The 72,089-nt window shown below is 37.9% G+C and overlaps 1 protein-coding gene and 1 long non-coding RNA gene across 11 annotated transcripts; one reads left to right on the top strand and one right to left on the bottom strand.

Moving 5' to 3' along the window:
- Nucleotides 1–11,359: 11,359 nt before the first annotated feature.
- On the bottom strand, nucleotides 11,360–29,840 carry LOC101680812. 2 transcript variants are annotated; one of them, XR_200178.3, is made up of 4 exons: nucleotides 28,473–29,840; nucleotides 20,008–20,179; nucleotides 17,153–17,326; nucleotides 11,360–13,549 (listed from the first exon to the last, which is right to left on the bottom strand). It is a non-coding gene; the product is annotated as an uncharacterized LOC101680812 (long non-coding RNA). The 2 variants fall into 2 exon arrangements; XR_001181084.2 differs by having other exon boundaries at nucleotides 29,238–29,396.
- A 255-nt stretch (nucleotides 29,841–30,095) lies between these two features.
- On the top strand, nucleotides 30,096–46,906 carry PEX2 (peroxisomal biogenesis factor 2). 9 transcript variants are annotated; one of them, XR_006601512.1, is made up of 5 exons: nucleotides 30,096–30,233; nucleotides 31,537–31,661; nucleotides 32,655–32,685; nucleotides 37,699–37,755; nucleotides 38,104–45,081. XR_006601512.1 is itself a non-coding variant. In XM_004762321.3 (5 exons), the coding sequence occupies exon 5, from the start codon at nucleotides 45,070–45,072 to the stop codon at nucleotides 45,985–45,987; it is 918 nt and encodes a 305-aa protein (XP_004762378.1). In that variant the 5' UTR covers nucleotides 30,096–30,233; nucleotides 31,537–31,661; nucleotides 32,655–32,685; nucleotides 37,699–37,755; nucleotides 45,053–45,069; the 3' UTR covers nucleotides 45,988–46,906. The 9 variants fall into 9 exon arrangements, 5 of the variants coding, with proteins under 5 accessions (XP_004762378.1, XP_004762376.1, XP_004762377.1 ...); XM_004762321.3 differs by having other exon boundaries at nucleotides 45,053–46,906; XR_006601513.1 differs by lacking the exons at nucleotides 37,699–37,755; nucleotides 38,104–45,081 and adding an exon at nucleotides 33,176–33,496.
- The last annotated feature ends 25,183 nt before the right edge of the window (nucleotides 46,907–72,089 follow it).

Genomic DNA, 72,089 nt, shown 5'->3' on the forward strand with positions numbered 1-72,089 from the left:
CCATGCCTGTCTAGCTAATATCATCAGCCCTGCCCCCTTGCAATCTCTAGCTCATTAGCCTGTTTAATGTCATTCATAGTACTTATAACTGTCTGAAATTATCTTATCTACTTGTTTATATGTTTATTTTCTGTCCACTGCCTGCCATCCACCTCCAACCAAGTTCTTTGAAAGTAGGAGTGTGTCCATTTTCAGCAATGCACTATCCCCAGTGCCTTGAACAGTGTCTGGTGCTATAGGTACTCAATTTACATTTAAGGAAAAATAAAGGACTACCAAATTTTACATAATATTTTATATAAAGAAGTAGTTTTGCATATATCATTGCAATTGATTCTCAGAAAAATACTATGAAGTGGCTACAGATAACATACATGTTTAATAAACATCATCCTATGCTTTTTCCAGCTCATAGTTCATACAGTATAAAATCAGTGTTCACAGACTGTAATTGCTGAAAATACCCATGCTCTCAAGATGTCTTCAGTACCATACACTCACCAGATTGAGTTCCATGTGCCTTATTCATTCTAAGTTCCAGATGTACAACTAAGCACCAAGTTCACATAAACTTTCAGTGAAGTTTTGTTTCCTATATAGGATAAAGCAGAGACAACTACTAGAAAATACACCCACTTAGCTCCTCCAATTAGCCCAGTTGTTTGCAAATGCTAAGGCATGTTTCCACACATGAGGCTAAAAACAATGAGATCTACCAGGGGAAGACCTATGTATGTCTCAAAAAGCATTGATACACCTTAGTTAACTTCATTGTTAATTTTTCTTTAAGACAGTGATGCACATTGTATATTTAGAATCTGCTTTTCATTTCTAATTATAGCATTGTTGCTGGATTGCTCTATTCACGTTCTTTCGGTTTACACTGCTAGATTTCATCTCTTAGTTTCACAAACAGTTAAGTGAGATCATGTGTCTGAGATCTGGCCAGTGGATGATGCACGTTTACCGGCAAAGACATTAGGAAACGACACTAATGAACTGAGCTTGGAGGACTTCACTAGATGTGGAGCCTGGATCCCTGAATGATCACAAAGAGGCACATCCAACAAGATTCACCCACTAGACTGTTACTATAAATAAGGATAATATTGGTCCTTCTTTCCCAATGAATATAATCGTTATTTCACTCTTTTGTCTAATTTAATTGTCTATAGCAGTTCCAGAAAAAATATTAAATAATAATGGGGAAAGTAGGCACACATGCCTTATTCCTAACTTTAGTCAGGATGCTTGAAGTTTTCATTGCTAAGAAGGGTGCTAGCAACTGGTTTAAAAAATATCTACAACTTTACTTACAGAAGTATCACCCTCTTCCTATTTTATAGCATAGTTTGTTTTCTTTGACCTCTACTCAGTTATACTACAAGATTTCATATCTTTAAACAGTTTTGCATTCCTGAAATAAACCTCACTTGGTCATGGCATATTATTCTTTTGGTGTAGTGTAGATTTTATTTTCTGGATTTTATTCAGTATTTTACATTGATATTTATAAGTGAGATGATTTATCATTTTCTCTTTTGTGGAGTCTTTGTCAGATTTTGGAGTTAATGTCATATTAGTTTGGTTTTATTTTTTAAGAATCGGAATGCTTTATTTTCTATGCCTGAAACAAGTTAGATTGCATAAGAATTACCTGTTCTTTGAAGGTTTGAAAACATTTATCCATGAAATTCTTTGTTATTTTTGCAGGCAAGGCCCTAATTTAACAACATAATGAATTCCTTCCGTGATCAGTGTTTTAATTTAGTATAACTCTGTCTTTTTAGTTATTTTGGTCATTTTCAACTCTTGAGAAATTTAGAAATGTGTTCCTGAATTGTTAAGTTGGTTACAAATTATATAATATTGGTCTGAAAAGTAGAAATTTAATATTTTTTCAAAAAGGTTTGTAAAGGAGGTATTTCCAAAAGATGTTTCAAAGATGCTAATAGAATAATATAAAAGAAGATTCATGGTCAGTATAACTGGGAAATTCTTTAAAACAAATTTTAAAGACTTCTTTTTTGTAGGACTTCTCAGAGTCCCTAATATTCTTATGAGCATTTTCTCTTTAAAGGAAGGACAGGGCCTAATGTATATAACATTGCCCATCCTTGACTGTGTAACCTTCCCCCCACTTTCCTTCCAAAAAGCATCTCATGAGACTTGTGTTTTCTGGTACCCACTTTGGGAAAGAAGTCTACAGATCCAAATAATTTTCTTATTGCAGAAATATTTTCAGGATTGATGAGACTAGAATGTTGTGGAATACAATCCCTTCTAGAAAACTCATAATAATGCAATAAAAATATATAAACCTCAATGGCTCAGAAAGCCTCTAGGCTTTATTTGACTGAAACATTTTTCATGGTCATACATTTGCTTGCATATCACTCTGAGAAATTCTGAAGACCTTAAATATTATGTAAAAAATGAAATGGCAACTATTTGAATACTTAAAAACATTCAAATAAACTTAGCTTAAGTAACAGGGGACTTTGCACAATTTTTACTTATATTAATTAAACTATTACTTATTTAAGCAGGGGGTATTTTTTTTTAAAGATTTTATTTATTTATTTGACAGGCAGAGATCACAAGTAGACAGAGAGGCAGACAGAGAGAAAGGGGGAAGCAGGCTCCCTCCTAAGCAGAGAGCCTGATGTGGGGCTCGATCTCAGAATGCTGAGATCATGACTTGAGCCGAAGGCAGAGGCTTTAACCCACTGAGCCACCAGGCACCCCAAGCAGGGGGTATTTTATATATCATTGATATTGGCCATAAAATCAAGGTGGTATCCAAAGTATTTTGCTGTCTCCAACTTACAGATGAAGAAATGTTTTATTCTATTTAAGAAAAGCCTTTTTGCAACTCTTCAGAGACTTGATTGTTAGGAACAAGTCTATAGTGTCATCTGGAAAAGTTTCAAGAAGCTGAAGAAAGCTAATGTGTGACTGAGTACACTTTGTCAATTATAGATGTTATATTCAAACATAACATGCTCAGATGCTGATAACTTCCTCCTTTTCTCAGACCTATAGAGGACAACAGGATACAGGCTCCCATAGGAGAGCTTTGCTCAAGAAGCCCAGAAACAGAGTGGATGGTTAAAGCCATCTTACATCTGGAAATTCTAGCATTATTCTTAGAAAAGTATCACACCCTCAGGCTTAATTACCAATAAACAAATAATCTTGAACTCTATTCCTTATAATTGCTTGAGGAAATTCAGAGAGAGAGAAAACAAGAATATAGGTGCTAAAGGTAAATTGCTTCACATATAATGGCTCCTTTTATCACTTTATTAAAAGAAATATCTAAATCAAAATACTAAGCTTCTCCTGGAAATCTACAGAGGTGATATGGTGTAATAGAGCTGGCTTGTATAGCTCTCAAGAGCCAACTGTGCACTTCTCTTCCTAACTCTGTGCTCAGTAACCCCACATTGTGATGGGAGCATTTACATCATGCGAATTGGCAAATATTAAAATCAGAACTTTGTTTTTATTCTTTAATTGAGAGTTGGTTATTAAACATTTACCAGCATACTACTGTTAATTATCCAAAACATATTAATAATTTCAATATCAGTAACTATGAATTATGCTGATTATGATAAATGTGAATTATACAATAAACCATGAATTCACTCATTCTAAGAGTTCACAAAATTTACATGTGCACACTTACATTTTCTCAGTTTAACATACTACAAATTCCACCACAATTGATATATAGCTTAATTATAGTAGATAACATTATAGACCTGTTTCATTATTATTTGGAAGACTTTGAAAAACATCCTAATATTTAACATAATTAGCAAGTAGTCTTTGGTGTGAAAACTAAATTTAGCAAAACTTGGCACTTATGTGAGTGGTTTGGCAACTTTTTTTACTTACTCTTTTTTTATATGGTAATGAAGTACATCTCAATCTTTTCCCCCTAATTTTCTCGATGATCTAGTTCACTGATCTTGGTCTTCAGAGTTTAGCACATTCTATATATGTATTTGATCTAAATGTTTGGCCAGATACTTACCGGAACCATAATGTTTTTGTCAAGAAAACTAAAGTTTACAGAATTAAATATTACAGATATTCAAGATATTCCATCTCTGTGTACTGATTTTAAGTATAAATTTCAAAAGAGGAAAATTTGTTCTCTTGGTGCTGTGATAATCTTTCCTTTGTTTGGAAACTTTTATGTGAAGTGGTAATCTTAGTTACTTTGTAGCATGTTAGAAAACTTTGATAATCTGATATACCTATAAGTATTAAAAAGTGTAGAGGAAGATATTGTTATTTTCCAAAATAGTACCTGTTGAAATAATGTATCCACCTCTTTCTAAACACACACACACACACAACTTATTTTTAAAACCCATATCATCTGAAGTTAATAATGTAATAATGTAATTAATTATAATATTATTATATATTATGTTATATATTATTATATACTATATAATACATTAATGTAATAATGTAAAGTTAATAAGTAACTCTATTAGAGGAACATAAATACTTCAAAAATACTAATAACAAGTGTTAGAATAGCTAATAACTTTTGTTCTCATATTTGACCCTCTCCTTTCCAGTAGCCAGAGAAAAAGGCAGGAAGAAGGGATGAAAGTTATGTATGCCTTGCTTCTGGAAAAATTAAAATTCAAGGCGGTATTTAAAATTAAAGCTAAAGACAATATTTCTTCTTGCTTAATTCATTTAATTAATTCATCCAATAAAGATTGATTAACTACTTACTGCATGTTAGGCACTACACTGAAGCTGAGCATACAGAAATTAAGCAGCCATGGAAGGTGGATATAAAAATGACAAAAGTGGGGGGCGCCTGGGTGGCTCAATGGGTTAAAGCCTCTGCCTTCGTCTTCAGGTCATGATCCCAGGGTCCTGGGATTGAGCCCCACATCAGGCTATCTGCTCAGCACCCCACCTCTCCACCCCGCCCCCTGCTTGCCTCTCTGCCTACTTGTGATCTCTGTCAAATAAATAAATAAAATCTTTAAAAAAAAAAAATGACATAAGTGGAGGGGCTCCTGGGTTGCTCAGTCTGTTATGCTCTGCATTTGACTCAGGTCGCGACCTTAGGGTCCAGGGATTGAGCCCTACATGGGGCTTTCTGCTCAGCGGGAGTCTGCTTCTCCCTCTCCTCCCTTCCTGTGCTCTCTCGTGATCTCTCTCTCTCTTTCAAATAAATAAATAAAACCTTTTTAAAAAATCACAAGTGGAAATAAGTATAACATGTGCCTTTCTGTAATGGACATAGAACACTGTGGGGCACCAAATGAGTGAGTAATATATTTAATCTAGGGGGGGTGATCATAAAAGTTTTCACAGAGACTTTTCCCAGAAAGATTTTAAAATTAAATGTATCTTTGTATGACAGGTATTTCAAGTAGAGAGTGTCACAAGCAAAGGAACAAAAACGTGTAACAGCAGGGCACATTCAGGGAACTTCCAGTACTTTTAGTTCTGTTGGAGTGTAGAGTTTGGGGAGATGGAGAGAGATTGAAGGTCACGGCACACAGAGAGTAACGGATAATAGGAGAAGAGAATTGGGGATATTGACAGTGTCTACTCTGAGAGAAAATAAGCCTAAACCATAGGCGGTAAGGAAGGGAGGCTAATAGGGTGAAAGAAGAGATTTCTAGACACTGAGTTCTCAATGAGTGAGTTAGGAAACAGAGACAGCAGTGAGAATGTGATTGTATGACTAGACTTTCAGAGGTAGACAATTCAAAATTCTTTCAGACTCAGAGAATTGCCATGGAGGGGGATGACCATGAGAAAATAGGAGTGAAGGTAACTGGAAATGAGGAGCTCAAGTAACTGAGAATCTGAGATCTGGGTAAAACCCCCAAATGAATGGTAGGAACTGGGTAAAAAGGAAATGGGAAGCCATAACCTACCTACTTATACTTCTTTTGACTTTTAAAATATTGCAAATTATTTCTTAGTTAAATTACCTAACTTTTCCCCTAACATTTTTTTTTTAAATAAAATTGGTGCTGGAGGATGATGTACCTTATTTATCTTCAGACTTGTCACTTTTGAGAAATTGTCCCGTCCCTTTGTGTGTGTGTGCATGTATGTGTGCATGTGGGGGGTGCGTGTGTGTGTGTGTGTGTCTATGGTAGAGAGCAGTGGTATGCTCAAGCCAGAGATATACAAAATATGGATAGAAGATAAAAGACTGGCAATTGCAATCAAACACAGTGTTTGTTTTTTGCCAGGAATGGGTTTAGATTCAATTATTATCACTGTTTCTCCAATAAGGAAACTAAGACTTAGCAAGCTTAAGTAAATTAGTAAGAAGCAGGGCTGTGAATAAAATCTATACTGTCTGACAATGCCTCCATTCTTAATATTATACTGGGCTAATTACTTTATTATTTAAATAGGAATAACATCTACCTCATAGAGATAAAATTAAAGATTAAAAGTAAAGATTAAAAGTGGCTGAGTTGTTAACTCCCTCTGCCTGGAGGTCAGGTGTTTGCTTATGAATATGTGTATGTGTTTTGGTGGGGGGGGTGTGTGGTCATTTAGTTGTCAGCTCATTCAGAAAAAAACTTCGTAAGTGTTCAAAGAACATGTCATATATTGAACTATGATGACTGAATCTGATAACGTATAAGCATAAAAATAATTATATTCAGAAAGATAGGCTTTCAAAATATTTTATTTAAAAAAAGTACTTTTTACATATGTAGCAATGTTCTAAGCAAATTACCCGTCACTTCATTACTCATTACTATTCATTGCTATATAATCAACATTAGCACTAGGGCACCTGGGTGGCTCAATAATTAAGCATTGCCTTTGGCTCAGGTCATGATCCCAGGGTCCTGGGATAGAGCCTGCGTCAGGCTCCTGCTCAGCAAGAAGCCTGCTTCTCCCTCCCCCTTGCCCCTCCTTGTGTTCCTCTCTTGCTGTCTCTTTCTCTCTCTCTCTCTGTCAAATAAATAAGTAAATAATATTTTTAAAAAATAAACACTAGCATTATCAAAGAATCAATCAATATGAACAATAATGGACCCTGAACTTCTTTCATAAGACTTTTCTCCACTGTTTACCTGGAGTACTGCAGCTGGTGGAACGAAGAGAGAATGTAAAAGTTAGGTGTGCTAATTAACTGTGGATACGTCTGCATCACAGAGGGAGAGTTACCAAAAAGGGAGCATATACTATGCTGATAAAAATTACTCAACATTTGGGACGCCTGGGTGGCTCAGTTGGTTAAGCTGCTGCCTTCGGCTCAGGTCATGATCCCAGGGTCCTGGGATGGAGTCCCGCATCGGGCTCCTCGTCCAGCAGGGACTCTCCTTCTCTCTCTGCCTCTGCCTGCCACTCTACCTGCTTGTGCTCTCTCTGACAAATAAATAAATAAAATCTTTAAAAAAAAAAAGGTATTCAACATTTGCAATAAGATTTAAAATAGCAACCAATGTCCTAATCAGTATCGGATTTCTTGCAACGCTCCAAAATTATAAAACCAGCTTTCAACTATATCTGTTTTCTTTTAATTATATGAGCCTTTTAAAAATTCCCTTTCAGTTTTCTTCTTTCTTCCCCTCTTCCTTCTTTCCTTTCTTCCTTCCTTCCTTCCTTTCTTTCTTTCTTTCTTTTTTTTTTTTTCTGTTTTAGGATGTGTTTATTTGAGAGAGGGAGAGAGAGAGAGCTTGAGAGAGGAGAGATCAGAGGGAGAAGTAGACTCCCTGCTGAGCAGGGAGCCCTATATATGGGACTTGATCCTGGAACTCTAGGATCATGACCTAAGCCAAAGGCGGTTGCTTAAACAACTGAGCCACCCAGGTGCCCCCTTTAGGTTTTTTCCTAATATCGTGGGCTACAAAGCCCCCATTGTTTGTGTCTATACAGACAATTTTCAAGCATTGCCCTTATTCTATAGGAGATGGGTTGCCCTGGCCAAAGAGAGTGGACATGTGAGCCATGCCTGGCCAATCATGATTCCCTAAACGTTTTGGCTCAGTGACCTACATGGTATACAAAGAAATGGTTTTGTTTTCAGGTTTTTTGTTAAGTTGATAAGCCAGGAACACCTGCTTCTGTGGTCTTAGGAACCTCTTTACCATTAGCATGAATGAGGGCTGTTCCCATAGGAGGAAAAATGTCCACCAAAGAGAGAAGATGATTCTGGAGATAAAGGAAGAGAGACAATTCAACAACTAAACTAAAACCACTGGTACCCACAGATCAACCATTAATTGCAATCTGCCCACTTATTATTGCCACAAACAATAAATTTCCAAACCTGAATTGTTTTCTGTATCTTACTGTTCAAAAGGCCATAGCTAGTTCTTCAGAGTTAGATCCAAAGCTGGTTTCTAATTCCAACTAGTTGGTCAATCTAGGACAAAGCACGTTTTCCCCCTGGGTGTGAACCTCCTTACCTAATGATTGATATGAACTTAATCCCTTGGTCTTTGTTCTAATATTCCATGATTCTATGACCTGAAGACACAAAGTGACTCTCACACTCTATCCTAGTTTTGATCAAATAGCATTCCTTCTGGAACCATTTCCCTGATTCCTACACTGTATTATTCCTTCATAGTAGAATTGACAGAAAAGAGAATACAGAAAGAAAGCATAACCAGTGGTATTTTGCACAGCTTAATTTTTGATTTGGCACTGCTTTCATGAGAATATGAATTGTAGGTAAGTTACTTAAATGAAAGTTATTCATTCTCTATAGAAACAATCTAAGTATGGTTCTTTATCTTCATTACTAGTTTATGTTAGAACTTATTATCTAAACTTGAAACGATAATAAAATATATACTAATTAGATTTGATTCAGAAAAGTTTATTAAACACTTATTCCAATGAAAAAATAATTTACATATCACCCAAACTGGGTCTCTTTGGGTCTCATGCTTAGCGCTTTGCTTTGCACATTAAACGCTCAATAAATGTTTGTAAATTAAATTAAATTAAAGGAGTTGCTTTTACTGCAGCTCATATGCCCTCCCATGATTAATGAATCATCACTAAGTGAGAAATTAATGAGTATGCTTGGCACCTCAGGAAAAAAAAAAAGTGTTCTGTTTTGGAGAGGGACAAAATTTCACAGCAGGGGAAGAGAGGCAACTCCAGGAATTAACAAGAAAGAAGTTTGCAATTACAGCTACTGACATGTGGATAAACTCAAAATAGCTGCTAAAATCACTACCTGTGAGCTGACATACAAACTAGCTTCAAATTAATCAAGACTTTGCGAATCTCTTCTCCATACAATTAGAAAAGAAGAGAGGATAGAAGAATCTATTCAGGCCAGTTCCAAAGCAGAGACAGCTCCAAAGGTAAGATTTCTTACGGCTGCCATGTTTCCAGTCCCTCTGCCCATACTTCTCTACCTGTTTCCCATAATCAAAAAATCCGAGCACACGGAAAAAAAATCTAAGAGTAAAACCAGGCAACCTGACTAAAAAAAGAAAGCAACTGGGGGTGGACCCCAAAGTAGGAAAAGGGAGTAATTCTGAATCCACATGTGGTATGTTGGAGAATATAGTGAATAGAGAAATCTAAGCAGTCAGGCAGGCTATTAATGGCAAGAAGATGCCAGAATAGAGCCCCTTCTCCTGCAGGGAAAGTATAATCGTCAGTGGGGTGCAGCTATAAGCAGTAAGAAGTCTGGATGAGTAAACAAACAGGAAAGGTTGCAAAGGCATCTAGGAGTCTGGTGGTAGGTAAAAATTGGGTAAGATTCAGGGAGAAGAGCAAGTCATGCAGAAATTAAGTAGGAGATGCACAAAGGTCACATTTTGGTCAAAGGCTTGATGACCCCACCTATTGCAACTGGGGCATAAGCAAGGGGTAAGACCTTCCTTAGGCCTGACGCTGAGTCAACAAATCACTGTCCCAAAGCCCATTAATATTTCTCAACTATGAACAGAATTGGTCCTGGGCCTGGACCAGCAGAAAAATGATTGAGATAGTGTGTGCCAAGTGTCTAACAGAAAAGAAACACTTCACTAACACCATTTCCTTTTTTATTTTCTTCCCTTATTTCATTGGGGGGTCAGAAACAGAAAAATCACACAACTAAAACACTCACTATACTTTTGCAGTGTATACCCAATCCCCTCAACATCTGACCACCTGGATTCTTAGCCTAGCATTTCCATTATTTGTTTTACAGCCACTGATAGCATTAGGCTCATATGAAATATTATGTGCTATGAATAGACAATAAATACAGAATTATTGGCCTTGGGAAATAATAAGTAGAGTTAATGGAAGGAAGCAACAAGCAAGGGGACCTGGATTTCAGAATCCCAGCAAAGTAGCTCCAGGCCCTCTCAGAACATTTAAGAATCTCCACATGTAGGAAGGAGGACACTATTACTTCTCACCAACTCCATGGATGCTGCTGAGTGTGGTTATTGGAAATAAAAGGCTGGTATTCATTCAGAATAACTTGCTGGGGCGCCTGGGTGGCTCAGTGGGTTAAGCCGCTGCCTTCGGCTCAGGTCATGATCTCAGGGTCCTGGGATCGAGTCCCGCATCGGGCTCTCTGCTCAGCAGGGAGCCTGCTTCCCTCTCTCTCTCTCTCTCTCTCTCTCTCTCTGCCTGCCTCTCCATCTACTTGTGATTTCTCTCTGTCAAATAAATAAATAAAATTTGAAAAAAAATATATAAATAAATAAAAATATATAAATAAAGAATAACTTGCTAATTTATACAAGTAAAGAGAGTAAAAGAATTGGTTAAAATATTATACCAGTGTCTTTTTTATGACTGTTCTATTCCAAAATTTTTGCATTGATACCCCCCTACCCTACCCTCCTTTTGGATCTGATAAAATATAGCACTCAATAATTTCCTCTAGAATTCTTCTATTACTTGGCATCAGTGCCCGACAAACATGAGTGGTTGTATTTTTTGGTCAAGAGATGTATGGGGGTGGAATATAGTTTTCAGATTTGACATTGACTAATGCTGACATTGTAATATAATGGCAATTAAGTATAATTCTGAAAAAAAGAGAGAATAATGATCTACTGAAACAAATTCCTCCTACCCTTGTCAATTAATTCTAGTCTAACAAGTTTCTCCCTTGCTACAAAGTTATATCCACCTACAGTAATCTTCACATAGTCATAGACTTTTTAGTATTTCAAAGTTTAAAAATCCATGTGAACTAGTTTTCTTCAATTATATTGAGATTTACTTATCTTTTCTAGTAATATGCAGTCATCACAACATTATTAAAAGTTAACTTTTTTCTTTCCTGACTAGGACATGATACTGTTATGAGAATTTTATTAGATTAAAATTATAATGACATATGTTAATTTTATGGCTCTCAACTGAAAATGATGCAAAAATTTAAATCCACAATTTTTAAAAAATACAGACTTGATATGTGATGAAAGAAACTTGTTAAATTTTACATCAAAATAACTGCTAAAAAGAAACTATGAACACATTTAATATAGGACATTGTAACAATTAGTGTTCATTCCTGCCAACAGGTTATTTTCTCCATTTATGATTTTAGGTTTTACAGTGTAATCATCAGGCCAGTAATAGCTAATCAGGGCATAAAATAAAGTTAAAATGTTTTACCAGCCTTATAAACATTTGTGCTGCTAGATTTTTCACTAGTTGAAAGCAACAAGACAGCCTGTTAGGTAGCTGAATATAGAGTACATTGGAATTGCGCCATATGCTGTTTCAAAGAAACATCGACTTAGCTAAGAACATGCTTTTGATTTATTAGTTGACTTCTGTGCAGACATATGTGATTTCTTGATTCTTTTATTCGTGTCACACTTTTGATGCAATCAACCCTCATGTTCTCTTCTCCTTTTCTTCAATTCCTGGGAGAAAATACAATCAATCACTGAGGAAATGTGGTAGGGTAACAGCCCTTTTTCTAATACAATTTTCTTTTTTTATCCTGCTGTTTTAAAAAATATATTTTTGAGAGAGAAAATAAATGAGGTGATTTAGTGGTGATCTTCCTCTCCACACATTTTCAAATTTGGCCTGCCTTGATTTGTCAATTTTGATATTGGAAATTGATAGAAAATGATAAAATTCCTCTTACTCTTATACTAATTTGTTCCTAAGGGGAAAAAAACAGTTACAGTTTGTCATATCATCCCATAACTAGAATTCTAAAATAAAAATGGGATTTGAAAGACTAGACAGGTAATCGGTATTTGCTTCAGATGCCAAGTGCCAAGCCCGATAAAGAAAGTGCATTTTATTATGACTTAGCACTCATCAAAAACATACTACATGATGAGCATTATGCCCTTTGGCATAATGACCTTTACCTGGATTATCACAGATATTGTTCCAATAATTCGTAATTCAAATATTGGCCTTAGCCCCATTTTGCAGTACAGGAACTGAGTCTCAGGACTTACATCACTGGCCAAGGTCACACAGCTAGTAAGTTACAGAGCCAGGATTCAAACCAAGGCCACTTGGCTTCATGGTCTGCAATCCTAAATTGTCCCCTCCGTTATCAAATTTAAAACATGGAAAACCACCTATACTCTCTTAGCTTCTGTTTCCTATTCTGTTCTCTAAAGCATGAATAATATCATCTACCCCTTCAGATATTTGGGAAAAATAAGTTGATTTAAAAATGTGTGAAGAATTGCGAGCAGTAAGGCATAGACTTTTATGGATCTAAAGAAATTTTAAAGGCTTTCTCTTTTTAGAGATTAAATTTTCATAAGTGACCTGCCCAGATTTTCTTACAACTAAGAACCTTCACTGAATCACACAATTATTTCAGAATCAAGGCTAGAACCCAGCTGCTGCCCAGCCAACTATATTCTTTATCCAGCTAGCTTGAAATGAAACCTGATCATTTCTGTACCTTGAATACTCACTGAGCAGCCATTTGATATAACAGGAAAACAAGCACTTCAAATTGAAAGGATAAGACAAACTGTTACTATCACTAAAACTACTTAGGGAGCCTTCATGCCAAGTGGTAAGGTGAAATCCAGGGACAATTTGAGGGATTCTACAAACAGACCAGACCAATGGATGAGATGGGGATAAAGTACTAAAATACATATAATTATTCCCATTCTCCCACTTTCTGAGAAGTAAAGATACTCTGGATAAAGATACTGGTTTGGTTTATCCCAATTGAGGGGGTTGGCAGAAATGCAGAAATGAAGAAACACAGAGGAAGTGAGAGATTTCTTTACATAATGAAACATAAGACATAGATTCTGTTCCTCTTGAATCCATCGTAATTAGAGTTCAACCTTATCACTCCACCAAAAGTGCTTTAGCCCAGGTCACCAATGACCCGTGTGGTTCAAGCAAGTAGTCAATTCTCAGGCTACATCCGGCTTGACTTTTCAACAACATTGAGCGCACTTGCTAGTTTCCACCTAGAATCCCTTTTCTTGCTTTTTCTCCTCCTTCCTTGGTTTCTCCTCCTCATTCTCCTCAACTGGATCCTCCTCTTCTCCCTGATTCTTAAACGTTGGAGCGTCCCAGGGCTGGTCCTTGCTCCTCTTTTCTATGTGTTGTCACAGAAATGAAAACAACAACAAAAACATGAGTGAATTTCTAGCAAAGAGAAGCAAGACAAATAGGCAAAAGTGAGGAGCTAACCTAGATAATAAAACAGCTTATAGAAGTTTTGAAAATGCATGAGCGGAAGAATAAAGACATGGAACCCAGCAATTGTCTGAATGTCTAATGAACAGGATTTTCCGCAATATGGTATTTCTAACATTCCAAAATGATCTAGTAACAATATTGCAAGTAGGAGGTGAAGGCTAAAAGGAGTGTGAGAACTAGAAAATGTAAAACAAGAAGGATGAGGGTCCACATGGGATTGTGTGAGTAAATGCCCTACGGCAGAATAAAGAAAAATCTTTCAGGTGGTCAAAATGCCTTGAAGAAAGACATCAAAAGAAGTGGCTCTCCCCTAAATGAATGTACACTTAAGTTACCAGCAGTTGAACCTAGGGAAAGAGAAATGTCAAAAAAAAAATCATGGGTGTGACTATTGGTAAATCAAGTTAAGCAGAATTAAAGATGCAAGCTATGTTTTTTTTGTTTTGTTTTGTTTTGTTTTTTTAAGATTTTATTTATTTATTTATTTGACAGAGAGAAATCACAAGTAGACGGAGAGGCAGGCAGAGAGAGAGGAAGGGAAGCAGGCTCTCTGCTCAGCAGAGAGCCCGATGCGGGACTTGATCCCAGGACCCTGAGATCATGACCTGAGCTGAAGGCAGCGGCTTAACCCACTGAGCCACCCAGGCGCTCCGCAAGCTATACTTTTATGAAAGTTGTGTTGTCACCAGCCTGGACTCAAAGAGGATTGTGACCATTTGTTACTATGTCCATTGATCTCCTACCATTCAGAAGCCGAAAGCGGAGGCTGAGAAAAATCACTCAGTCCTCAGAGAAGGCATAGCCTCCAATGCCTTCTGCAAGTGCAGTCAAGGAGGATTATGCAGATGGAAGGGGACAGAACTAATAAGGGTCATGAAAAATAGTAGAAAACTGGAAATTAATCATATAACATATCTGTTCTCCCATGGTAGAGGGCTATGTTGGTCTAGTTCCTCTGGATGCAAAGGGAGGATTAAACAGGGAACAATCTTACTAGGGAAAAATCCTATATGAAAAGAGAGAGCAAGATGCAGCTGAGAGAGCCATCAGACCATGATACAAGTATGTCCATGACTGAAGGGGAAAAAGAGAAAACACTGGGAAATGTTCTAGACGCTAAGCAGTGTAAGCAAAGTCTAACAAAGCCATGAGGGAGTTGGCATTTCCCAGTCAACCCACTCATAATTCAAGCTTGGTCTTTTTCTTCCTTTTTCCATATATGAATATTGTCATTTGTCCCATATGAATGTGAACTGTTTCTGGCCCCCTTTTATAAATGGAATGAAAAATAATGCATTTTACAAGTCAATGGTCTTAATTGAACTATTTTAGCAACAACACCATATCTGGCAACAACAGCTTCAATTGGGATTACTACTTGGTTAGGCCTACAGTAGTTGATAGCCATTTTCCTGGATCCATCTGGTCTCTGCAGGGGCCAGACTGGGCAAATAACTTGAGATATAATAGAGACCACCACCCCTGCATCATCTAGGTCTTTAATAGTGACACTAATCTCCACCATTCCCACTGGGATAAAACACTGTTTTGATTTTCTATCTTGGCTGGGAGTTAGAGGGGATTAGTTTTAGAGGTTTCCATTTGGCCTTCCCCATTATAATATCACTTACTCCGCAGGCCAGGGACCCAATGTGGCAGTTAATCTCATTCCAAGTATATATCGATTCTGATTTGCATTCAGGCCTGGGGAAATGACCATTGGGTCCATGGAACAAGTGGACGCACTGTGAGCTGAATTTTAGTCAGGCCTTTATTTACTATTTATTTACTTCATTTGCTATTACCTGGTCCCCATAGCCCCACTCCAACAGGAGACCAGGAGGACCCGTTGGTCTCTGGTTATCAATGTCATCTCAGATCCTGAGCCCAGTAGTCCTCATAAATCCTGTTATTCCCCTTTCCCCAGTGTACTCTTACCCAGATAATAGACTGTTTAATTCTCTTTGGGTAAGGATAGGAGAATTGCCATGGTATACACTTTTCTTGGGGTTGAAGAGCCCTTCCTCTTAGGGACCTAGACACTTGTTTAGTCAGTGGGTTCCAGACCTGAAAATGGACTGTCTCTGAGAACTGAGCAAGGGATCTTAGTTTCTTATTGTGCAGGACTATTTTCAGCCTCTTGCTCTTTTATCCTTTTCTCTTCCCCCACCCTTTTCCTTTCTCCCTCTCTTTCTCTCTTTCTTACTTACTGATGTTAGGCAGCACTATCATTTGCCCTTGGGGACACATGCTTTATTTACCATCTTTCCAACTCCTGGCGACCTTGCCAGATTTTAAAATAATTGTGGTCTGCTGGCTTCTGGTGCCACCACCTGGCCTCTACTACTGATGGGCCCCATAGTACATCAACTCATGAAGTGAGCAGAGCTCTGTGACCAGCTAGCATCATTACTGGCCTATATCTTTCTCACCAGCACATGCCTGATGACTTTGGTGAATGGTATGTCCTCTCCACCCTCCCACGGAACCCAATCTCATGGTGGATTTTCTGGCCTTGCCTAATATACCCACTCCAACGTGCCCACCTCTCTAAAGCATTTCTGACCCCTTTCTCTACCATCTTCCAGGCCAACGCAGGCATTCCTAACTTACTGAGAATTGTCCATTATTTTTCTAGGGTTCTAGGAGCCACCACAGTAGCACACTGTCCCATGCCTAGGGTCTTTGCTATGGTGGTCATCCTTATTTCCCAAGAAAGTGCCCCTGACCCCTTGACCATGCACCCTTAAAAAAATCCCATCCCTACTTATTGGTCTGGCAGCCAGGGACAGTGATGAGGGTAAATCTGAACAGGGCACAAGAAGAGGCTTCTGCAGCATCTTCCAGCCTAGCTCAAGTGCCAGCCCTTTCTATGGAAGGGAATGCTGGTCACCTCCACACATCTAGAGGGTTCCAAGGGACCATAAAGTCAGCATCCTCAGGCATATCCAGAGTTCTCTGTACCACTTCTCAGGATCCCCACATGTTCCCTACTAGGCCTTTGACGGTGGGGCAGAGGGAGAGACTCTTCAAGCAAGTGGGGAGCCTGACGCAGTGCTCAGTCTCATGACCCATGAGATCATGACCTGAACTGAAACCAAGAGTCAGAAGCTTAACTGACTGAGCCACTCAGGTGCCTCTCCACTGTCTTTGCAGGCTTGGCTGCCCTGTTTTGGTCATCTGTGGCCATACCTAACCCTCCCATGCCAGTGACTTATATCTTTAGTACAATATTTGGGACATTTGTGGCTGATTAGAAGGATGATTTCAGTTTAGTCCGGTTTCCATCTCATGTAATGGCCCAAAGCAAAGCCAGCTTCATAGGCATGTGACTTATGCAGGGCCTTGCACTCAGAAGGGCTCTTCTCTTTTAACCATGAAACTCTCAGATATTTCATATTTGAACTTGTTTTGTACGTAAAGTCCAGTTGGACAGTGGAACACACATGTGAGCAGAGGAGACAAAGTAAAATGCATGTCAGCCTGTTTTGTTTCTTACCTCCCAATCTCGATGTGTATTCATGAGGTCCATGAGCACAGGAATTCAAGGATACCACATAATAAGCTGAAGAGACTCAAATCAAGCGCACAGTAAGTGTGCTGTGTCTACAACTGAGTGAGCAAGGACACCAGTAATCCCAAGAGGCTATGCTTTCTATTCCAACCAGAATTCCTTCAAACACAGAGAGAAAACAATGGTGTTTTTAAAAATACGAACAGTCAGGAAACTTTATCATATTCTTTCTTATGTTAGCTCCCTGTATTAGTGAACTACTTTATATTAAAAATGATGACACAGAAGCAAAGAAAAAACAGGGCGACCCACATTTCCTTCTCCTTCAGTCCTTCTTTAGTCACCAATAAATCTGAAGTAGAGCGTATTAGAAAATGTGTGTATGTCAATAGTGATATAAGAACAGTTGAGTTAGTTTTGTGCAGTTTCCACTGTTCTGATACAGAAAAGAAAAGATATTCAGTTATAAGCTACTAGAAAAGCTACAGTTTTGGTGATTTCACATATAAGCCAAATGCTCTTATATTTGCAGTTAAAATAGACATTGCGCAATGTAAAGACAAATGGCAAAATCAATGCTAATAATTTAAACCTTAAATTTTCCTTACTTAGAACAACATTAAAGGGCAAATTAAAAATACCATGACAACAGAGACAATGAAAGGAAAACCTTTACATTTTAGTAACTTTAATAATACATTTACCCCCTACTTTTTGAAAAAGAGGCCCCATATTTTCATTTTGAACTGAGCGCTGCAAATCAAGGAGCCAACCTTGGTCACCAGCTAGTTATTTAGCCTCTCCCCAGTTCACTTATTTATTATGGAGTCATTAAGTGAAAAGCAGGTTCTGGCTGCAGGTGCTCAAGCCCCCCGCATGTGGCTCCCAGCTGATGTGCAGGTTGATCTGCTGGGAGGAAGCATGTCATAGTAATTAAGAACACATATACCAGAGTTGGAGAAACTAGTGCAAATCCTGACCTGTTGCCTTTATGATCAGGGACATATTACTTAATCTCTGTGCCTCATTTTCTTCATCGGTAAAATGAGATCATGATTATAACAACATCTGCTACACAAAGTTGTGGATATTAAGTGATCTAATATATATAAAACACTTTGAATAGTGCCTGGCATACAGATACTACTAATATAAATATTAGCTACTAATATTATTTCACAAAATAGAGGGAAATAGCATAACCTTAAGCAGAAATATGAGCCGCTTACACTTCATTATAAATAAGTATTGTGTTAAACATTAGCATTATTTTTAAAAATTATACCTCAGAAATATTTTCCTTCGCTAATATTACTTAAACCTATTTGGATATGGCATAAAATTTTGATAGGTGAGCAGAAATCCATCATGATATCATCATTACCACAAAATGAGCAGTTTCTGGTCATTTTAAGCTTATGGGTAGTGTTCAGGCACGACTTCGGGTAGTCAGCTTGTAGACATGCAGACTACGCTATTGCTACATCGTGTTTAAGCTACAATTGCTTGGGAAGGAGGAGAAATTTATGAAATTTTATTTCCTAAGTTAAATGTTTATTTGGTAATTCACTAATCACTAACCACACAGAAAAAAGAAAAATAATTCACAGCAAAGCTAGCTGAAACAAACTGGCCTTCGTGTATCCTAGAGACTCACCAAAGTTTGGATGTTCCAGAACACACAGATCATACATTATATTGATGTAACACAACTTGGAAGGTTCAGTACTATAGAGAATAGAGCCTGAACTTAGCTACAACTGGGAAGTAATGTTTGTAATTAGAGAGACCTAAGTCCCCATTTCTCTAAACAGCTATGGAACTCTTCCATGTTCCAAATCCCTTTGGAAGTACGTGAATGTAAAGAGGAAACAAGTGCCCAGTCTCAATAATTAAAAATACCACTGCAACAGGGGCGCCTGGGTGGCTCAGTGGGTTAAGCTGCTGCCTTCGGCTCAGGTCATGATCTCAGGGTCCTGGGATCGAGTCCCGCGTCGGGCTCTCTGCTCAGCAGGGAGCCTGCTTCCTTAAAAAAAAAAAAAAAAAAAAAAAAAAAAAAAAAAAAAAAAAAAAAAAATACCACTGCAACATTTATCTTTAAAGAGAGTTTTGCATGCTGGGAAAAGAAAGGTTTCAACCCGATTCTAAGTAAAATAATCTTTAATTTGACAAAGTACTCACAAAAAATATTTTATTAAAAATACCAAAGCATGCCTTTTCCCTTTTAGGTTAATCCCATTCTCCTGCAAAATGTCCTGGGCATTTGATTCTTTTATTGTTGTTCACGTGTTCATTTCTTAGTGCTTTTCTCCTCTCCTAATATATAAGCACTTGCACATAAGTGTTTTTATCCTTCCACAGTGATTTAGTGTCATACAAGCAGTAAAAATCTCATTTCATTGACTGTCATTGGATTAGTTAAACTTAGTAAGATTTTATAACAAAGATAATTTTTAAATGATAGAATTTGAAAGGAATATAGAAATCAGAGATTTTATACTTTCTTTCTATAATAATGGCTAAAAAGAACACTGTGAAGCTATTAAATCTCCATAAGTTGAATACTATGAAACAAAACACTTAGAGATGGTATAGCAATTTCAGGTCTAACTTGCTTGTCAATTCTCAGTGCTACTTTTCTCCTCAGAAGTTTCTGGAATCAAAGTGGATTAAGGCTGTGCCTTTACAACTCTGGATAATGTCAAAGCCTAGCTAAGCACACCACCCTTTGACATTCACTCACCTCAGGACCTGGGTCTAATCCAAAGTATCTATAGGCAAGTGGCAACTTACTCTTAGAATGGTGTAAATTTAGAACTGGAAAGGTTCTCAAAACTTACCCAGCCCATACTCTTCATTTTCACATGCAGTACAAAGGCCCTCAGGAGTTCTGTCATTTTCCCAAGGGCACTCAACTCAGCAGAGAATGTGAGCACAAGCCATCAGGTCTCCTTAACTCCAGGCCCCTTCTTTTAACCTGACAGCGTTACCTTATCCAACTTTCAGGGGAATCTATGACCCAGAGATAATGAGGAGAAATGTTTAGTTATTAGATCCTTCTAAAATGAGTTACAGGAGAAACAAGGCACTAATTCATAAACTCAAGAGAATCAAGACTTCTGGATGCTTCCCAGGCTGTTCAGAAATCATGTGAAATCCCCATGCACCTATATAAATCTTTATTCTACTTCCTACATTTTGGAGGCACACAAGAATATTGACTGCAGACTAGTCCTGAACCTCTGATGTAATGAGCCAATAGCTCTTGTTTGAAACACCTTATCATGGTTTCCAAGGCTTCTTTTTGAAGAAATTCCCTGCCCCGAAGAGTCACTGCAATCCTCCAGGGTTGGGACCTGGGCTGGGGATGAAGCAATGCCTTGAATGCTAAGGTTGCAAAGTTTAATGGTGTCAGGTTGAATAATTGCCATATTTTTTTTTCTTCTCCTCTCTAACTTCCTCTGTTATAGCAGTAAGATATACAGTACAAATGCTTAAATACATGTAGAAAAGGGAGAGATTTTATAAGGAAATGACTTCAGGCTTATTCCTCTAGGGCTGGTACAGAATTTGTCTGCCTGAGAGGTGGAGGGAGTATCCTCCCCTAAATTATGAGATCAAAAATAACAAGAAGAGGAGCCAAATTGGGGTGAGGCTAAGAATTTAGGACTTAGCCTCTCTTATGGATGTAATTATGTTATTGTGGAAAACTTGCAGACATAGAAAAGATAGCTTCAAAAAATACATGGAGACAGCGTAGAGGCCCACATGTTTAAGTGTAGAATTGGCTTGAAACTGCAGTCATACGGAATTGTCTTTTAGAATCCTAATTCATTAAAACAAAAAGAAATCTTAGAGGACATGTCAAACAGATGAGAGATTAAGAAACTGAGGTTTGTGACAGTTAAGAGACTATCCAAAGGTCACACAACTGTCAGACACAAATCAACGTCAGGCCTTTCTATATATTTCATATTTGCAATCACCTGCTTAATACTGTTGTGAAACAAAAGTTCAGCCCCAAAACTTAAGAATCAAAATGTAATCTTCTTGAATCTATGGACTGGAGAATTGTGAGACATGTCAAGGACACAGAGAGACTATGGGAAAAGAGAACACATATTTTCCTTTTGTCATTATTTAATGAGCAGTCCGTTCCTCCATGGCCACTGCTTTTGGCTAGGTATGAGCTATGGAAACATTTTTCCTGGATTCATCTATTCCCTGGAAAGGAAACTCAATCTGGCTTAAGAGAAAAAGTTTCTCTCCAAGTAATGATAAATTGTCTAAATTGAAAGCTCACACCATAAACAAATTTGAACAGTACCGACATCTCACAAAATTAAATTTCCATCTAGTGAATTTGAATGATGTTTTGAGAAAAAGAGAGGATAATGTTTTCAGCCCTGCTTTATATGACTTTCCTCTGTAGTAGTGTTTTTAAGGTCCACTCCCAGGTAATTGAGAATACAATCATAATGACTTTTTTTATTTCTACATGCCCTACTTTTAGTGAAATACTTAATGTGGTTTGAATGTAACCACTAATAGTATTGTTTTTACAAGGAAATAAAAAGGTTTGCAAATTTTGATACTCATGCCGTTTTAGTTTAAATACAAACTGAACACATCCAAGAAATTTAATCACACAAAATGTTCCATGTGCGTTCCTATTTTTCTTTTGCCTTTCACTGGAACTAACTTTCATATTTTAATACAATCCATATAATCAGTTTCTCCATATTTTGAACTCACTAGTATATTATCTCTATAATAGTTCTGTTGTATAAACTAAAATGCAGTTGATTTAAATTACTAGTCAAAAAACTCTAGGATCAACTTTTTATAAAAATTACTCTTAATCTTTTACCTAACCAGGCTCCAAATTACCTTTCTAATTTTATCTCTCACTATTCCTCATCCTGCCCCAGCTCTAGACACAGTGAGGTGGTGTTTTCTCATGTCTCATGCTTTTCCACCTGTTTTGCTCATCTAATATATTCCTTCCTCTAACAACCACAAGCCTAAATCCTACCCAGCCTTCAGGACTGAGATCAGATGGCTCCCTAGCACTTGAGAATTTCCTAATACTCTGATCAGGATTAACCTCACTGCTGGTAAACTCTTGGAGCTCTTGCTTTCTTCCTGCTACACGCATATCCTTTTGCCTTACAACACAGATCTTGAAGGAACAATTTACAAACAGTTCCTAACTTACGATAGTCCAACTTATGATTTTTTGACTTTATGATGATGCAAAAGCAATAAACATTCAGTAGAAACCGTACTTTGAGTTTTGAATTCAAATTTCAATAAACTCAATTTCAAATGAATTCAATGAATTCAATTTCAAATTCAAATTGCAATAAAAAGTACAATCCTTTCTCATGATGCTGGGTAGTGGCAGCAAGCCACAGCTACCAGTCAGCCAAGCAATCGTGACGGTAAAGGGTCAACATGTTTTTGACCATTCTATGCCCATCCAACCATTCTGTTATTCACTTCTAATACAGTATTCAATAAATTATATGAGATATCCACACTTCATTATAAAATAGGCTTTGTGTTGGATGATTTTGCCCAACTATGAATATAAATGTTCTGAACACATTTAAGGCCAGCTAGGAGACACTATGATGTTTGGTAGATTAAGTGTATTAAATGCATCTCTGACTTAAGATAATTTCAACTTAAAATGGTTTTATGAGGATAGAACTGTACTGTTGAAGCTGAGGAAGATCTATATTATGGTGGTTAAGAGTGAAAACTCTAGACTCATACAACCTGGGTTCACATCCTACCAATATGTTGACTAACTGGGGATCTTGGGAATGTCCTTTAACCTCTCCATGCTCTAATTTCATTATTTATAAGATGAGATAATTATATTACCTATCTCATAGAGTTGATGCAATAACCTAAGATGCTATACATAGAATGATTTGAAAGGTACCTAACATCTAGTAGGTACTCAATAAATGTAAGTTACTATCAATTCTAATTTTATTGCTATCATCATCATTATTTCACTAACAACTGGGAGACCTGCAAAGTTGCCTTATCATGTCTTTTTTTTTCCTCATCTATAATTAAAACAGTATTAATATCTTATTATTAGTTATCTATTGATGCATAACAAATTACCACAATACTTAATGGCTTAAAAATATTTATTATCTCATAAGTTCTATAGGTCAGGAATCTGACGGGTGGCTTAGCAGTGTTCTCTGGCTCTGGATCTCTCACAAAGCTGCAATCAAGGTGTTCACTGGGGCTGTTCTGACCTCAAGGCTCTATTAGAGAAGGTCCACTTCTAATTTCATGCTTGGTTGTTGGTTGGATTCAGTTTCCCACAAACTATTGGACCAAAGGCCTTGGTTACTACCTGGCTGTTGGCTGGAGGTTAACCTCAGTTCCTTGAGATGTTAGCCTCTCTATATGGCAACATACCACATTGTAGCTTGACTCATCAAAACAAGCTAGTAAAAGGGAGAGAATGTATAAGCAAGAGGGGTCACGGTCTTCTGTAACCTAATCCCAGAAATAATATCCTACTGCTATTGTCTTGCTCTGTTTTATTGGGATAGTCCACAGGTCCAGTTCACACTGAAAGGGACAAGATTACACTAGGTCATAGAATACTGGTGATGGGATCGTTGAGGGTCATCTTTAGGCTGCCTACCACATGTTATAAAGTTGTGAAAACTGAATAGGATTGATGTATCTGAAATTCACTGTAGAGTCCTTAGCTCCTAACAGATATTCAACTATATGAGCTTATTCTCTCATCCTTAATAAAAGTCCTTAAAAACAGACACTGATCAGTGAGCCCTGTAGTATCGTAACACTATGTTAGGCAGATACTGTTCTCTCCAACCACCAGAGGAATAAATGATGATACTAACACAATTGTTCACATTTTAGTTAATATTGTTTCCATTTTCAGAAAGCACAACCTATGTACCTTTTAGCCATAATTCATTTAACAGTACAAGTGTATGGTAGGCAGAATAATGGTCCCTAAAAATGCCCTTACCTGAACCCCACCCCCCAGGACCCATGAGTAAATTACATGGCAAATAGGACTTTGCAAATGCAATTAAGAACCTTGACATGGGACACTGCCCTAGATTATCTATGTGGACCTAATTCTTATCATAGAAATCTTTAAAAACAGGGAGCCTTCCCTGTCTGTAGTCAGAGAAAGAGGTGTGACTACAGATTTGAAGATGGAGAAAAAGGACCACTAGCCAAGGAATGTGGACACCTCCTAGAAGCTGGAAGAGACAAGAAAATGGATTCAAAACAAGAATATGGATTCTACCCAAGAGTCTCAACAGAGGACTGCAACTCTGCTGACAACTTGATCTTAGCCTGGTGAGATTAGTGTTGGACTTTTGGTCCACAGAACCATAAGATAATAAATGTATGTTATTTTTAAGCCATAAGTTTGTAGTAATTTGTTAAATCATGGCAGATCATAGAAAAATAATACAAAGAGGAAATACGTAACTTACTCACGAGAGGAATCATACACAGTACTCTCTAGATGTCGATGAATATACATGGTCATTGTATAATGTAAGATATTAAAAATCACTGAAGGTTAAAAGTCTCTAAACATAACAATCACAAAACTCTGGGCTATTTTTTTAATCACTGTGTTATAAAGACAGTAGCTATCATCAAAAGCAATGAGAATATAAATTATTGTGTTCTCTAGAACACAATACACAAGGACCTCTAGAATATGTAGTATGTCGTAGACACTATTATAGATACTTTAGAAACATTAACTCATTTGATCTGTTAACCCTAAGAGATGCTTACTCTTGCCATCCCTGTTTTACAAAGAAGATATAGGCTTCATTAGCTTGTCCAAGAGTGCATATTGCAATAAGTGGCAGAGTCAGAATTCAAAGCTAGGTACTCTGGCTCCAGAGTCCAGGCTTTTAACTACCAGTTATGCTTCTTCTAAAATCATAACCTTATATATTCCCAGTAAGTTGCTTTATATACTGTTTTAGGCTTAAGCAGAATTTTTTTCAATTGTATGTTTTCTAAGTTATCTTTCCTTTTTATCCATTCAACAATTACTAAGTGCCTCCTCTGTCTTGGGCAATAAGGTAAAAAGAAATGAATAAAACAATGAGCCTCCCCTTCAAGAAATCAGTTTAAGTGACAGAAGACATCCATGTAAATAGATAATGACAAAATAATATAATAAATTCATTCAGGCAAGACCATCTCTTTTTTAGGAGCATGGTGGGGAGCAAATGGGGAGGGAGACAGACTCTCCACTGAACATGGAGCCCCACACAGGGCTCAATCCCAGAACCCTGAGATCATGACCTGAGCCAAAGCCAAGAGTCATACACCCAACCTACTGAGCTACTCAGGCTCCCCCCAAACCATCTCTTAATCCCTATCAATGTGTTCATGATTTAGAAGGAAAGACTATTGCTTAAATAATTGTGATACTTAAATGCTACAGTAGAAGCACCTAACTGGTGTTAAGAGACTCTAAAGGAATAGTGTTTGTAGGAACTGGTGTGTGGGGTAGACACTGAAGGGTTTAAATAAAAGAGTAACAGAATAACATGAGTTAGTACTTTAGAAAGATCACTCTGGTGAGCAGAGAAGAGATTAAAACTGAAGGGAGGTAAGGCTGGAGGCCATGGATTTGTCAGGAAATGATTAAAGTGCAGAGATGATGAGAGCTTGAAATAAGGCAATGGCAGCAGAGATTATGAGAAGAGAGGGTGGGATTTGGAGTGGTATTAGATGGCATTGTGGCCAGGGGCCCAGGATACGCCATGGGCCTCCCTCATGGAATAAAAGCAAAAGAACAGTGACAAGTTAGCAATGATGGCTGTGTAAACACTAGGCTTACAGATGGTGAGAGGGAGTATTTGGATTTTGTGTCCTGCTACCCTTCTACGTCATTTGGACATTAACCGGGCAAGTAGAATCTGAACGAAGTGCTTAATGGTGTACAGTCAGATAACACTAGAAAGCAACAGTGCTAAAAAGATGGATGTTATACTGCAGTGGGGAGAAATCAGTGCCTGAGAAAGGAGATAGCATTGTGGTATACCAAAAGAAAAAATTCAATTAAAAAAATTATTTTAAATTTTAATTATATTTTTAAAATCTAACTTTATGAAGAGACTGAAATTACCTAAAAGAAACATTTCTTTTTTTACAATTAACTACTGTTTTTAAATGTTGAATTGCCACCAATAATTATAGCTAGCAATGGCTTATTTGTGAAGACACTGTTCTAAGTATTGTACATACAGGGCCTCATTTAATACTCAAATGTTATTATTAATTCAGGTTATTGTTAAGTGAAACCCACAGAGATTGAGTAACTTGTTCAGGGTCATCCAGTAACTGGTAAAGGCAGAATTTGAAGCCAGACATTGTGACACCAAATCCTGAACCCGTCACTCTATCACTAACTGTGTTTAGTAAATACAGACATTCAGAAGTAATTTTTACTATGTTGTAGTAGTCTCTGAAGCCAGACTGTGCAGGTTCAAATCCTCATTTCATCACTTAATAGCCATGAGAAGTTAGGTAACAGACTTCCCTACTCTGCAACTGGTAAGAATACTGGTAAGAAATGCTGTATATACCACATGGCCCCAATTAAGATCTGCAGTAGACAGAATAATGGCCCCTAAAAATGCCCATGCCCTTATCTCTGGAAACTGTAAATATGCTACCTTACCATGGCAAAAAGAACATGGCAGACATAGTTAAGGTTATGGACCCTGAGATGGAGAGATTATCCACGATTACCTAGGCAGGCCCAATCTAATTAGATTCTTAAAAGACTGCAATTAGAGAGAAAACAACTGAAGAAAAGGTAAGAGAAATCATGAAAGGCTCTCAATCCAGCTGTGCTGGCTTTGAAGAGGAAGAGAGAGGGCCAACACCCAAGAAATATAGATGACTTGTAGAAATTGGGAACATGCCCTCAGCTGATGAGCTGACATGGAACCAATACTACCACAGTAAGGAACTGAATGCCATCAACCTGAATAAACAAACAAACAAAAAAGAATTCTTCCCTATACCCTGTAGAAAGAAACACAGGCCTATGGACGTCTTGATTTTGGCCCAGTGAGATCAGAGTTGGACTTCGGACCACAGAACTGCATGACACTACCCTGGTGTTGTTTTGAGCTGCTAACTCTGTGGTAATTTGTTACAGCAACAGTAGTAAACTAAGATAAGATCTATGTTTAACTTTTTTCTAAAAGACTCAAATATATTGATTTAAGAACTATGTAATATGCTAAAATGGATTTAACTTTTTAAAGTCAGCAATTCTAAACTACGTTAGGGGCATAAATCAATGTCTCCTTTACATTTCTATTATTAAATTCCTTAGAACCTAAAAATCGCTGAAAGGCTAGAAGAAAGTATCATAAATAAGATGCTATTACAATTCTTTTCATCTTTTTCTTTATAGTTAAAGAAATACTCTATTTTTTAAGTTCTCATAATTAATGGATGAATGAATTATACTTTGATTTTTTATTAATATATTTTAAGCCCAAAGCCAAGTCCTAATAAGACTCTTCATTAACACGTTGACAGGAATTTATAACTTCTAGGTTTAAACAATTAACATGTTGCATTTACAGAGGTAAAACACTCAAAGGCCAAATACACTATGCCACGGTTATCTACTTTTTCACTGTCTCTGAATTGGTACTCATTAGCTCCAAAAGAGTAAGGGCCATGCCTGGGTGTTCACCTTAATAGCAACACTGCTTAGCAATACCCCTGGGCCCCAGCAGGCTTCTGTTAAATAAAGGAACGAAAAACAAATGTGTTTTTAAATTAAGTATAGAAAACTAGAAGTAAGGCTTCCCTGAAATTTCAGTTTACTAGCTCACTGGAAAACTAAAGAGGTATACTATATCAAGACATTAAATGACAAAAGTTGGAGCTTATTTTAAACATTTTCAACCAAAATCTTAAATGTTCTACATGTTTTACATTTTGAATCAGATTCATTAAACCTAAGTCAAATATCTTGCTAGCTTGGTACATTTATTATTAGTAACACCTATTGTGATGTTCATGTGACATACATAAGGTTCCATGAATTAGAACTTGGGCTTTCTGAAAATGTCCTCTGTATTACTCTTTTGGGGTGTTCTCCCACTTTCATAAAAATTAAATAAAGCAAGTGTATCTGCTGGCCTGCCTGGAAAGTACAACATGGCTGCCTTCTTTCACAATTACTCAGTGAAAGCCATGGTCTTCTTCAAAAAGATTGTCTTACCCTCCAGAAAAGCACCATTCAACACGTGTAATCCGAACCACATAGGTAATTTTAAATTTTCAAAAACGTTCCCATATCAGCGCGTCACATTCTTTGACACAGTTCACATTCTTTCTTTCCCATAACGTATCTGTAGAAATCCAATGTGCGTTTTACTCAGACCTCCATTTGGCCTACCCCCATTTCAGGCGGCGAGCAACGACCTCATCAGGCACCTGCGGCTCTAGAAAAATCCCCCCTCCCGTGCCTAAGTGAACTACACACCCCAATAACTTGTAGCTGCTACTCTGTCTCATTTGTACTGTTGGTTCCTGTGCTGGGAAGTAGTTTTGTTTTGTTTTGTTTGTTTACTAATTCGGGAAACCATCAACATCACCCTTCTTAGGACTGCTTTTTCCCAGATCTCCTTAACGGATGGAAGACAACACCACTGCGGCCAGAAGTAGGCTAACTTGTACACCTTTGATGTAAAAATGAATTTGATCAGTGTTATGATTCATTAATAAGTGTTCTTTTCTCCCTAATGTTTCATCATCTGGCGAACAGAACATGAACTCTGTTCCACAGAAAAATTATTAAAAACAAAACAAAACAAAACACAACTTAAAAAGCTGTCTTGCAATCCTGTTTCTACAGGATACGCTCTGGGACATCGCACAGTCCAGCTGCTGTAGTAGGACTGGGCTCCTGGGGGGGAAGAGAGCGGGGTGAGGCAGTAACTAAAGCGTTCTCAAGACCTACTACGTGCAGGAAGGTTTGCCTAACCTCTCTTCAAAGCTCAGAGCGAACCGGCCAGCTGAGACACTACTGTCCGTACTGCCCAATCAGGAGGCAGTGGCAGTTCACGGAGCTACACAGAATTGCCTGGTGAACGCTCGAAAAATACGTTCCCTCGGGCGCCAGTCCTAGAAATTCGGACTTAGTTACCCAGGGGTGGGCGATCTGGCTGTCCGTGTTCTACGCGTTCCCGGGTCATTCTGACGGGCCCTGCTGCGCCCAGCGGCTCACTCCCCCACCGAGCGAGCGCGTCCAGGGCCTCTCGGGCCAAGGCTGTGGAGCCGGACGGCTAACTGGACTAGGCGACCCTCCTTCCTAAACCTGCACGAGTCAGCAAGCTACCCACCCACGCCACGCACGCGCAGCAAAAAGGCTCCTGCCCCGAAGCTGCCGCCCGCCTCCCCCGAAGGCTCCTCTCCCCAAAAGGCTATCCCGCTGTGAGCCCTCTCCCAGGGCGAGCCAGAAGCCAGCCGAGGAGCTGCCCAGGCGCCCCACTGCCACTCGGCGGCGCTTGTCCGGAGGCACGCCGCGCTGTCCGAGGGCAGAGAAAACCCTGCCCTCAGAGAGCCCCGACTTCCCCGCGGCCTCTTGACACCGAGGCTTCTTCACTCGCGGCCCCGACCCGGGGCTGACGGGTTCGCGACTGTCCTGCCAATCAGATACGGTTTCCTCAGAGTGGCCAGCCCACCAATCACCGCGCGCCGGTGTCCTGTTCGGCTCTTCGGCTCTTCGGCCTTTCGGCCCTTCGGCCCTTCGGCCCTTCGGTTCTTCCGCGTTCGCTGTTGCTGGGCCGCGCTCGGAAGCTTAGTTCTCCTTGGTTTAATTTCCCCTTTTTTCTCAGACACTTCCGGGTCCTGCGTCGCTCCGGAAGCCCGCGAGTTCCGGAAGCCTGGGTAATCCAGGTTCTGCTAGGAGAAGCCAAGCTTCCCAGAAAATGTCTCAGAGAAAGTTACGTGGAACGGGGGCGTTTCGCAGACTCCTAAGGTCAGTGTCTGCCCGAGAGAGCCGGAGTGCAAACCTGCGGTCTGCCCTACAGCTGGGAGGGCGTGGAGTTTCGCGACCTTGTCGCTGTCGCCCTTAGCTTGAGTTTGTCTGTTTATGGGCTTCTGTTTTCCTGGAAGAAGCAAAATCAGAGTCTGATCTGGGGAAGGCAATGAAGTAGGCCCGAGCTCCTGAAAATAGTCTCAGAATGGCACCATTAAAAGAAAAAAAAAAAAATCAAAAAACAAAAAACCACAGCTAGTTTTGAGTTCCTTTGCCTTCCACGAGGTCACTTTCTGCAATACTTCAAAATCTTCTCCGCGCCCTTGTCCGGGGGGAGATTTGCTTTTTAAGAGTGGCTCTAAAACATTACGCGGTGTCCTAACTACGTAATATCGGATGGCGCATACTTAAAAGTGTTATATTTGGTACAGAAATTGAGGTCCATGCTTAAGTTTCTATTGAAAGCCTGTGAACTTGGAAGCTGTTTTAATTTTCTTCGGGAAGAAGAGCTGTTGAGAATGGTCTTACATAATTGCTTGCTGTTAGTTTGTTATATATTCAACACTGATTTTTGATAACGGAGAGTGCGGAAATAATTGACATTTTTCTTCTGGTGCTTTCAGTTAAAAGACATGGTTTCTTTCTTTCTTTTCTTAGGTCCCATTTTCCAAAAATACCACATTGAGTGAAAGGGCTTTTCCCGAGACCAAGTTGTTGCATGTCCACATCTAATATATTCTGGTATTCTGCGATCCCCCTTAAGAATTTTTTACCTTAACCATTTCAGGCAGTTACAGGAAGTTTGAGACTTGATCGACACCACAGTTTGCAGTCTAAACGTCTTCCCCTAATGTGTTTTCGTTAGTTAAACCTGAACAAAATAAACTTGGGATGGTCGACTTCTTTTTTTTTTCTTTTTTTTTTTTTCACTTTATCTTCTCTCGGATCTGCCCATATTATCAAATACATGTATCCAGAACTATTAGAGTTCAGTGATTTGAGTCAGAGGGGACTGAAAAGAAGAAAGATAATGGAATTATTTAAGAAGTAAAAAACAAAAGCAAAAAACCAAACAACACACACACACAAAAAAACCTTTTAAAAAGTACATATATGCTTATTTATTTTATTATTATTTGTTATGTATGTATTTTTTCCTTAAAAAAAAAAAAAGATAAAGAAAATGGAAGTAACAGGACATAGTAGAAAGAATACTAAACTAAGTAAAGAACATAGAGTGCTAGTCCTGACTCTGTTTCCTTTGACCAGCCCTACCTCATGGCCTTGTTCTCTTCATTTTTAGGGGTTGGGGTAGCATTCAATCTGTGGTTTGAAATCTGTTCTGAAGAATTCCTATATAAATTTCCTGGAGCCACACCGGGGAGAGACAAACCAAGCAGACAGCCGCTTTTCACAAGAACAGCTCTTGTATGTGTTCTGTTTGAAACGTGTTTCTGTTAAGAAATTTAAATTCATATCTTAGACTAGGTGATCTGGGTTTACTTCTAGCATTATGATTCTGTTTCAGAGTACTCATTTGTATCCAATGTGTATTCATTGGATTAGTAACTTTTTTTAATAGTAAAAGATACATTCATCATTAATTTATTACTAAAAGTCAAAAACAGGTCTATATTGTCTAATTTGTTTAACAAATACAAACTTCAAATTTAATTTTTTGTGATCATAATCATATTTCTTTATTCTTCTCTATTCCTTCTTCCCTGGTATTTTAGCCATAAAATTTTTTGCTTAATTTTGAAGCTTATAATAATCTTTGCAATAGGAAGGGCAGATATTTTTCATTTTACATATTCTGTGACTGAATCTTAAAGATGTTAACAGCCTTGCCCAACATTGCATAGCTAGTAAATTTGCATTTTAAGTCTCAGCCCCATGTTTTTCTCACAGCTTCAGGTAATTTTAAAGTTTCTTTCTCTCTTGCACTCACTGTGCTCAGGTTCCTATGGCATACGGAAAACGTATGCCATATGCACAATCTTTATTTCTGAACGAAAGTTCTGCTCTGAATCACTTGCTCCTTTTTTTTTTTTCCTCCCTTGATTATCTTGGGCAACTTCAAAACAAATTGGATGTCCCCTTTACCTCCTTCCTGTGAAATGACAGCAGTTTCTAAACATTCCATGTTCCTCTTCAGTTCCTTTGGTATGTGGAAGAAATCTCTGGAGAAGAGCTCTGTACTGCTCCATTTGCCCCATGTAATCCTGGCACTGCAAAGGCCAGTATTGTTATTTCTCTACGTGGAAGTGGAAGCAGGGAAGACGATGTCTAGCACCCTCTGTCCTTCCCATTGTGCAATGTTAATCAACAACTTTTCAGTCTTTTACCATCTATACAATCAAAATGCCCTTTTCTATATTGCGCTTTATTCTATTTAATATGTTCTCTTTTTTTTTTCAGACTTTTCCCTTCTTAACTGCCTGTGAATAAGGTGAGATAAAATTTCGTCCATGCTGTCTTGTCTTCTTACTATTAAGACAAAAAAACCCAAGAGCTATCGAGTAATTCCATTTTGATTCTGTATAACTGTTCCCTTCTAGTGTTAAATGAATTGGCATTTCCTCTGTCTTGCATATAGTATGTGTTCATAACAATTAAATGAATGCTCATGCCTCATTTTTTCACCCACATACTCCCTTTGTTCATATTGGGCATTCAGGCTCTTTGAATGGTTTTCTGACCACATGTGTAGAGTCAGGGAGAGAGAATGTACTCTAGATGCATCCCAGGCAACATGGGCAACTTTACCACAGTCCTTTGCTTTATTTCCCCATTTACTGTCCTGGAAGCTTGACTGGCAGTCTGGTCTTTTGAATGATCTTGAGGGAAAAAAAATTTGCTTTGAGCTCTGTGGGATTGAATTTGTTCCAGGTTTACCACATATTCTTACTACTTATTAACTTCCCTTGTGTGTTCCACAGTTTCTCTACTGTTTACCGGAAATTTACTGATTGTCAGTCCAACCTAAACAGGTGGTTAATCTCCTCACATCTAATTTTTTCTTCTAAAATGGACATGATAGTATTTACTGTGTTATGAGGATTAAATGAGATAAAGAGTGTGAAGAAAACATAATGCCTCACACACAATGATGTATTACATGGTACTTCCTTTTTTCCCATTGCTAATACCTCTGTTCCTTTGTGGATATTTCCATGTTGTCTGTCTGTCTCTGTCTCTGTCTCTCTTTTTTTTTTTTAAGATTTATTTATTTGTCAGAGACAGAGAGAAAGCGTACAAGCAAGGGGAGCAGCAGGCAGAGGAAGAAGCAGGCTCTTTGCTGAGCAAGATGCTGATGAGATACTCAGATCCCAGAGTCCTGGGATCATGGCTTGAGCTGAAGGCATAGGCTCAACCAACTGAGCTACCCAGGTGTCCCTCCATGTTGTCTTGAATGCCATAAAATAAGCAGTTAAACATGTGTGCCAGTAATTTGCAAGTTATTTAAAATTCTCTTCTTAGGTTCTAGAGCACTTTTCTAAATTTATGGAGTACTTAAAGATCTAGTTGCTTCATATATTTCTTGTGGCTTTGTTTGTTCATTCTTGGAGTGTAATTTTTGCTGTAGTTCATGTCTATCTCTTAGTGTTTAGACTTTTAAAATAGCCCCATTTGCATGTCCTGTGGTGTCCTTCTAAAGTACTTCTGTTCATCTTTTAGGCCCATCACACCTTGTCAGTCAAGGACACTAGTTTGGAGCATGGCTCTGCCACTTCTAGTTGTGTGATTTATACAAGTCAGCTAATCTCTCTGTGCTTTAGTTTCCTTGTTTTAAAATGTAAATGATAAAAGAACCTCTTTCATAATACTGGTAAGGATCAAATGATTTAATATTTAATTTTGCAAAGGATACTTAGGTATGATAGTCCCTTGTTAGCACTTGATAACTGGTAAGCGGTATACATGTACTTCAGTCATAAACTCATAAATTGGTGGGTATTGTCTTCCAGATGCTTTGCTTTTTTGCTTTTTTTTTTTTCTATGATTGTGTCTCTGTCTCTCATGTTCCATTCTAATTTCTGCAGTTTCTCTAGCCTTTTTCACACTCAGCATTTTCATTTCTGTAGTTGGAAATGGCTGTTCTTTTTTCTTCCTCTTCCAAGGTTTCCTAAAATAGTTCTTATAAGGATTCTAGATAGGTAGACTTTTAAAAGTTGATTTTTTGAAATTTATTTTTGTATCTTTTAACTGCTAGAGAGTATAGTGTGATAAAATGACTTGTCCAAAGTCACACAGCCTGTTGGTGAACCTGGTCTAAGATACAGAACTAATCAGAACCAGTTTAACTCTCTTTCCCCATATTCACTCAAACATCTGCTTTTTATTTTCACAACATGCTTTTTCTCTTAAAGACTCAGAAGTATCAACTTTCTAAAAGAGAAGATTATGAGTGCCATGCTTTTCTCTTAAAAATGTATTTGTAAAGCTAGGCCAGGGTATTGAAAATTCTGTTTTAAGGTTTAAAAAAACCAGAGGGAAACATTGATGTTAGTTTTAGATACTTGAATAAGTGTCTTAAATAAGTAAATGAAATTGGGTACTCAGTTGTTTAAGACTAATTATAATCTTGATGATGGTAGTATTTGATTTGAGTTCCCTTTTTTTTCCAAATTAAAAAATATATCTATATTTCCCATCTGCTAGGACAAGTTACTTATCTTTGTTCATCTTTTTGAGCAATTTATGAGGTTTTGAAGTTTATCCTAAAACATTTTATTGTGTACTCACTACCAGTCCCAAAAAGAAAATTCCTGTTTGGGTTTTGATGAGGATTGCGTTAAGTATATAGCTAGAAGAAGTCTAGTGTCTACAATAGAACTTTAAAATTTCAACATATCCTATCCATATCCAAAGAGCATAATTTGGATATATAACATTTGATATCTATAAATTATTGAAACTTGCTTTATATTTGATGAAAGAGTAGAACAAAAGAGTAGTGACAGGTCATTTAGCAAGCCTGTGGCAGAAGTGGGATTTGAACTTCTGGTTGTTGATTTTTAGGCCTATTCACAGTGCCAGAGGTCACAGTGTCCTAATGGGTCTCAGTCATAGCTTTTTTTCTTTTGCTCATGTTTGAAATGTGTTCTGGGAATCGGTGTCCTGTTAAATCCCTCTTTGATGCATGTCCCATTTATTAGTATTGATTTCAATACAATGGACAGTAAATCTATCTGACTACACAAAGGAAATAAAAAGTAGGGTGTAGGTTCAAAGCTTAAGATCTCCAGTTATAGAACTTTATTCACATAACCTCATAATATGAAACATAAGTTTAAAATTTTTTCAAACCTAAAAGGAAAAAAATTAGTATATTGTCTCATCCATTTTGATTACTTGAACCCTCAGGATAGTGTGGCAGCAGCATTGTCATACTAAAAACTAGTTCATTATTGTGGATCTGAAAAAGGATGGCTTGGCAGTGGGTGCATACATGGGTTTGGTACCTTAGAGGATACTTGGGAATCACATGTTTCTGCTGACAAAGTTTACAGGACTGTAAATTTAAATGTAGAGTTTTTGTAGGCAGCATGCATTGACAAATATGCCTAATGGTAATACATCTATTACTGAGAGTCTCGGAACAGGTCAATAATAATGTGTATATTGATAGCAGCAATGTAGGAGATGTTACTTGGTATTATAGCTAAAAATCCATGTTATCCTCTTAATCATAATTACATTAATATTGACAGGCCCTTGACAATACTCACATTATTATTGATAGATTTCTGTCAATAACATGTTTTAAATAAAATACATTCATTCATAATTTGTACTATACTCAGTATAAGCTCAGAAATACATTCTGAAAATTCTTCCTTCTTTAGTGTGATTCAGTTGTTTGTTTTGGTTTTGGGATGTGATATAGATGACAAAGTTTTTATTTGGGGTAATGGAAAGCATAAAAGGGAAGGATAAGGGCACCTGGGTGATTCAGTCGTTAAGTGTCTGCCTTCGGCTCAGGTCATAATCCCAGGGTCCTAGAATGGAGCCCTACATCGGGCTCCCTGCTCTGCAGGAAGCCTGCTTCTCCCTCTCCCACTGCCCCTGCTTGTGTTCCCTCTCTCGCTGTGTCTCTCTTGTCTCTCTCTGTCAAATAAATAAATAAAATCTTAAAAAAAAAAAAGGATGAGCTATTTAAAAATAGGTTTATATATTACTGCTCTTCGTAAACAAATTTCAGGGTTTTTTTTTTTTTCTGAAAGAAAAGCTGTATGACATGTCTAGTGATAAAACGTCAGCAGGGGACCTTTTTAATAGTTTTTAGTGCTAGATCATTTTGTCTTAAACATATTTATGGGATAAGTTAATCAGACTAACCCTATAGATGCTATAATTTGCCTTGACTATCTTTTTCCATATCCTTAATGTAGTAGTATCCTTCACTAAACACATACTGTGTAATGCCAATTACACTTTTAATTATTTTTATGAGTCTCTTTGCATGACTATAAATGTTTCCCTCTGCGTTGGCCCTTTAGAATCTTAAATTAGTGCAATTTGGGAAATGGGGATTGAGAAGGGAAAGGGTTATAGAATTGTGTATTAAAAGAATGAGATTTCATGGCAGAGTAGGAAAAGGTATTGCCTGTTTTTTGACATTCTGGAAAAATCAATTTGATTTAAATCTGATGGTGTTCGTTTCAATTCTGAACAATCCCAGCTTTAAAGAAAAAGATTAGTTTGTATTTTTTTTAACTATTCAAGTTGGAGCCTACTTTTGTGAAACTAGATACTAATCTACAAGAACCTGTAATATGGGGATCACTAAACCTTACTTAAACTAAATTCCTGAAGGTAAGTAGAAATAGACTGGCTTAATGTTGGGTGTGGATGGCAATCAGTGTAACAGAATCAGGAAAGTACTGGTTTACAAAAAAAAAAGGAGGGGGGATTTTTGATCCAAAAATGTGAAGGCGCCATAATCTTTTTGATTTTGATTAGTTCTTAATGAAGCAGTCCATTACTTTAACTCTTTTAGAAAGTTATTAGCACCTTCGTTAAGGGCCTTGTATTGTAGTACATACCCTCTCACCGGTCTTCAGGAGCTTTAGCATTTGTTTTCTTCTTGAACTCTGCTATCAATAGATTCAACTTTTAAAAATATATCTCATTATGTCTCTTCTCCTTAGTGATTGTTCATGCCTGTGAAATCATTCCGGTTTCCCTACAGTGGGTTTTTGCAGTGGGTTAACTCTTCAGCCAGCCTCTCCTGCTGGCCTGTTTTGCTCAGTCATGGCAGATGACTTGAGTCTTTGCTTCCAGGTAACAGGCACAGCCACAGTGAATAAAGGTTAAATCACTAAGGAGGCATATCCTTTTGGAACTCACCCCAGTATCTCCCAGATAAACCATGGCCAGGTTTCATGGCTTGCACATATCTGGGGTTTGCACAGCCTGTTCTTGTGTCTTAAATGTCATTTTTTTTCTTTTCTGCCAGGGGAGTTCTGTGATCCTTCATGGTGTCTTCACATTTCAAGATTCATTCTTTGTTTTGGTTAGTCCTGATTATAGTAACGTTCTATTTCTTTAAAAAAGCTTGAATAAAAGGAAGTGAACTGAGAGTTAAGTTTTTGGCTTAAATCCCTGGTACCTAGGAGATTGCTTGGCATTTGGTAAGCACTCAAAAAATATTAGTTAAATTGAGCCATTTTTCAGAGAATTAGTGTTCACTAAAACACACTCCTTATATTATTTTGAAAATAACTTTGTGACTTCAAGGCATTTATGATATTTTTCTGTGCTTTACAGAAAATATTGTGGGCAAATATTGTTGTACAGCAGTGGAGGGTAAAGGTTTCCATGATCAGACTGATTAAACTTCTAATTATTTCTATTTTATAAGTTTCTTCTACTGCTGGGCCCTACCCATCTCTGAAGCCAATATTCTAGAATAAATGTATCTGCCTGAAAAGAAGAAAAAAGAAAGGAAGAGGAATGGAGTGTGACATGTTAGTGATGAACCACAATTGGATGCCTCTGTGGACTGCCTGTACCATGCCCTATTTCAGCAAAGCACCCTAGAGTCAGATATTATCAGTGTGCATTCCTGAAGTTTCTTTGCTTCCTGATAATAGGCATTACCATATCGATGAGGGTTAAATATCCAAGGAGCAGGTCATGCTGAAGCCCATCCCCAGGCTCGCAGAATTCCCCCTCCATAATCTCCTTTCAGATAAGATACAGGAGTGTGATGTGTTCCACTGAACCATGTCTCTGTCCCTTCCCACCTAGTCCGCCTCCATGTGCACGCATAATAGTGACATCATGTTCACTGTTTACTACCACAATTATATATTAATTTTGTAGTTAGTATTTCCTGGAGGAGAAAAAAGTTCTTTCACCACAAATTGAGGTATTAATATAAGTAATAATGAAAATTTCAGTCTTTTGAAATAAATTTGCCAAAATCGACTTAGACTCCTTTTCTTCTTATGCCCATCCCTAGCCAAAGCAGCAATAATGTAGTAATAATGATACTTTCCAGTTTCCAGACTTTCATAACATTATCTGGGTTTAATGTCAACAACTTTGTGTGTGTGGTAGCTATTCTTCCCAACTTTTTGAAGAATATGAGGGTAGGGGTGCCTAGATGGCACAGTTGGCTAAGTATTGGCCTCTAGGTTTCAGCTCAGGTTATGATCTCAGGGTCGTGAGATCAAGCCCCACATCAGGTTCCGTGCTGGGTGCCACACTCAGCATGGCGTCTGCTTGAGATTTCTCTTCCTCCTCCCTCCCCCATGCCTCTCCCTAAAATTAAGAAGAAAAAAAGAATCTGAGGTAATGACTTTTTCTAAGATCACATAACAAATAAGTAACAAAGCTGGAACTGGAGCTCAGGTCTGATTGATTTTAAATATACTTTTTTCTACTGTCAAGTTGCCTAAATATGAATGTAGAGCAAAGGAGGAGTATTCTGCTTTGACTATGGTGTGTAATGGACAGTGTCTGTTCTATGTTTACAACTGAAAGAAGTCACAAAAATGACTAAAATGTTGGAAAATAAAACCTAAAACAAAAAAAATAGAGAAATTACTCATCTGGAAAGGCAAAGGCTGAAGAACAGTTTAATGATAGTCTTTTGGTCCATTAAAGAGTCTTACACAGGGAGGAGATCGAGCCCAGCTGTTGTTAATCTACACTGAGGCCAGGCCTAAGGAGAAAAAGAGGAAAGGAAAAAAATGTTAAACTGTAACAGAAGGGATAAGAAAGAATTTTTTGATAATAAAGATTATTAAATATTGGATTGGTTAGAGTGTGTTAAGTCTCCTTTTCTGGCAGCCATTAAAAATTCCTATGTTTGCTAAATAATAAGTATGATTCCTCCAGAAATGAAGTATTTGAAATGGATGATTCTGAGACATCACTCCCTCAGACCAGTTTTTCACTAAATATGAGTAAGAAACCTGAGGAAGAGAAGGCTTCCCTCACCATTCAGTTCATCCAGATGCTCTCATATAGTATTCAGTCAGTATACCAATTAACTACCAAATTTCTCATTCTGTTGCACATAGATTCAACAAACATTTATTGAGCAACTACTGTGAGTCCATCCTTGGGTTTATTCTACAATTGTAACAAATCCATCAGCCATAATGCAGAACTGATTATGACTCTAATCAGTCAGACTCATGTATCTTTAAAGATACATGAATTGGCATAACTGGTCCTCTAACACAGGCCATGTATTTTAACTGATACTCAAAAAAAATAGCACTCTATCCAGTCCAATTCTTGGGAGAGGTGAGAGGAGGGATCTGGTAGTGCTGAACTTCTATCCATGTCCAGTATGGTCAGAGCCTTTCAAGGGTAATTTGACAATAATTGAGAACTTCCTTTGCTGACTGCAGAATATGAAATCTGGGAAAGATAACAGAGTTGTAGACACTGTGACAGTAGAGAAGTCATATGCTATATTCCCACACACCATGAAGGATTGTAGAATTTTGCATGAGTGAAACTGAGCTAGAAATCGTTCTCTTTTTAGGTGGCAGGTGCTTTGAGAAATAAGTGTAAGATAAGGCACTTTCCCTTAACTAGCTTACAGATAAACTAGGGAAAGAAGATGTACTGACATGACTGAAATCACAGGATGGTTGAGGGCTCAAGTGAGTGGCACAGACAATTGCTGTCAAAGTTAAAGGTGGTGATAATAGGAGTTGGAGATAGTTATGAAGGTTTCACAGAGAATGTTGAAATAAAGTTGGAATGTGAAGGGCAGAGAGTTGTGGGCAGTGGGAAGAGTTGGCAGGGAAGGCGAGTGTTTTGGATACATGGGAAAAGGCCCAGAGTTAGGACTGAGGGGGGTGGCACAGACCTGGGCTAGGTTGTATCTGAGAAGTTTGTACTTTATCCCAGAGGTAATAATGAGGTAATAGAGATGATTTGGTAAATGTATGCAAACATTTTGTGGATTTTAGTTTGCTTCTGGGGTTAAAAAAAAAAAAAAAATTGTTTCCTCAATTACATAATGCCTATAAACTAGAGAAAATTTGTAAACTGCAGGAAAAGTGAGAATAATAATATTTATTGAAGTTTTTGCATGGATTTTAGAATTCTTTTTCTGTTGAGATAGTTTCAAATGTTCTATACTGTCTTTGAGAACCTGTGATACCATATGCCTTTGTTAGTATCCTAGTTGTCTGTTTACTTGCCTGCTTCGCTTACTAGACCTTGGTTAGGGTCCTTAAGTGAGAGCCAAGATGTTTTGTTTATCTTTGCATCCCAAGCACCCAGCAGGGCTAGGATGTATTGATGTCCATAGCCTTTGTGGAATTCATGGAGTAGTCTCTAATCTCACAGGATCTACTTAACCGAAGAAAGGGGGAGCCAGAGTCAGTGTAAGATTTGTAACAGCCCTTGTGGATATAGGGATGAGAACTAAACAGAAATAAATGTGAGGGCTGGCAGGCAGCATGGAGCTGTATGGATGGTAGATATGCCAGAAAAATTAATGAACTTCACTTTGAAGTGACTAGCCCATTCATTCTCAACATCCCCAGGAAGCTTGTTAGAAATGCAGATTCTTGGCTCCCATTCCAGGCTTACTGATTCAGAAACTCTGGCTCTGAGACACTACAGTCTTAAGAAATCTAAGTGATCATGATAAATGCTCAGGTTTGAAAACCAGTAGCCAAGAAGGACAGGACTGATGGTGAAGACTGTGGCATAGAGGGATTGAAAGCCCAAAGATGGATGTGATGCCAGTGAATAAAACTGTTGAACAGCCATGCTAGCTGGAACAGGAAAACTATGAGAATAAGATTATATTATTACAAAGAAAGCAGAGCGTGTTTTAGGTGGGCAGGATCTACTGCTCCTGCTTAGTTCACTGCCTTCCTGATCTTAGCGTTTAAGTAGATCAAGTAGATTTAAAGTCGGATAGTCCTACCGGAGGGACACACTCCCCCCCAACAAAATCTCCACCCAGATTTTCTCTCCTGTCTCCACACAATTGCCTACTGAGCTTTAGCTGTCTCATAGGAGCCTCAGATCTCTTGACACTACTGTGGTTATTACCTCTCCCTTGAAACCTGTATCACTGCATGGGTTTCCTATTTCAGAGAGCTGGACTACCACCATGTAGTTACTCAAGTCAGTTATTCTTGGCTTATTTCTCATTAAACCATGTCACTTCTAACTCATGGCTTTAAAGATAGCTGTTTTTCTCCATCCATGCTGATACCCTTATAATTTAGAACTTTCTCCTTGATCACTTTAATAATCATATAATCATCTTAACTGGTCTCTCCGCCTCGAGTCTTTTCAGCTTCAAACCCATTCTGAATGTGGCCAGAACAAGCTGTCCAAAAATTTGATTAGTTCTTTTCTTAAACTATCCAGTCCCCACTACCATTTTGATAAAATACAGTCTCCACAATTTGGCTTTTACTTTTGGTCTCCTGTCTTCCTTTCCAGCCCTTTGTCCTTGCACCTTCAGTCCTTGTCACCTGCTCTCTTTCTGCTTGGTATGACATTCCTTTACCTTCCTTTACCAGACTGACACTGCTGATCCTTCAGGTAGTTGTCGAGATATTATCTCTTTGAAGTTTTCTCTGACCTTCTGAGGTCTAATGACAAAAATAATGCCCTGAATTTCCCCTTGCATATCACTCCTAACACCTTATTGTAATTGCCTGTTTATTATTTTATATGGCACATTCTTACCCACCCCTCACCTCACTACATTGTAGTCTCCACCAGGGGTTGAGACTGTGTCAGTTTTACTATTATAGCAGTAACTGGTAAACAGCAGTTGTATGACAAACATGTTGAAATAGGTAATAATCGATAGTCCAGATACGATAATTTGAAATAATTTTAAAGGCTACTGGGTAGGATTTGTGTTTTCTGTCCTTCACTACCCCTTCTTTATCTTCTTCATCTAGTCCGTGTAGTGTGCATTATGTGCACTGAGTGCTGTGCTGGTTGCTAAAATTCAACTGTAACAAGACTCCGTCTTTGCAACAGGGTTTATCCTCTAGTGGAGGAAGTAGACAATTTAAAAAGTAGCCTGTGTACAGTACATAGAGGCCAAGAAAGTGAAGAATGGAGTGCTAAGGGAACAGCAAGAAGAGGCAGCCAACTCAAGTTTGGAGAGTCAGAAGGAAGTGATGCCTAAGCCCCTATTAAAAATTTAGTACTTAAAAACTGAAAACTGAATTTTTCAATAAAACACAGGAACGAACTGTTCCAGATAGAGGGAACAGACCATAAGTGTTCACTAGGGAACAAGAAAAGGGGGCACCTTATGACTAGAGGTCAACAGGTTAGGCAGGAAAGCAAGCTGGGATAGTTTGGGAGGCTTGTGTTTGAACAACTGCAGTGTGGGAAATGCACTGAAAAAGGCAGAAGGTGGGATAGGCCAATTAGATGTAATCCAACAGAGAGATGAGAGCTGCTGAATTTAGGCAGAGGCCTGCAGGGGATAGGGTAGTGAATGGATTAGAAAAATATTTGGGGCAAAGAGCAAAACCTTGGGGATTGAAGAGATTTGTAGAGAGAAGAAAGGAACCTCGGTTCTAACCCCCGTCTTCTTTTCCTATAGCTCCCGCTAGTATGAGGCAAGGATTTCACAGAACTTGTGGCAAAATCCCGCCCACCCCCATACCTCTAAACTGTGAAATTTTGAGGGACTGCAGGAAAGGGAAAAAGGGTGAGATGACCCTAGAAGGCAGATGATGTTTATGGGAGAGAAGCATTCCTGTCAAGTATCTAGACTGAGAAGAAAGCAGCAATAAACACCTATTATTCAGTAGGCGCTTTTGTTTCCTATGCTTGAACTTGTTAGGTATGTAGTCTTCTGCCACTAAGTCATCTAAGATCCACGAATAATTTAAAAACATCCTCTGCATAAATAAAGAGATAGATAAAAACATCCTCTGTAAAACCTTGTAATTGTCAGAAAACCAAAACCTCCTTAATTGTCAAATACATTCCCAGTTTCAAGAGGTGCAACTTTATTTTAGGATGTACCTTTCAGTCCTTTAACTTCTAACAAGTTACATTTAATATCTTTTTAGTAAAAATCATAAATAGAATTTGAAAGAACTTAGAGGTCATTTTATCTCTGGCCTTCAGTTCTGTAAGTGAAAAAAATAAAGCAGAACTAGGTAAAGTCACTTGTCCAAGATCACAATGGCCACACTGTCGGTGACAATGAACTTAAGTGGGATACATGCCTCCCTCTATAACTTAGTGTTAAATTAGTGCACTAGGCCTTTTGAAGGCCCAGAAATCGTGCATGATCTAGATCAAGCTCCATGTGTTCAGGGCTGATTTTAGAAACTAAGCTGAAACAGATTTCTTGTCATAGTTTGAATTTACCAGTTTTTTTAATAATAAGTAAAATACCTAACCTGGTCTGTACACTCCTTGACAATAGCAGCCAGAGTGTTTTAGTCATTGTGGCATGTACATAATAGGCATTTAATAAGTGTGTTTTGAATGAGTCAGTCATACCTAGCTAACCATTAATCAGCTTTTTCTAATTCATTTTAAAAGTTTTTTGTCCCCTTAGTACCTCTGGAATTCCTTAGTTAATTTATGAAATAGTCTTTGTATATACTTCTACATCATGTTTTTCTTAGAAGACTGTATGATGTGTATCTTCTTAATATCTGAATAACAGCATTTCCGCACTCATGTTGTTTTGTGCTAGTACTCAGTTTCTGCCATAGTGTGATAGCATAATAAACACTGATTGTTCATTTAATTTTTTCTCCTAACTTTATAGATAATAAAACATATTTCAGAAAGATTAAATGACTTGTTAAAAAATATATATACCTTTGGAGTCAGTAGAAGTGCTGGCAATTAACCTGAGGTCTTGACTTACCATCCGTTAGAATGTTCCATAGAGTTCTCTATATTTATTAAGTTCATGTATTTCTCCATTAGTCATGTTATTATTTAGGCTCATCACTGTTAGTATCAGGATTTTATTATCTCCCTGCTAAAATGACCAAGGAGGATTACATGGAGATATCTGTGGAAAAAGGGTACAACTTGCTATAACCTGTTATTCCTTTGATGAAGAGGGTCCAGAAAAGGGCGGGGGGCGGGGGCGGAGAAGAAGAAGAAGAGCAAAGAAAAGAAGGGAGGGAGGGAGGAGTGGGGGAAGAAAGGGAAGGTTCCATATAAGAGGTGATTGTTTGCTGCTGCTTGACAACTACTGCCAGCTCCATCTTCAGTGGGCCCTGGTCATTTGGGTATTGCAGTTTGAGATGCGTAGGTTGAGGAGATGGTACGAGCTTGCAAATGTTTGATGTTCCCTAATTGTACTTTACCCCTAGAAACCCTCCAAGAAGACATGGCTTCCAGAGAAGAGAACATGAAAAGGACGAACAGAGTGCTGAGAATAAGTCAGTTGGATGCGCTTGAACTGAACAAGGCCCTGGAGCAGTTAGTTTGGTCCCAGTTTTCTCAGTGCTTTCATGGATTTAAGCCAGGGCTGTTAGCCCACTTTGAACCAGAGGTGAAAGCATTACTGTGGCTTTTCTTGTGGCGATTCACCATCTATTCTAAAAATGCCACTGTGGGACAATCCATTTTGAATATTCAGTATAAAAATGATTTTTCCCCAAAGCTGAGGTACCAGCCACCAAGTAAGAATCAGAAGCTGTGGTATGCTGTGTGTACAATTGGCGGGACGTGGCTGGAAGAGCGCTGCTATGACCTATTTCGAAACCGTCATTTGGCATCATTTGGGAAAGCCAGGCAGTGTATAAATATCATGGTTGGACTTTTTAAATTAGGTGGGCTCATTAATTTCCTGATTTTCCTTCAGAGGGGCAAGTTTGCAACTTTGACAGAACGTCTCCTAGGCATTCGTTCTGTATTTTGCAAGCCCCAAAACATACGTGAAGTTGGCTTTGAGTATATGAATAGGGAACTTCTCTGGCATGGTTTTGCTGAGTTTCTGATTTTTCTCTTACCACTTATTAATATCCAGAAATTGAAAGCTAAGTTGTCTTCATGGTGTATTCCTCTTACTGGTGCTTCTAATAGTGACAATACGTTATCCACCAGTGGCAAACAGTGTTCTCTGTGTGGAGAGTGGCCCACCATGCCTCACACCATAGGATGTGAGCACATCTTCTGTTACTACTGTGTTAAAAGTAGTTTCTTATTTGACGTGTACTTTACTTGTCCTAAGTGTGGCACAGAGGTACACAGTGTGCAGCCACTAAAATCAGGAATTGAGATGTCAGAAGTGAATGCTCTTTAGAAACTAAGATTGTTTCTCTGAGGAAAACTGTATTATGTTCAAATCCTTAATATTAGTCATCCTAAGCATACTGTTTAGGAGGGGATGTGCTTCTCAGCCACTGTCTTCTATTCCTTTGCAAGTACGAAATTCTAATCACTAGAAACCACATGATTCTGTATATATTATGCACACAGTAATGTATTACTTTTCTTTAAATCATTGCATTCAGTTTTTAATGTTGAGAATAATGGACAGTTTTTGTCAGACTACTAAAAACATTCTCTCATTTTGCTACTTCCTAGAAAGAGGGTAGATTCTAAAATGATTTCGGAGACTTGGGATGAGTGTGTATTTATTTTCAAAGATGGCATTATAACGTCATAATCTGACAATGATAAGACCCTGTTGTTTTGAGACTTAAGATCTAGTGCCCCAGTTGTAATTTTAAGCTACTCTCCAAAACCTGTTTTTAAAGGATTCAGTTGGCTTCCTTCTTAGGCAAAATAATGGCCACCAGGAGCTCCAGACTGATGTTTTGCCGGCTTTCTGATTCTCTGGGAATAAGAGCTTCTTGCGTAATAGTTCCGGCTAAATCCAGGACCTCTTTGACATTGGTCTGCCTGGGATTACACATTTGTGAGCCAGGACAGAAAAGTACTAATCTTGATTACTAGATGTATACCTCGTGGACCCACAGTAGGAGAGAGGCAGTTCACCACAGGAAAGTCAGGTGCCATTGTAAGAGTAGTGGATGGTGGGCAGGTAGAAACAAAGATCCCTACTAGAGTCCATATTTGCCTTTTTCATATCAAAAGTCTGTATGTATTCTTTGATTTTGCCAATGATCTAAGTTGAAGAGAACATAAGTAACTGAGTGGTTGACTTAGATTAAAGATTTAAAAGGATTAAATAAATAAATATTTTGTTATACCAATAATTTTGTTGTGGTGTTATTTTGATAAAGTGCTCTGAGTAAATATCCATATTGTTATTTTAACATGAAAATAGTACTTTACATATATGTTAACTAATAGAGTTGTCAATATTATGGGGGTTTTATGTTTTTCCAGACACTAATGGCACTTTAGTACCATATTTTTTTAAAATTTTTTATTTTATTTAACCTCTACCCACTCACTAAGTGATTATCCATAGGAGGCCAGGGAGTATGACTGTTGTGCTCACCACTAGACAACCAGAACCTACCACTCTTGGTGCCAGTGTACCAATAGAGACATTTTGTTAGCTGAGCAACTAAATCTACTATCACAGATAAGGTTCTGCAGAAGTACATGTTGCAGGGGACTTGAAGTACTTGGGCCTCGATTGGATCAAAGTAGTCAGGCCTTTTTACTTATACCTCTCAGCCACTCCCCCAGCTGGGCAACACACCCATCCCTGGAAGAGCTGGGTGACCAGCCTAATGTCAATCACATCTAATACCATCTCTCCATTATTTTTCTTTATGGTTTTCCATTTTTGCTATTCTTGCTTGTAAGCATACAAACACTAATGGCAGGAAGTATTCAACTTAAAATCATTTGGTTTATGACTGATTTCTGTACTCAAGTGCTGCCTCAGGGAACTCCAACTCACTGCAGAGACCTAGGCCTACTGGCTAACTAAGTTGCTCCAACAGTCCCAAACCCCGTTGGTTCCTTGCCTCCTTGTACACTGCCAGGAGACTTGCTCTAATACTGGTTCTTCTATTCCTACTCCCCAGTGGTCTCAGGGCTCAAGGTTCTATAACTGGGTCCTATTTAGCTATATAATACATTTCTTTAGCCTCAAGAATGTAACCATCACCTGTGAGCTTCTCCCCTTGGGAAAATAAAAACTTTTATACATTGTTTTTTGTCTCCCTTTCTCTCCGGCATAACTTGTTCTCCAATCAGATTTGCTACTTGTGTATATAATGTATCCAGTTGATCATATCTGAAATACATACCAGTCAAAGCTAACCCAAGGCATGTCCTGCTCTCTTAACTTCAGAACTCAGTGGGTTTGGGGTAAGTTTATTTAACTCCTCTAAGATTCAATTTGGTCAACCTATGAAGTGGGCATTCAGTAATATCTATCTCTTAGGACTGTAATGAGAATGAAATAAATCATTCTCTCAAAAATTACTTATTAAGTCCCTACAGGCATTCTTCTCTAGGCAGAGATGTACTTATAAATAAAAACCCCGTTTTACATTTTTGGAGGAATAATAGACAATAAACATGTGTAAGACAATTTCAGAAGTTGGAAGTACTCTGAAGAAAAAAAGAAAACAGGATGAGGGAATGGAGAGTGCCAAGAGATGCTGTTGAACTTTGCAAAGAGATCTGAATGAACTGAGGGGGAAAGCCAAGCACAGGAGAGTTCCAGGATAAGGAAATGGCAGGTACCCAAGCTCTGAGACGAGAGTCCATTCCTGGTTAAACAACAGTAAGAAATAGAGTAACAAGAGAAAGGTGAGGTAAGGGACACAGGGTCAGGCCAGACAGGCCATGGTAAACAAAACAAAACAAAAATGATCTGGATTTATTCCAAGTATGAGGAAGCAAAGAAGTTCCAAGTTCCTATTTTTAAAGGGTCCCTGTGGGCGCCTGGGTGGCTTAGTGGGTTAGAGTATTTGCCTTCGGCTCAGGTCATGGCCCCGGGGTCCTGGGATTGAGCCTCACATCGGGCTCTCTGCTCAGCGGGGAGCCCGCTTCCCTCTCTCTCTACCTGCCTCTCTGCCTACATGTGATCTTTGCCTGTCAAATAAAATTTAAAAAATAAATAAAATAAATAAAAATAATCTTGGATCATCAATAAGGGTACCTTATATTCTGTATAATTTGGTTAAGAACGCAGGAACATTAGTATGGTTATAGTTGAGGAAGGCTTCATGTTGGCATTTACAGGCAAAAACTTGATTCACTTAGAACATTTGCTTTTAACAAAGAGCTGGTTTTCCTAATAATACTTAATAAGTGAAGTGTTAACTGAATTAAGGAAAGATATTTTCAGCAACAGAACAATTCCAAACAGACTTTTTAGCCAAAACAATTGTCCGTATTATCTATAGAACTGCTGCTCCATGGTTCTTTCCAGCTAAAGCTAGTATGTGGAACATGTTTATATTCATCACAAGTAAGTTGACAAGTATTTCCCTTGTACGTCTGGGGTTTTTATTCCTTCAAAGAGTATGTAAATCACGAAACAAGACAGGCTGTGCCTTTCTGTTCCCACGTTGTCACTTACTATCTCTTGATATTTTCAAGACAAAGCTTATGGTTTTAAAATGTCATTTTTCTTAAAAGTAAGCATCATTATCATGTTGTCCAAAGGCCTTCCTTGAGCAGTACCTTGAGTTGTTTTCTGCCAATAAGAACAATTCAAACAAGAATAATCCAAGTCACTCCTGAGGCCAGAAAATCCAGAAGTATGGTATTCAGTAGGTAGTTCACTTTCCTTCTGTTTGGCAGTAGAGTAACTTGTTCTCACTAACAGGTTCAACCCACCCTGTGCTGAAATCCCAGAGCCAATAAAACCTAAATCTACTAAGATAAGTAAAGCTGATTTTAAAATCAGATGGGTGTGGACATGTTTATATCCATTGAACTCAAGAATTTATCTCAAGGAAGTTCTAAGAATTTGAAAATAGATTTACTGAAATGATTTTCACTAGAGCTCTGTTCACAAGATGTGAAATCACACAAATGCTCAATAATAGGAAACTAAAATAGAATAGCTATTTAATTGACTTAATGTCATATAAATACCATGAAAAAATTGTGCAAAAATACATATGAATAAATTACATGGGAAAGTGTTCACAATATAATATGAAAGAAGTTGGATATTAAATATAATATGATCTCAACAGATGCATATATATCTGGAAATGAGACAGACACTTATAATGAGATGAGCAGGCACATACATATAATAAATATCTCTGGGTTAGTCATCTATTCAACTTTAACTTTTACATTTTTCTGTATTCCCCAAATTTTCTATACTGAGCATGTAATACTTTTTCATTACACTAAAACCAGTTATTTCTTTAAAATCTCATGGCCAATATTTTTATAGTTCATTTCAAAGGTAAAATATCTGCATAGCTAGTAAACAAGTTAAAAATGGAAAGTTAAGAGATGTATGATTCTAAAAAATCCTAGAGTATCCATTTTTTGCATGACAGTAAAGTCCTGCCTTTCTGACCAACCACAACTGTTGAAAGAGTCTGAATTATTTTGGATATTTTAAATTAAATATTAACTTCGGCTCCATATAATATATACACTTTAAGCACTTAGATATATGTAGGCAACAAAAAGGTAAAAAGTGCCTACTCCCTTTTCCAAAAGTATTTAATGTTTATAAATAAATCTATGGTATTTTTTTTAAATTTTATTTATTTATCAGAGAGAGAGAGGGGAAGAGAGAGAGCACAGGCAGACAGAATGGCAGGCAGAGGCAGAGGGAGAAGCAGGCTCCCTGCTGAGCAAAGAGCCCGATGTGGGACTCGATCCCAGGACCCTGAGATCATGACCTGAGCTGAAGGCAGCTGCTTTACCAACTGAGCCACCCAGGTGTCCCTGTATGGTATTTTTAAATAAGTATAGTTTACTTACTTTAAAATATCTAGAACTCATACACTGGATCAAAACAGTTGACATGTATATTTTATATTATCAGTTCGCCTAAGCCTGTAGGATGTCTGTATTTCCTCAACTAAGAATCAAGACCCAAGATCTGACCCAGGATTCTGTATTCCTTCCAGACTTGGACACAAAAATGCTGATATTTCTGAGGTATTTTTATGGTTTGGTTTACTAGTAAGGCATATTACAAACTTGAATTTCAGCTGAGACTTTATCTAAATAGTCAAAATTCTGAATAAGTGAACCAGAGACTTTACTGTTCTGAGAGGTGTCCAGGATGGTCCCTACTAATCATATCTCACTAAGAATTCTCTCTCCTAAGAGTATCCTCTCCTAATAGCCTCTATTCTTTTAAATCCACATCAATTTGTAAATGTGCCTTTTTAGTCAACAAAAATTATAAAATGCTACAGTATGGTCTGTTGCTTTAAAAATGCTTTGCTCCCGGGGCACCTGGGTGGCTCAGTAGGTTAAAGCCTCTGCCTTTGGCTCAGGTCATGATCCCAGGATCCTGTGATCGAGCCCTGCATGGGGCTCTCTGCTCAGCAGGGAGCCTACTTCCCTTCCACTCTCTCTGCCCGCTTCACTGCCTACTTGTGATCTCTATCTGTCAAATAAATAAATAAAATCTTTAAATAAATAAATAAAAATGCTTTGCTCCCGATCAAATACAAAAGAGCAAATATATTCTTTGAAAGCAAGCCCCTTCTCTAACTTATTAAAATATTCCTCAGTTTCAACTAGGTAACTCTCTGAAACAGCAGAATAGACTGTGGGCTCAAAGAGGACAGAGGTTATATATCTCTCTCTCTCTGTCTCTCTCATGTCACTATACCCAAAAAGTGTGACCAGCACAATACAGTTGCTTAGGAAGTGTTTGAAGAAGGAAAGAGAGTTTGGGGGTTTGCTCATGAAGCCCCTCACAAATACTGAGCAGAGCAACTGATAATATTATTGTGAAGAAATTTGTACAAGCACTTCTTTAATAGTGGTGAGAGGACAGCACCCCCAGTTTGTCTTTTGTAGTGTATCTTAGGAGTGCCATTTTTAATTTAAAATGTTCTGTGGCATTCTTGCTTTGAGGGAAAACACAGTTGGAATTCAGGAGCACAATAAGAGAATTAATAACTTTTCATTGAAAATACATGCAATTTTGGAGCTGTCAATTTCAGCTATGTCTCTTTAAATACTTTTTCTTCTAGAATCCAACTGGGTAGATGAGATTTTTTTTTTAATTCCATTATAGAAGTAATAGCCCTGTTTTGGTGTTCTGTAAGCAGATAATATTCTGCTAGTGACTGTCTTTGCAGTAATGCATTGCTCTGAATTCTGAATTCTATTATTTTACATCTACAGCAGCTTAAAGTGTATTTTTTATAAACAGCAAACTTCACCTCATAAAAATTCATTACATAAGGGCATAAACAAGTGCTTTTCCTTCTAGTCATTGGCAGTAAGTGATTCATCAGTTTTCCAGAGAAAACCAATTTCATTGCAGATGTTCTGTAATTTCCAATCTCCTGAATTGTGGAACCAGATCACACAATCCCAATGCAAGGAATGTAAAGATTTTTTTTAAGGTCTGTGCTTGGTCTCTTTAATAGGATTGAATATCATTTGCTGTCTCATCAGTTTTATTTTTAAAAAATTAAGTAATCAGTCCCCTGTTCTTTCCTTTCTTGCCTATATTGATTCCACACATTGATGGATAACTGGTAGAAGACTCAAAACCCCAAAATAACTTGATGCCTGAAAACAGTAACATTCATTTCTTTTCCCAAAGTCAAATCAGAAATATTGAGAGGAACAAAAATTTTCCAAAGTCTAAACCCTTCTTTTCTCAATGTTTATTTTTATTCTTTCAAGTCCATAGTGAGTGAGAAATGAACATAAGGGTATGGAAACCTGAGGATATGTCCATCTTCCTATTAACAGTGCAACCCCTGAGAGATATCCTTGGGAATATTACTTCCACCAAGACTTGCTTAAGTTTGGTTTGGTCCAGTGTTTCAAAGTTGACAAATGAGAAATGGGCATTCGAGTATAAAATATGGTTAAGAGGAAAGAAATGCCTATAGATTAAGTGATGGTCTAAGACCATGTGTGACAAAAATTTCTCAAAAATACCAATAAGGAAAGGGTTAAATATCTTCCAAAAGCCTTCGAAAATTAAAGTCCATAAAGCACCTCAATCTTTAAATTAAGAGATTGAATCAAAAGCATGATCATTAAATTTACTAACAACACCAAGTTGTAAGGTCTTGCAAGGGCAAAGTGACAGATTTTCAAGACCAGCAATTATGCGGATTCTGAAGCTGATCCTTATTTACCTCCTGCCTTTCCACTGCAGCTCTGGTTACCTACATACTTCCTTAATGAGTTAGGTAAGGAAGGCCCATGGACTTGTCTCAGCAGGGCCATTTTTCTAAAAAGGCCTCTGAGTGTGTTTTGAGAAGCATAAATATCTGCCCATGAGTCTGCTGTGGTCCCAAGAATTCCATCATCAGTGGAGAGCAGTGTGTTGTAAGGGATGAGCATTATCTCTAAAAAGTAAATTACATGGAATATGCTGCCACCTCCCATAGGTTCCTTTTTTTGTTTGTTTGTTTGTTTAAGATTTTTATTCATTTATCTGACAGAGACAGAGCACTCAAGTTAGGGGGAGCAACAGGCAGAGGGAGAGGGAGAATCGGGCTCCCCACTGAGTAGAGAGCCCAATACGGGACTGGATCCTAGAATCCTAGAATTATGACCTGAATGAAAGACAGCCACTCAACTGACTGAGCCTCCCGGGGCCCCCATAGGTTTCCTTCTGACACCAGGCAGAGACTAGAGGCAGCCGGAGAAAGGGAAAGTTGGCCCCTATACATGTAACCATAAGCTATGGAGCCACCAATTAAAACCTATTCTATCTCCTCATTCCCTGAACCCCTCCCATTATTGCACATTTCATCTTTTCACTCACCATTCAAGGACTTTTTAAACTGACTTTTCCTTTATAAAAACTGAAATTTACAGTGATAGGAATGATTAACATACTTTCCCCCTCCATTCAATCCAGAAAAATGATTATTGAACACTTACTTCAGTATGTTGAGCACTAGGAATCCAAAGATAAATAAGAGATCAGAGTCTACCATAGAAGATGATGAGAGTAACTAAAGAAAGTGCCTGGAGAGCCTTGAGATGTGATTAATTTATTCCATAGGGACCTGTACAAGGCCTCCTAGGGAAGATGACATTTGGATTCAGTCTTGAATAGTAACACAGGACATGTTCAGGTGAACCAAAAGAAGGGCATTGAAGTGAAAAACAAAACAAAACATTCTTGAGATTGAACACATAAATCCTTAAATCCAAGTCCAGATGAATAGTTCAGATTCAATAGATAATTATTAAGGATCTATGGAGTGCTTGACACTGCTAGGAAAACACTGGATGGAAAGGCAGATAAAACAGAAGCTCACAGGTTTACCGATAGCTACTTATCACTATGGAAAACAAGGTCTGGTCAGAGCAAGGGTTTGTACATGAGCAAGGTTCATATCATTTCTACAAGAAGCACACATTGGTCATCTCCAATGAAGAACCACGTTTTCCAGCAGGAAGATTAAGGATGCCTGGGAAGACACAGGTGTCAAAATAGGAGAGAAGATCGGTGAAAGGGGACAGACTGAGTAGCAAATGAGGTCTGACTGAAACAACCCGAAAATCCTTAGCTCTGCTCAGCGACAGGTACTCTTGTGGAATTTTTTATTCAGTGAGAAAGTGTTCTATAAGTCACACTTCACAAAAGAAGCAACTAAGTTATTTGTCCAAGGTTACTGTGCAAGTGTGAGAACTAAGATCTTTCTGACTCAAAATCCACCTTTTTCTACAATATCAAACTGCCTTTCAGTTTTATTTCACAATTGGTCTCAGAGGCTCATTGTACAACTGGCTCGCCCATACCTTCTGTGTTACATCAGTCTCAACAAAAGTCAGGAATGCATCAGAAAGAAAGAAAAAATATTACTCAGATGGAACCACCCCTTAGAGTGCTGGCCATAATAGAGCAGACACGGGTTAGAATGTCCTATTGGAATAACTATACTGTAGTTGAGAAATAGAGACGATACAGCGTATTCTCGAGATATTTGGATACTTGAGAGGAAAAGTGTATGTCATGAATTTCTTTTTACCCAAGAAATGGAAATGATGATTCTACTGATTTCTACAGATTTCTCAGAACTCAACACTGTGCCTGGTCTGTGGTGGTGTTCCGTAGCTATTTGAATAAATACAAGAATATATGTCAAAGCAAAGGTAAAGCATCAGAGATGCTCATTTTCACCTACATATTTTCAAAGTTATTTTCTGGTGGTGATGTTTTTAATAATCATACCAAATATTACTGAGAGTATAAAGAAATGAGCATCTTATATTACTAGAGGATTATGAATTTTTTTGGAGAACAGATTGGTTATATGTATCAGAAACTTCAAAATATGCATCATTTTTCATAAGAAATTATAATTCTGTAATCTCTTACTATTGATACATTGGAAGACTTATTTACCAGGATGTTTTTTCCTATTTACAACAGTAAAAATTGGTTAACAACCAAAAATCTCCAATAGGAAATAGGTCAAATAAGTTATTCTGTAAAAATAAAAATAATAATAATAATAATGATAACAACATGATAAGATTTTCATTATATATCCTGAAGTAAAAATTGAAAATGTTATAAGCAGAATATGCAATATCATTATATTTTCCTTTAAAAAATGTGTATAGGGGTGATTGGGTGGCTCAGAGGATTAAGCCTCTGCCTTCCGCTCGGGTCAGAGTCCCAGGGTCCTGGGATCAAGCCCCACATCGGGCTCTCTGTTGAGCAGGGAGCCTGCTTCCTCCTCTTTCTGCCTGCCTCTCTGCCTACTTGTGATCTCTCTCTGTCAAATAAATAGATAAAATATTTTTTAAAAATGTGTATATATTTATTTCTATATATCCACAACAAAAGATTAGAGGAACTTACAGTAAAATGTTGGTAATAGCCATCTCTAGGAAATCTGGGTAATTTCTATTTCCTTCTATGGGATCTTCTGTATTTACCAAACTTTCAACAACAAATATATATTTCTTTTATAAAAAATGCATAAAAATATAAAAGCAAGCAACAAAAATGAGAAAAATATTTTTAAATTATATGAAAGATACAAGGTAAATGTCTTTAGCCCTCCTTATTTCCCCAAAAACCAAAAGAATAAAAAGATATAAAAAAGACAGTTCTCAGAAAAAGAAATAATAAGGTCCAATAAACTTTTTTTTTAAGATTTTTTATTTTATCTTGTCAGAGAGAGAGAGCACAGGCAGAGTGGCAGGCAAAGGCAGAGGGAGAAGCAGGCTCCCCGCCAAGCAAGGAGCCCAATGTGGGACTCGATCCCAGGACACTGAGATCACGACTGAGCCGAAGGCAGCCGCTTAACCAACTGAGCCCCCAGGCATCCCAGGGCAAATACACTTTTAAACTGTGTTCCATTTGGCCAGCAGTCAAAGAGATGCTAGTTAGAATAACAACATACTATAAGAGTGTGAATATTCATTATTGATGAATGCCCAGTAATGATATATGTTTGAGGAAAGCTATCTGCCAATATGAATGAAGATCCTTAAATAACTCATAGGTTTTGACCCAACAATTCCACTTCTCTGTGTCCATCATGGAAAAGCAGTCCAAAATAGGGACAATGATTTATATACAAATATGTACATCAAAGGTTATATGTACTTCTTAGGATTCATATATATATATATATATATATATTTATATATATATATTTATATATTTATTTATTTATACATGTTAGAGGAGTTTATGGAGTCAACTATAGGGGAATGCATGTTGAATCACTTGAGATGTTTTGACTGAGGCACAAAAAGGAGGGAGAGGATTTATGCCCTGGGCCAAGACAGCAATGATAGAGAGAATGACAATGTCCTGCCCTATGTCCTATCCACATTGGTCAGGGTTCTCCAGAAAAACAGAACTAATAGTGTGTGTATGTATGTGTGAGTGTGCACATGCATGCATGTGTGGAAAGAGAGAGAAAGAGAAATGTTTTATAAGGAATTGGTTTATGTGATTATAGATGCTAGAAAATTCCAGATCTGCAGAGTAGGTCTTGTGAGCTGGAGACCCAGGAGAACCAAAGCCGCAGTTCCAGTCTAAAGGCCAGCAGGCTTGTGAATTCTCTCTTGCTTGGGGTAGGCTGGTCTTTTTGTTCTACTCAAGCCTTCAACTGATCAGATGAGACCCACCCTTGTAATGGAGAGCAATCTGCTTTACTCAGAGTCTGCCAATTTAAATGTTAATCTCATCTAAACACCTTCACAGAAGCATCAGGATAATCTTTGACTATATAATGGGTACCCCATGGTGCCAGTTATATAGACACATGGATTTAACAAACACATCCTTGTGATGGAGGGACTGTCAGCAGAAGGGCAAGGAAATGTTGTTAGGAAGATCCTCATTAGATATAAGCATAAGCAATGTAGCTCTGAGGCCTAAAGGACAAAATCTGGCCAAAGTGGAGAGAGAGGCCTTTTTCTAGTCATTAAGGAAACACAGCAATGATCTGATGCGATGCATACCTAAAGAGTCAGCACAATTTTGATACCTCAAGCATTTGCAGCTCTGGGAACCAGCAGACAAGACCCACTCTTCAAGTGGTATTGTGTTACACAGACATAAATAACTGAGACAATAATACTTTATAATAATACTAAACCTGATTCTAGGCTATATTCATGCCAGATGGCAATAAACTATGAATAGGTTGCCACATAAGGCAGAGTAAATATTATTTTGATTCTCCTTCTGCATGCTGATGTAAAGGACTTTTAATTATGTAGCAATGATAGTATTCTAAGTTCAGTAATATCTGGTACACTGTAAAGATGCATGTTTCTGGTCACTTAAAGCTACTTGAATTGAAATATTATTTTAGGCAGTTAGCTTGTTACATCAAGCTAACAATAATGACTGGTTTTTTAAAAAGGTGTTTGGTGGTTGCTCTTGCTGCTACTGCCATTTTCATCTTGAATGCCTGTCACATGGTAGGCAGCCTATAATTGACTATCGGTGAATGGGTTTCCCATAAATTAAATGAGAATTCACTTTTTGAATGATACAGTACTTGAGTTTCCATGTGTTCATGGGTACCACTGACCTTCTGAATATTTATTTTACATTATTTCCTACAATTCTGATCATATGGCTATCATTAAAAATAGGTATTGGCATCCCTGGATTTTCTGAAGTTCACCTTATCCTGGTTGCAGTTGCAGGAAAGACCTACATTAATACCTGTTTTTGCTAAGCTAAATAAAGCCAAAGATAATTTTTGCTATTATGAGAAAAAGGTGAAAAGCAAAAATAGCATCAGCATTTGTTTTGAAGCAAACCCTCATGGAGGCATTGGCTCCCCAAGTGAGAGTTGGCACTGCAAGCTCTTCCCTGGGAACTACATGCCACATCTCAGCATCAAGCCAAGCATAGCTTTGAAGTGTGTCTGTGAGCATCTGTGCTTTATCTTGATTTATTTTGTGCATTTGTTAGCAAGATATGTCATAGGGTATCAGAAGAGCCTAAGAGAGGTTATTTTTGGGGTCTGGGAATGCTCATTTTTTTTCCCATAGAAATTAATGGTAGCTACGTCTTCATTTTATGGCTTATGAAAGATTTCATGAGAATGTTCTACTTGCAGATAGTGGGAGAGCCTGTATCATCTTATGTAATTGCTAAACACAGTATTTGCTAAAATAAAAACATTAACTCCCAGACACTCTAATCTGTTAGAATTTGTTTCTAGTCTCCAATGAGGGCTGATTAGTAGGAAGATAGAATATGTTCCAAGATGAGCAGCAATTCCTGAACCAGGAATCCAGATTTTTATCTTCTTGACCTTCCATTTATCCTTTGAAAAGGTAGAAATCACATTAGCTGTGTAACTTAACCTGCAGGCTCAGGTTCCTCTTCATCTTTCTTAGTGAGCTGTTTTCCTTTCTCCATATTGTTTCCACTTTCTCTGTTGCAGAAGTCTTTGAAAAGAAACTTGATTTTTATCAACTTACATTCTTTTTCAAAGAAAATTCATTTTCCTAAAATTAGCTGGATTAATTAATCTAACATTAAATAAAAACAAGATCTTTAATCTTTATTATCCTTATGTTCTTGCTTCAGTTAAATAAAGTTTATACCTGTACACTTATTTATAGTAGGTCCATGTAACCAGGGCACAGTTAACAGACCAGGTTGGACCACATGCCGTTGACAAAATCCAAAAGCAGAAAAATAAGCAGTGGTGAATCAAGAAAGTTTATTTCAGTGGGGCCAACACCAGGGAGTTAGTGGACAAGCATCTCAAAGACAGTCTCCAAAGTGCTAAAAATACTTGCAGATTTACACAAGGGAAATATGGGGCAAAGGTAGGTAAGGTTTGTGAAGGTCAAATGCATCAGTGTCGTGGAGTCAATCATGTGTAGGTTCTTGCTGGCTCAGGGTAGTCCTTATTGCTTGAGGGGTTAGTTTCTATTCCCTTGGGGTGCTTTGCCTCCTGGGTCTTCCAGAACCAAGAGACAGTGGGAATGAAAAACCCATCTAGAAAGTTTGAGGTCAAAATGGAGGCAGCTGAAGTCCTCATTCATCATAACACCTCCATTTTGAGATAAAACTGATGTCTGAGATATAAAGTATATCAGAGATATAAAGTTTATCAAAGCAATGGAATTCAGAAACACACACAAAAAATCATCCAGTTATTCATCCAGTTATTTGCATTAGAAAATCTGGGGAAGACAGACAAATAATGTAGCCAAAGTTAAATCAGGATTGCATCAACCATAATTTCTGCTAGAATAATCAGTCCATTAGGTAGAACTTTGAGGTCAAAGCAGATCTGGTACCTTTAGCTGAGTCATAGTCAACTGTAGCAAATATTACATATTTATGCAAATATTAAAAATTAAGTGTGAGGTAGGGGGCTCTTACATTTTTTTCCCCTAATCCTTTTATTTGAGGAAATGTTCCTCTTACAAGAACCATACCAAGTTCTGCCTTCCCAATTCCAGTCACAGATTTACTGGCCATAACACTCATTTGGCAAGTAATCGTCAAATCACAGGCTTGAAAGAATTTTCAAAGAATTCCTCTATAAAAGGTTTATCAAGCAGACATCCAGACTCCATTTTGTTACTACCAAAAATTGAATGCACTGTCTCCTGAAAAAGTCAGCTATTCTTTTAGGTAGCTTTATTTACTTAAAAAGTTTACCGACTATTTCAAAATAGTTGCTTGCTGGTCCGAATTCTGCTCTGTAAAGTCATTAGAAAAAGTCTGCTTTTCCTTCCCCCAAGGAGTCCATTATCTACTTAAAGTGGAAATAAAACCTGATTCCCTTCCTTTTCTCTTATCTAGTCAAATGCCTGCAGGCTTCTCTACCCTCCCTCTGGCACCAACACCCACCTACCCACACTGCAAAGGGAGGCTGGGTCAGATGGGTAAAGGGGGGGCCAAAGTTCAGGCCACATTCCCAGTGCTAAATGATGACTTCCAACATGGGGCTGTAGCCTGTCATAGAAGAAGGGGGCGCTTTTTATGATTTTTACAAAGGCGTCCCCTGTCGGGCCCACCTGCCAAACTTTCCACCTGCAGAGTTTCATTATCTGGAGAAGCCAACTTCTTGGTAAGACACAGATGTTATATAGTTGGGGGTTCTGTGTTCCTTACATGACATGACATCAAATCTCCCTTCTGTGGGAGGTTTTTCTATTGCTATCACTGTATCTATAGCACTAGCTTCTCCAAGATGGATTTTTCTTAATCTATTTTCTCTTCTTTTTTTTTCTTTTCATCAACTACTTCATAGATACACGTTTATTTTTAATTCATTCCCACTATTCTGGTTCTTTTCATTTTTTAAATATATACAACTTTTTTTTTCTTTTTTTTTTCAGCGTGTCATATTAATTGTTTTTGCACCACATCCAGTGCTCCATGCAATACGTGCCCTCCCCAATACCTACTACCTGGTTCCCCCAACCTTCCACCCCCTGCCGCTTCAAACCCCTCAGACTGTTATTTTCTCTTCTTAAAAGCGATATACAGATGCACAATCAGTTGTACTTTAACATCATCTTTACTATTTCATAATTTAGCTCTTCAATAGCTTTTGTCTTATTACTGCATTGAAGCTTAATTCTTTGACCTGCTTTTCAAAGACCATCATAAATCGGGTCTAATTTGAAAATTAACTCAACAGGTTCAGAACTGAACTGATTATCACTATCCCCAAGCCTACTTCTTTACTATATTCTTTCCATTGTATCACCATTTATGCAGTCACCAGGAAAGGAAACTTGGGATCCTGTCTTGATTTCTGCTCCTCCTCCACTCTCACATTCAGTTGGTTCCCTAGCCTGGGGGATTCTACTTTTGCCTTCTTACCAAATCCTTTACCCATTAGCCCCATTTCTACATCCCAGGCTGAGTTTAGATTATTAATCTCTGACTTCCTTACCTCCAGTCATCCAATCCATCTTTTCCAATGAGGACTATGTCCAAACTTCAAATTCAACAAGCCTCTACCCTGCTTTCAAGCCTCTGATGGTTTTTCTTTTATGTAAAAGGAAAAATAGTTATTTTGGAACTGCATTCAAGGGTCCTTAATTCTGTCCCCCATTTGTTCTCCACAGTGGAAAGGACATTGATTACCACGGTTGCACACTTCGAATGATTCCCGCTCCTTTATATCTGGTGCTTCCTTCTTCCCAAACACCAGAAGCCATGCCATCAGGGCTATAGCAGCCTGATTATCTGTGTTTCTTACTGCATGCCAGTTACCAGCAGCCTCATACAATAATCACACTGAATAATCAAATTAGGAACTAGGCATAGGGATTAATTTATTGTGATGAGTATAAGTCCCCTCACAATGACACTTCAAACTTTACTATGATTTCTGCTATTATTCTGCCCTTAGGTGTCTGGTTTAGATGTATCACTTCTACTCTTAGAAGACTCTGCCGTGTTGTAACTAACAATGTCGTATTTGAATATCAGTTATTTGTACCTTTGCTTATCTCACATTTCATGGCTTTTATATACTTTCACACAGTTTTCTTTCATTTCTCTTCCTGTTCCGCAAGTCCACAGAATATGAAATCTTTGTGTAAAAGCAAGACCACATGCTTTTAACTATGTTGGTGAAAATAATTTACTAATCATTTTTCCCCCAAACTAGGTAACATCAGAGGATTTTAATCTATGAATAAGTTTAGTCAGAATCTGTTTTAAATTTGTTCCTAATATGCTATGTTGAAATATTGAGATAGCTTAATGAAAAAAAATTTTAAATAAAAGTTCTTATCAGTGGAAAGCTTACTTGGCTTCTTGTCATCAAATCTTCCTGACAGTTCAACTAGAGACAGGGTAGACCCAAAAAAAAAAAATCTCCTTAGGGCTCAAAATAAGTTGAAACCCACATACAGGAGAGTGGGCTGAGTCAGATCTAAACCTAGGATATACTAGGATATCAATACTTACTACATTTTTCAGAAGGGATGGAGATCCGCTGTCTCTAAGCCCAATACTCTCTTGTTTGACCAACATATTAGTTAAAAATGAGCAATCAGAAACAATCAAAAGGAGGTGAAGATGTTACACTGACAACATTCTTCTCTTTGAGAGCGGTTTCAAAGTTTCAGGAATCAGTTCCTTGGTTGAGGGTACCATGAACACAGGGAGAAAAGGTTTGGCTACACAGTGACAGATGTCTAGAGAGTGAACAACTTTTCTTAGAGAGAACTTTATCCTGAAGGAGTCAAGCCTCAAGGAGGAAAAGCAGCTGGACTGATAATAACTCCTGGGGATGGGCCACAGCCAGACTGCTCCAGGAAGCTGGAAATAAGAAGTGGAAGCCTGAGAATCCTAGCTTGAAGAAGACCATTCATGAAAATGGAACAGTCTGAGCCATCACAGATCAAGAAGAAAAACAACAGCAATAACAAAAACCCAATCATTTCAAAATTGGTATCTCATTTTCTTTGTCCTTTCTATGGAGTATCTCATTAATATTTATGATGGTTTAATAGTATTTGCCTCATTTTGAAAAACACAATTCTCTAGAGTTGGTTTCCATTGTTACCAATCGATGAAAAGGCTGGGGTAGGCTTTTAGCTACCTAGAAAGACAATGGAACCACCCAATTGTGATTCTCTGAGCCATCACCCCAGAGTCTAAATCTTTAAGCCTGTGATTCAATCATTTTAATGCAAGCATCCCATTACCTTGTCTGAATTCTTTAAATGGGTGTTTTTCAAACTATGGATCAGCACCCATTAGGGGGTCATTAAATCAGTTTAATAGCTTGGGACCCATATTTTTGAAAACTAAAATCAAATAGAATTAAGCAGAACAGAAAACAACTTTCCTCACACATGGAAAGGGCAATGTATTAGTCAGGATAAGATAACCTGTACTGATATCTAAGTGGCTTTAATACAATAGACTTCCCTATGCTTACACAAAGCCAGTTCAGGTTAAATGAGGCTCCTGGACCTTATAGCTTCAGAATAGGCAGCATGTAGTCTCTGAGTCAGGTGTGACCTCTAGCAGCAAAGATACAAGGTATATTTAAAATATACAAGGTATATTTAAAAGCTAAGGATTCCAAGTGTCTTGCATCACATCGGCCTACACTTCATGGCCCAGCCCTACACTTCATGGGCCAGTCTAACTTAAGGAAGGCAGCACAGTGCTGTCCTCTTACGGACATAAGAGAAGTTGGAAGTGAAATATTCCAGCACTCTGTTTGCACCCACTCTTCACTGAGTTCAACATTTGTGAACTTCTGTGGAATACGTAAGTTAGATATTTTAACAAACACCTCACCTTTTCTGGAATATTAAGCAGCAATTTAACTTTCTCTTTCTGAAAAGAAGATACTTTCTGTCATCATTGGACCAAAAACACATACTTGTTTTAATGTACTTGGGTTTTCCTGTCAAGTTAATTAAACTGGCATTGAACATCTTCTAGAGAACCAGACCCCACGGAAGAATCAAAGATGCATGAGACAGTACTTCTCATTTCTCCATCATCTGTTTCTATATCAGCATCATTTCTTCTGCCATGTGCTCCCACTGAGCTATACCCCAGGCCTCAGATAACCATACTTAGAGACTTGTCTTTTGCCCTAAAAAAGAAAAAGGAATTATGCAATAGTTTCTGGTCTGAGAAAAATTGTCATCTTATGATGAAGGATTTTCTTCTGGTGAAGAATTCCTGATTGTCTAGAGTACTTGTCTGGGCTTTGTATTCTTTTTGATAAGCCTCAGAACAGGTGGACTCTGTACCCTGTAGCCATTGTCCCTTAGTCTTCACAGTCTCCATACCTGTTTCTAACTAGGTGCTGCTACTGACTGAACTGACTCACCCCCCACCCTCCACTTCATACTTGAAGCCCTAATCCCCAATGTGATTGCATTTAAAGACAGCAGTTTTAGTAAGCAATTAAGGTTAAGTGAGCTCATAAGGGTGGGGTCCCGATTGGGTAAGACTGGTGGCCTTCTACAAAATGGAAGGGACACCAGGGAGCTCTCTTAGTGCACATGCCAGCCCACACAAAGGGAAAGACCAGATTACCTCACAGGGGTAAGGCAGCAGTCTTCAAGCCAGGAAGAGAGCTCTCACCAGAACCTAACAGTGCCAGCACCCTTGTCTAGGATCTCCAGTCTGCAGAACTATTAAAAAAAAAAAAAAAAAAAAAAAAAAAAAAAAAAAAAAAAAACACCTCATTTGTGTTGCTTAAGCCATCTACACCATGGTGACCACTCAAATGGACTAAGATAGGTGCTGACCTTGGATAATCAATAATGGTACATAAGTAGTAAGTGTCTCATGCTCTGTGCAATTTCCCCCCACCTATCCAAGCTGAATTCTTTCCTCCCATCTTTCTGTTGCGAGAGGACCTTGCATATGCACTGCCTACATCACACTCTATTGTTAGTAATTGTGTACACTATCTCCTCTACTAAAATGTAAGTTCCTGGGAATGAGAGATCAGTCCAAAGATAACGCCAAACGGTGGGTAAACACGAATAGCCATTAAGTGGCAAACATTATTAATCCCATTTTGCAACAAGAAAACAAATTACCCTGAGGTTTTATTGTAAGCAATCAGTGGAACTAAGATTTAAACCAATGTATGTCTATCTCCAAGGCACATTTTCTTTTAATATTAAGTTACAGCCCTCCTCTCATCCCTTTCCCTCTATTTTGCCAAACTCTTGGACTTGGTTCCAGAACACCAGCTTTGCCTTCACCACTGAATCATCTCATCATTACTTACTTTCTTGCTTTTCCACCATTTCTGCCCCTTAAATCCTCGGCTTTCTATGTCCTAGGTCCTTAACCCATTGCCATCTATCTATATTATTGGAATTGACACCTTGATTAAAACAATGCAATATGATAATATTGAGTGACTCTGTATTTAATTATTTAACAATGCTTTCCTAATGGGCTAGTTATAATAGCATAGCTAATGAATCAATTTAATTAGATATAAACAAATTTGCTCTGTTTTCCTTTTAAAATTAATCTGATTCTCTTTTTCATCATATTTATTACTACAAAATAACAAATGAAATCTTTTGTTAAATCACTTAAATCCGTTGGGTTTATGCTATCAGGCACAAAAATGTTTGCTATCACAAGTCTTTAATTACTTTTTCCACTCATACTAGGCACTCCCAAGTAATATATAATATGACTTTATTAAACTATTGCAAAACAAAGAAGAGCAAAACATCAGACAACTTAAAAGCCTGATCGTCATCATATTTTGATGATTCAGACAGAGCAGTAATATAAATAGATTAATAAAATTAAGAATGATTCATATTTGTTCCCTGGTGCAATTAGCTTCACTAAAGAAAGCATGATGCCATTCTCAGGCTAAAAGAAGACCTTTTGTAGCTGAAGTTTTAAATATGCCACTTTAAAACATGTGCTTTATTTAAATTTGATTGACCATCCTCAAAGCGTAAGACCTTAAAATATTTATGAGTCATTTTTGGTTGAATGCAATCCACAACAAGCCATATTGGCTATAAAAGTACATTAAAAATACTAGTAATAACCCATAATATTATTTCCAAGATAAATCTTTTCCTGATCAGTGATAATGTTGTCTCATTCTTTGAGTTACCATCTTTATTTATTAAAAAATCTCCAAGTTTCAGCTCAAAGATGTTCTCACACCAGGGTTCCAAATAAGTTAATAGCCTGTTTTAAGAATTGTCAGAACTAGACAGTAAAAATTGAAGCCACATTTCAATTAAGTTTGCTCAAGTCTAGCATTTAGGTTTTTCCAGACTCTGGAATCAGCGGTTTCACAGTGGGGGAAAAAAAAGAGAACCCCAAATTTCTAAACTTCCCTATCAAATATATTCATTGTATTTCAGTATGCCAAAAGAAGATTCCATGGCATAAGATAGGCTCCTAAAGCAATATAATATAAAATGGGTAATAGCCTAGATCCATTGATTCTAGTGTTTAAAAAAAAAAATGAGTATAAAGGGACTGGCATTGTTATTGACTTCTGTTTATTTTTATAAGGGTTGTTAGTCCCAGGCCAGTTGCCCCTTAATTGCTCAGCAAGGTCTTGGGTGGCTTTTTGCTCAACTTGTGTGTTCCCATGGAATGCAATCTAATTGCAAATATTGGCTATCCATGAATCATGTAAATCTCATTCTATGAAAAAGCCACAGGTAAGCTTCTCCTACCAGGAATACACTCATCCCAACGACTTGTTACTCTAGATTATTCACGCTGCTGCCCTTATTCAGTCATTCAATGTGTATCTTTTGCTTGTCTACCAGACAGCTGCTGTATTTAACATGGGGAAAACAAAGTGAGAAGAAACAGTTCTCACTCTCAACAAGCTTACAGAATGGCAAACAGTTGTGCAATGTGTCAGGACTTACTGTGCTTTAATCTTTACAACTGCCTTGTAGGGTAGGTGTCACCACCCTCATTTACAGATGGGGACAACAGCAGAAATAAAGGGTAAATATTAAGTCCAAGGTCATGGAGCAAATCTGTTGCAGAACTTGTGTTCATACCTATAGTAGTTTTATCTAGTCCCCAAACCCATGGGCCTTTAATTATTGCTTTCTGCTTTCCTTTATGTGTTTAAATGTACAGTCGACATTTAAAAATGAATTAATTTTGTTTGTAAGTTTTCCTGAAACCATCCTTATTTGTTATTCTTAAAAACTGACACTTCACTATCTAGTAGGCTCAAAATTTACTACATTTGATCTCATCTCTTTTACAAAAATAGTACTCTTTTAAAATATTTTAGGTACTCAAATACCATACAGGGTCTTGTGCCATAAATGTGTTTTTACTTCCCACACATGGCAAAGAGAATAGGACCACAGGGAGCAGCCCCAAATGAGCCCCATTCTTCAGGCTAGTCATGGGGGGTAAAACAGCTGAGATTGAATGAGTGTGGTCCTGAAGAAGCATGTCCTGAAGAAGAGCCAAAAAGGACTCGCAGTCATTCTAGAATCTGAGGAGTGATTTTTAACACGCCAGGAAGAAGTGAGTCAATAAGGAAGAATGTAAATCAAAAGGGTACAAGTGAAAGGAAAAACACAGTCACTTTTATGTAAATCAAAAGATCTGCTTTTGCCAAAAGGAAATTCTGGGAAAGATCTCTCCTGCACATCAGCAAAACACAGGCAAGTTCTCATTTGTTTTCATCCCTCTGTCAGGAACAATTTTCCCAGGCCAGTGGGGCATGTAGGACTAGAATGGAAATGGATGGATTGAGATTTATCTTTGCTGTGAAATCACAAAAGGTACCAAGAGACATTTTTGGTTTCCTCCTTCCTTTTTCTTGAGACATTTTCAAGACTGCCATATGAGCTGGACTTAACTCTGAGCTAAGACAAAGTCTTTGCTAGTGCATTTCAAAATTTAAATAGTAGACTGGAAGCCAAGAAATCTATCATTTTTTTTCATGGAACACTACATCAAAAACTAATGGTGTACTATATGGTGACTAACATAACATAATTAAAGAAAAGAAATCAGGGGGCGCCTGGGAGGCTCAGTGGGTTAAGCCTCTGCTTTCGGCTCAGGTCATGATCCCAGGGTCCCGGGATAAAGCCCCGCGTCGGGCTCTCTGCTCAGCGGGGAGCCTGCTTCCTCCTCTCTCTGCCTGCCTTTCTGCCTACTTGTGATCTCTCTCTGTCAAATAAATAAATAAAATATTAAAAAAAAAGAAAAGAAAAGAAATAAATTTTTATTTTGTTAATCTTTAAAATTGTTAAAACAATAGAAATTAGTCCAATTTTATTTTTACAAAGAAAAGGTTTTCTTCATAAAAAAGTAATGGTTTGTGTTGGGGTTTGATAATAATAAAAATAAGTAAAATATGAAACTAAACTTTGATAGTATTAATAGATTATAAACATATTTTAGAACTAATTGTCAAGCTGACATTTCACATTTGACATATTACTTAATTTCTATTTTAACACATATCATTTGAGATCTTTTACCCCCCCCCCAGTAACTTTATGAAAGAGTGTAGGGCACTTAAAGAGTAAATTATCCATAAAATTTTTGGAAATCTGAGAAGTCTTTTATCAATAGCCTCCTAAATATTTTCAATGTTTTTTCTAAAACGCCCATTCTTCTGTCAGCAAATTATTTAAAGTCTCAATTTATTCCTATAATAGCCCCTGTGTTTGTTTTTTATTGCTGTTGTAACAAATGACCACAAACTTAGTGGCTTAGATGACATACATTTATTACTCACAGTTCCATAGGTCAGAAGTCCAGCATGGGTCTCCCTGGGGCGACATGGAAGTGCTGGCAATCTGTGTTCTTATCTTGAGACTCTAGGGAAAATCTGTGTTTTGCTTGTGTGGATATGGACAAAATTCAGTGTTGTACAGTTTGCAAGACTGAGATCTTTGCTTCCTTGCTAGCTTTGGCTGAGAGGTACTGTAGCAGTCTTTGCACATGACCCCTTCCTTCCCAGAAACAGCAACAGGTGTCAGGTTCTCCCATGCCGTCATCTGCGACCACAACTGGAAAATGTTTCACATTCAAGGCCTCATGATTAGATCAGCTCCATCGAGATAATGCAAGGTAATTTCCCTATTTTATGATCCTTAAACTTAATCACAACTGCAAAGTCCTTTTTTGCCTTGTAAGGTAAATATATGCACAGGTTCTGGTGATTGGGATGTGAGCATCTTTGGGGAAGGGGGCACTATTCTGCCTGCCATAGCTTCTCCACTGTAAAGGAAAACTGGAATCCTTCAGAAGATCCAGCTTTTCCAGGATTCTCAAATTAAGATGGTTCATTGCCCCAAATTTATAATATTTCAGAGCCAGAAAATACAGTAAAAATCCACCCTTTTTTGGTGCCAATTAGTCTTTTCTTTCCCAGAATCATTTAATTTGTCTTCCCTATGTTTCTATTCCTATTCTTACCATGATGATTTTACTTAACTTCAGGATGTTCCTCTTCAAGCTTGGAATTTCTGAAACCAGTAGAACACTGGCCCAATACTCTATATCACAGTTCCTGGACCAAATCCAACTCATTTTACCCCTATTCCGTTTTATCACAGCCACACCTTCATACTACAATTTTTAGAATCTTTTAGTCTTAAATATTAAATTCTAAATTCTTTCCCTCTGCCCTTACTGTTGAGCTTTCCACAGCCAATCTTGCACTACTACCAAGTCTTCTCTGTAATTCCATTCAGGTCTTCCAGTTCAAACTTCTCTCTACTCTCATCTTCATTTATATCAGACTCATTAATTATCATCAGACCAACCTCATTCATTAACTTATTGAGCAAGTAGTTATTTAAAGCCTGTTCTCAGGGTGCCTGGGTAGGTCAGGTGGTTAAGTGTCCAAGTCTTGATCTTACCCCCGGTCTTGATCATAGGGCCATGAGTTCAAGCCCTGTGTTGGGCTCCGTTCTGGGCATGGAACCTACTTCAAAATTTAAAAATAATTAAAAAAAAATAAAATAATAAAGTAAAATAAAATAAAAAATAAAGATCTATTCTCTGCTAGACATTGTGTTGGTCAAGGCAGATTTTGCAGAGACATTTTAGTTCTTCCTGATCTGTTTGCAATCTGATTTTGCTCTCCTTCCTACTCATCCTGACCCTCATGAAAACTTTCAACTGTTTATTCACAAGTATTCAAAATTTTCTTGACTACTTGACTTTGTACTAATGCCACTGTACAGTTTCCAAAATAAAGTTTCCATTCTCTCCTAAGTCATTCAGGCAAAACAACAAATATTAGGTGGTCAAATAAATATGGAAAAACGCTAAAAATCCACTTTCTCTTTTTGAATTCCCTGACTTTCTGAATGAGGTTGTCATAAAGTGACATCACCAAACCTGACTTATTTGATGACCAGGACATACGTCAGCCTTCGTTAGGCCAATACTACTCATTAATTAATTTAATTAGTTAACTTGCTACTCTTTTTATATTATTTAATATTTTTCTGCTTTTCTTAAGCCATCCATATATCCCTATTTATTACCCCTACTGTACATCACAGAAAAAAATGAAGATTCACCACGTACAAATTCTCTTAATTTCTATCACTTACTTCTCTCCAAACTTACTTATAATGGCAGGCCTTACTTTCTAGGCTAACTCTGCCACTCACTTTAACTCACTTTAACTTTATGAACACTGCTACTTCCCAAATGTCTTGATACTTGCTCCATCAATTATCTACCTTTTCCTGCATCTTCCATGTCTTCTACACCATTGGCTATAAGTCTGATTGTCTCCTCTTCTAATAAAAATTTTTCCATTCGTTTCTTTTATTCCCTTCACTACTAAATATTTCATGGAATATGCATCACTTATGAAATTCACTTTCCTCTATCTCATTTCTTTCTTAATCCCTTAAGATCTTATGACCACTCATAAAATATCATTGCCACAATTATTTAAAAGGTCATTTAGAATCTGTTGGTCACTTTTTAGTTCTCATCCAGCTTGACCTCTCTATAAAAAGATACTATTAATAATCCTGCTATGGTTGTGCATGTGAGCAGCCTTCTGCATTTATGACTGCTCTTGTGAAGTCCTTCACTGATTCCTTTCTTTCTGTCTGTCCCACATCCAATCCTCCATAATGACTTGTCAGTCTGTTCTTGGTCCAAAGGAGACTTCTTCCATATAAACAGTGTCCGTGAATTCCTCTGTGCTGATTACTCTGGAGTCTCTATCTCCAGTCCTGATATCTTAACAGATGCCCAATGTTGAATGTTTAAGCAAGCCTTCTCTCAATCTTTGCAGGGCTTGGCTCAAGAGTACTAAGGGAAGTTGGCATATCATCTTTCTAAATATGTTAAAATTATAAACCCATCTAACAAACTTCTAAAAATATGTATAATTGATTCTTCTATTCTGACCAGTATTCCTCCATAAAAACTTGGAAGGCCAGGTTCAAATTTAAGCCTCTTATGTTTCTGGGAATTCCTCTCCAGAATAATAGAAGGGGGCAACTATTCCACTCTTGTCCCCTCTCCTTTTCTTTTTCACCTTCTGGCCTTATCCAGTACCACATAAGGCCTCATGGATAGGCGTGAGGACCCCCATGCCTCAGATAAAGGGTGCGACCAAATCCTTACAACCTTTGATCATCTCTTGAGCCTAAGGGAGATACATCAGAGAATGCACCCTCCTCATTGGGTGCAGAACCCAGAAGTGGGTTTGGGGCCATTTGATCATGATATGAAAGGCTCTCAGGAACCCGGAGTAGATTTATTCATGGGCAGTGGACTTCAGGACACATACCTCTTGGACCTGTGAGGTCCTCACCAAACTGTCCAAACCAGACACCTCTCAGCTGTGGGTCCCAGGGCAAGGACTCTTTTGCCAGGATTTAAGGACAAGACTGCAATTATTACCTGCCAATCATCTCTAAGAATGCTATGCTGATGTTTCCAATTTTCATTTTTTTCCCAGTCTGAGCCTGTTTCACCAGGAATATTCTTTCTAATCCTGGTTCTCCTCACTATGGTTCTATACATGTATCCAATCTACCTACTCTCACCAGGTCAGAGAAGTCAAAATCATCTCCAACCTCATCACATCCCTCTCCCCTCATTTATATGGCCACCCACAATATTGCTTGAGTCTCTGAGATGCATTTAGTCCTTTTCATCTTTCCAAGTTCACTTCCGAGGCCCTAGCTGGGACATTCATTTTCTTTCCCAAGTAGTCTCTCAACTAGTTTTTCTCTTTGTGATCTCTTGGTTCTCTAGTCCATTCTTATAATTAACTCATCTTTCAACAGTCAGATAATGACACTTCCCTCCTCCAAATCTCCATTGGTTTCTCACTTCCAACCAAATATATTTTT

This window comes from Mustela putorius, unplaced genomic scaffold, assembly GCF_011764305.1.
Source record: "Mustela putorius furo isolate JIRA1106 unplaced genomic scaffold, ASM1176430v1.1 tig00003846_pilon_pilon_pilon, whole genome shotgun sequence".
Classification (NCBI taxonomy): Eukaryota; Metazoa; Chordata; class Mammalia; order Carnivora; family Mustelidae; genus Mustela; species Mustela putorius.

Bases quoted from the DNA above. Each gene is read 5' to 3' on its own strand.
- PEX2 (XM_004762321.3), top strand. From the start codon at position 45,070: ATGGCTTCCAGAGAAGAGAACATGAAAAGGACGAACAGAGTGCTGAGA.